The sequence below is a fragment of the Gavia stellata genome, chromosome 10 (assembly GCF_030936135.1).
Source record: "Gavia stellata isolate bGavSte3 chromosome 10, bGavSte3.hap2, whole genome shotgun sequence".
NCBI classification, from domain to species: Eukaryota; Metazoa; Chordata; class Aves; order Gaviiformes; family Gaviidae; genus Gavia; species Gavia stellata.
In genome coordinates, this window is record NC_082603.1 from 26,476,844 (window position 1) to 26,539,397 (window position 62,554).

The 62,554-nt window shown below is 43.9% G+C and overlaps 1 protein-coding gene across 4 annotated transcripts; it reads right to left on the minus strand.

Annotated features, from left to right (window-relative positions):
• Nucleotides 1–31,248: 31,248 nt before the first annotated feature.
• Nucleotides 31,249–55,046, minus strand: MKNK1 (MAPK interacting serine/threonine kinase 1). Of its 4 annotated transcripts, none has more exons than XM_059821707.1 (13): nucleotides 55,008–55,046; nucleotides 51,410–51,516; nucleotides 47,313–47,411; nucleotides 46,354–46,451; nucleotides 44,835–44,914; nucleotides 43,649–43,722; nucleotides 40,331–40,435; nucleotides 37,340–37,395; nucleotides 36,666–36,761; nucleotides 35,508–35,702; nucleotides 34,712–34,876; nucleotides 34,027–34,067; nucleotides 31,249–33,079 (listed from the first exon to the last, which is right to left on the minus strand). In XM_059821707.1, the coding sequence occupies exons 3-13, from the start codon at nucleotides 47,407–47,409 to the stop codon at nucleotides 32,851–32,853; spliced, it is 1,236 nt and encodes a 411-aa protein (XP_059677690.1). In that variant the 5' UTR covers nucleotides 47,410–47,411; nucleotides 51,410–51,516; nucleotides 55,008–55,046; the 3' UTR covers nucleotides 31,249–32,850. The 4 variants fall into 4 exon arrangements, with proteins under 4 accessions (XP_059677690.1, XP_059677688.1, XP_059677691.1 ...); XM_059821705.1 differs by having other exon boundaries at nucleotides 34,027–34,070; XM_059821708.1 differs by lacking the exon at nucleotides 36,666–36,761 and having other exon boundaries at nucleotides 34,027–34,070.
• Between the last annotated feature and the right edge of the window lie 7,508 nt (nucleotides 55,047–62,554).

The window sequence follows — 62,554 nt, forward strand, 5'->3', positions numbered from 1 at the left end:
CTGTCAGAGGGAAAGAGATCGCCAGGGTCATTGATTCGAGTCCCCTGCTATCACGTTGTATAATTGCATTCATAAAGCGCTCAAGCTCCAAAGGGGGCCAATTAATACTGAATGACCTGTGAGCTGTTCCCTAATTGCACAAGGCAGTGATGAAGAAGGCTGCGCCCGCTTCAGGTTGGCTGTTGCATGACTCTTCATCACACTTTCTGCTTAATGGTCCATAAACCCAACAGAAAGGCTTTGCTGAAACATTACATATTTAGGGCTCCACTGAAGCAATAATTCTGAGGTTTGCATATGTGGCCCTGACAACCTGGCAGACTGCATTCACGTGATTAAAACAACTGCTAATTCAAGAACTAAAATTAAAGGCTAGATTTCCCACTTGTATAAATTGGAGCAGATTCATTGCCTTGCAGAGCTTTGGTAGCTCACAAGCATTCATGATTTGCCAAGGGGGTTTTGCCAGACTGCTGGCTCCTAATTTCTAACTTGCCAGGAACTGGGAAGCCCTGCTTTCTTCAGAAGAAAGATCCCAAGTCTCAGCTGACTAGAGATATATTCCTCTGGGAGAAACTGTTTGCTCCCAGCTTCTGCTGAATTCAGAAATTAGCTTAAGTCAGAAATTTCTGAATGAGAGGCAAAATTGCCTGCCTGCCTTTTCCCATCATCAGTTCCTGTCTCTGGTTTACATTACTTTGCAATCTAGCTTAAGCACTCTTGCACCCATAAAGGCTGGGCTTCAGTATCACCACTTCCTGCTCTGAAGCAGGTCAGGGTGGTGACTACCACAGATGACACCCTTAGATATCACGCTGGTTTTGTGGGCTTTCTCTCTGCAAGAATAACTGAAAAAAGCTGGGAAGGGTAAGGATGATCCTTGCTTTCACAGAGGTTTCAAAGAATTTTTGCTGGGACTAACACTGGAGCGAAAGCATGAACAGCATCCACGCTTACGAGAACAGGAGCATGCCAACAGCCCAATTCCTCAGCACAACGGCACAAAAAAGCGGCAGCCTGTGATGCTGCCCGCTGAACCATACCCATCACACAAGGAGCGTGTGGGAGACAGAGGACACCTGGAAGTTTATGGTCCAGTAAGATCATTAGACAAAGGTCACCACAGAAACGTCCCCCTGCAGATTTCCACGAGGTCTCCAGAACTGGCACCTCTTTATGCATTTATGTTTTAATTGCCTCTTAAGGGAAGGAAACGCCAGGCTGAATCTGCTGTTGCTCCAAACCAATTCTAAATGCCAGCATGTCTGTCTGAAAGTTCGCACTACAGCAGGATCCAGCTCTGTCTCATGGCTCTGTGCCGTCTCTGGCAATTCAGAAGAGGGCAAGGCCAATTGCTGCAGCAATGTTTACCTATCTATAACACCGAGTACAGAAAGAAGGATGTAAAAGAGAAATTAGTATTTGTCATTCCAGGAGGCAGCTGTGAAATCACTGTGCAGGAGAATTAAACCCACAAAGGAGACACCTCCTTGTACCGTGTGTAATTAAAATCACAGGACTCTGCCATGGTGCACAACAGTATTACTGTGCTCAGACCCAGCACACAGACGCAACTGGACCTGTCAAACACAACAGACCAGCTGCAGCTTCTGGCTCACAATGTCCCTATGTTTCTGATCACTGGAAATAGCCTGGGGGGGAAAGCTTGCTCTGGGCTTGTCATGGTCCTCATAATCCAAGCCTTTGCTATTGACAGCTGTTGAGGCAGAATAATAGGTAAGGCAGATTTTTTTACCTGGTCCCATATGACTGTTGTCATGTCAGGGATGAAGCTTTTGTTGTTTCTGAATGTGGACCAAAACTGGCTTTTCTGATCAGAGACACTCGGCAGCCACACTTCATGCATAGTCTCCCTCGGGACAACTGCAATATCCAATGTACTCACTGCAGCTCAGCAGGAATAGTTCCTACTTTTACTCTGCTCTTTCCGGGAGCTTTCTCACCATGCTCAGCACTATCATCATGACCTAAAGCATCTGGACCAGCCATTTCCAGATTCGTTAGCAGATGCTCCCATCCCCATGCCTGCTGCTCATGCCGTACACCAAACCCTTTCAGAGCAGGGGTCAATTAACCCCCAATTAACCATTTTAGCTGAAGACTGTAGGCAGAATACCTGTATTTCCTCATCACATTGCATCTCCTCAGGGTGCTGGCAGCTTCCCACCATGTACCTGTAGAGCACTCAGCCCAGCTGAACCCACCGAGCCCCTCCGTTCAAAGAGCTGTGACCTGACACGGACCCAGCCTCTTCTGCAGGATCCACTCATGCCAAGACTCCCGCACACAGTCTTGAGGAAGCTGAAATCAGAACAGGACACTGCTGGGAGATAGACTGAGAAAGGTATAAAGAGTTGTCTTCATGCCACACTGCTTGGGATATGGGCCTTGGGCAGAATGGGATCTCAGCTAGGCAGTCAGCAGGTACCATCAGCCTGACTTCCAGCATCATCAAAGCTTTACCTTTACCCTCTGATCAGATGATCTACTTCCATAGCACCTTTGTGGGTTTTTATTCTTTTTAAATAATCTAGAGATCATTTTTCCCCCTTCACACCCTCTGAAAATACTGAGCTGAAGAAAGTTAGCAGGCAGGAAACATCCGTGCAAGTGGCTGTCCTGTTACACAAACAGTACAGTAATTTTTTATGAAGCTTTCTCAAACAGGAGGAAATCAGCGTGTCAGTTATCAGCAAGGGACAAATTTTTTTAATTACCTTGCAGGGAGGATTATGTCTCCTGTGTTTAATTCTCAAAGGTTCCCACTGGCAAACTAATTAGCAAGCAGCTTCACTGGAAGAGCAGGCCTGAAGTTGTCTGGCTTTATTCACCCAGAAGGCAAACACCCAGTTCGTTCTCCTGTGTCACATCGTGGTCCTCTCTGCTAGCCAGACCAGACCAAAGGATAGTTGATCTGGAAGAGACAAAAACACGTAGTGTGCCCACCAGCAACTCTACCTCATGATTTCAGATGCAGTTCATCAGAGACCTCAGTATTACATCTTCTTCTTTAAAAGAAGTGCTGGTAGAGATTTTAGTTAAAGGGCTGTTGGCTCCTCATGAACTGAAATCAGAGTGTGCATTATATATTATAGTTTGTACACTGCATGTTACATATTACATATTATAATATTTTTTCTTATCTTCCCCTCCTTCTCCAGGAAGAATACACAAATACATCTGATCTGCATTTGAGCTGTCAAGGTAATTAACAGCCTTGATGAGGTAGGAGTAATGACAGTGAGGTCCTGATCCAGCAGGACACTTAAATACGTGCTTTTTCTAGGTATTGGCTTATTGACTTCAGTGGGACTACTCACAAGCCTTAAGGTAAGTATGTACTTTCTATGGTCAGTATCTTCACCAGATAAAGCAGAGGTAAAACCACAAGAACCAATGATGTGCATGGGAACAGAGTCGGGCCTCATACATGAAACATCACGTGAACAAGGAACTGCCCTTCCAAGAGCATTTATGGCCTTCTGTTGGGAGTATGTCTCAGGTGAATTTAAGGACGTTTCTGAGGAGAGGATTTAGGTGGCGTCGCAAACCATGTGAACTGGGCTTTTGATCACGAAGAAAACCAGATATAGTGGAATCTGAAAGGAAACAATAACCAAACATCATGTCCTCTCTGAACCCAATTCTTGTGGCTGAACCCAAAGCACAAGAAAGAGGACAGCTATCTGTGTCACCTTCTGACACCAGGTAATCTACCACATCAGTTCAGCCTTGGGAACCAAATCCACCAAGCGGCCCATTGGCCTGTCCATCCCGCCACTCAAGTATTCCCTTGAGCAAGGTACTGCTGCCCAGTTGAGCCATGGGCTCAACTGCCAGAGGCTGACTGCAAGCATGGTCTCAGGTGCAAATATGTTCACGACACTCATCCTCATGGGGAAAAGCACCTACATGGTGATTTAGACCATCAAAATCTATTTCCCAGTGGCAGGAGGCTAAGCTAGTTGCTATAGGTAAAATGATGGATTATAGCTTTCCACATCTTGGTAATTTCACCATTTTCAGTGGTGTCCCCATTCAACCTGTCCCTGGACATGGAGACCAAAACCCCTTTGGAACAGATCTGATGTTGCTTTGTGATCCAGCAAGAAGAGACTTAATTTGTGCCTGCTGTATCCATCTGATGGTCAACTTGTAGCATGCCAGACCACAAGAGAAACTAATTACCATCAGCATAAATTACCATCAGCGTAAAACTCTAGCCAGTTTGGATTCCTGGAAATACTAGCTTTGAGGGATGTCAGACTCAACATTATCAACAGATGGTGTTTCTGTCTGAAGAGGAAACATGTCCTTGATCAGACTGTCACTGCTTAGGGCGCTGATGCTCTTGTTTCTCGTTCAACATTCTTCACCCAAGGGCTGAAGCTTTAAATGGCAACACACAGTCTACAGTGATGATTAAGTGCTGAAAAGCAAGGTCAGGGTGATGCGGTTCATGTCCCTTCAAAATATCTAACACCTAGGACACAGGTGTGATGTCCTGAAAGTTATTGTGGTTTGCAAAAACTCTTGGGCCCCTCATGGCTCAATCTGCAGTACAACAGTAGAAAACTTCACAAGGTGAGTCCTTAACTCTTCAGAGCAGCAAAATAAGCAAGACTTAAGTGAAAATTAAAGATCAGAATTAGGAGTCCTTATGTGAAGGTCTGGAAACCTTTTCAATGGGTATCCTATCTCCTCAACTGCAGGGTGCATAAAAAACCAGACTCTTTGGATCCTTCTGTGGTGCAGCCAGATCCCACATAACTTCATGAAAGTTGTTGCAGTGACTTCAGTGACCTGTGAACAAGGTCTGTAGGATGCTGCCTTGTGAATATTCTCCCTCTGGTAGAGAGCAGATGTCTGCGGCCTCCATATGGGATATCAAGTTATAACATGTCAAAGCACAGATCATTAATCACATCCCTAAATGAAGTGATTATAAGGTCATCACATCAAACATTGCCTAGCATCATTGTGCCTGTACAAGTTTTATCTTACACAGAGCCTGGGGAAGCATCTGTTTAAAACACTTGACTCCAACTCATTAGCTGTGCCACAAAGCCTCTCTCCTAATACACTTAATCTTTCTGCTTCTCAGTTCCTACACCACCCTCCCAACGTCATCACCAAACACAATGAACAGGTTCTCTCCCTCAAAGTACCTGCTGTCAGGATGAATTCAGCTCTCAGACACCATAGACCAGAAGTGCTGTGTTTGTCTATAGTAGACATAGACATGCACTCACCCCACACCAGACCCCATAACTACCCACTGCTCCGTAGGGAGCAACCACTTCTCACAGGTTTGAGATTAGCTGCATGTGGCAGACAACTTTTTGCCTTCAAGAGCAGGATCCAGAGGAGGAAAAAAATCCCATGCTAATTATGTACCGTGAAAACTATGGCAGCTTATACATGATTAATTTCGCAGGCTTTGGGATAAAGTCCTCAGCAGAAAGCAGTAGTGTGGTCATATAGCCCTCACAGAGTTTTATGTACAGTAGCTGAAGAGGGAGATGAAGAACCCCAAATCAAACACGTTTCGTCTCCTGTAAAGAGCAGTCACCAGTGTTTGCTCTCAAGACAACCAAATCTTTTCTTTTAAGCAACCGGCACACAACAGAGGCTCCTACTTCACCATGCCATTCACAGACTGATGGGGTCCATAAACCAGCGAATTTAGAAACATACCTCTCTTCTGCAGCACACACCATTTCAGAGACATGCCGGCAGGTGTTGGTGTAGGTGAGTTCAGAGCAGTAGGATCTAGATGAGCACCATCAGCCTGTAACTCAGCTGGCAGATACGAGAAAGTGTTACTCACCTACTACAGCTGAGTGGACAACTGATGGGGCAGGACAGGAGCTACAGAGAAGCGCCTTTCTGTAGACAGGTTTTAGTGCTATTTAGTTTTAGAAGTCACTGAAATTGTATGATTTCCCTTTCCCCATCCCACATGCAGACAGCGCAGGTACAGGGAATAGCTGCCTCGACCATCAGTGAGACCCTGCTAACTCCTCCACCCAGCAGACTGATTAAGACCAGGTAAGAACGAAGCACGGGACTCTCACCTATCATCACTACCAGGATAATGTGAAATTCTGATTAAATCTCACATCCTCTTCAGCAAGACTTATAGAGCTGAGAAATCATAAAGTGTCATTAGAAGCAGATGTTGGTTTACATGAGCACCTTTCCAGTACCACAGATGTGGTCAGAGCCGGACACCCCTTCCCTCACCACCTTTCAATATGCTATTTGTAAGACTCACATGTCACCCATTCCACAGAGATCAGGGACCAAAGGTGCCAGGTGCTACACAAACACATGGATGTAAGGGATTTCTGTCTCGGAGAGGACAGGGGAATGGTAATACCCATATTTGGCAGAGTGGGAAACTGAGGCACAGATACTATGTCAAGGTGAGGCCCATCCCAAGACCATGGTCCAGAGCTGCCTCCCTCAGTCTGGGAGGCAATGGGAAGAGGCTTTCCAGGGTTTGTGCATCACCCAGAGACACAGCACAACTGCAAAGATGCTGTGAGCATCCCACCCCGCTGCCCAGGGGACTGACAGCCTTCAGCTGAGCACTCAGTCTCTCTAAGGTCTGCAGGAGATAAGAGCTTTACTGTTTTTTTCACTAAATCATTTGTAAAAAGAGAGTAAGGACACTTAACCTACCTGTGTGAGGAGTCACTGTTTGCCTATTCCTTAGGCAGTAGAGCAGTGCCTGGAATTATTCACCACTATTTTAAGCAAATAATAAAAAAACCAATCTGTGTATCCAACGTCCTGAAGATGAAACTGTGCAATAAACAAAGCAGCAGCTCAGGCTGAGAATAAGAAACCGAGGCTGGGAGAAGAAGCACTGATTTGAGCAGGTGAGGTGGTCAGTGCTACAGCAAACTGCTGGGGAAAGGTCTGCAGGACCTAATGAAGCCAGGGCTGATTTGCAACCATTTTCTCATGCCCAGCAAGTAAGAGACTGCCCCCAAAATACTGCAATGTGTTTGGGTATAGGACGAACTCATCATGTTTTCTGAAAAGCCTGAGATGCTGCAAACATGATTAAGGAAGAGAAAGAAAAATAAATAAACCCAACAACTGGAAAGGCCTTGGATAAGTGTTTCTGCGACTATTTAAAAGGAGTAAAATTGTCTCCCTCTGAACATAAGGTTCCCCCTCATCTCTCACACATGCTCTTTAACTGATCATTAATTTCTCTAAAAAAGGAGATGCAGTTACCAGGGGGTATGGAGGCATTCCCCCTGCTTTCGGGTCAGATGAGGACTGAACTTTCCCCACTTCCTCAGAGAAAGTAATCCGGATCAGAGCTTCTGCTTAGCGTTCATTTGGAATTCCAGCCTGCTGCTAATTGCACTCCCTGGCCATGCAGTCCCTGCCCAACCAGCACAGACTTTAACTCCACCAAAGAAATCCACTTCTTAATGACTGTTGCTGGATTCCCTGTGGATTTGGCTTTCTCAGCTCTTCTCGGGATCTGGGAAAGATGTTCACAAGTGAAGAGCCCAGGGTGTAACCTCTCACCAGCCATCAGCTGAGCTGCAGCTGCTGACTATGCACACTCCCATCCTCTTCCAATTATGAACTGAACTGTGTTAGCAGCACCACACAGTAATTTTACCGTGCGACCGGAGCAGGCTGGGAGCATATACAGAGCCAGCTCTAGAGACTCAGCTAACGAGGGGCACTTCATTAAGTACCTTGGGGGAGAGCTTTCAGCTAATGTGTTTTCCTTTGCACTCAAGATGGGCCTGGAGCATTCACACCGACGGCTGAAAAGAGCCTGCTCACAACTGCTAACTTATTAAGTGCAGTAACCCAATGATTTGCCATATCTGACGGTCTCTAAATAATTAAGCATGTCCTTTATCACTCCTTGCTGCTCCCTTAGCACGTTTTCTAGCCGCTACCTTGCTGTCATCTTTCTCCCCATATTTCATCTTTCTCCCCATATTTCCTCCAATGAAATTATTGGGGGTACTTCTTGTAAGTGCCCCCAGCCTTCCCTCTCTGCTACCCCAGCTGCCAGGCTGCCTACAAGAGAAGCCAGCACCGCTTTGGCAGGGAAGCAGCTCATCGGCAGTCTCCAGCATCTTCTCCAGGGCCTCCATCCTTCTTACAAGCTCCACCTTACCGAGGGCACCACATCCTCTCCATCTCCAGGCTTTTACCACCAGCTCGCCCATGAGGAAGCTGATCCCTTATCTATGCCACGCATAGATGGTGTCCCCAGGCACAGAAAGATCACAGGCTCAGCTGGGTGTTTATCACATTTAATCCCATTTTAAAAAATTGGAGGCAAACACTCCCCCAATCCCTATCTCACCCAGGAGAAATCTTCTGTTGGCTCCTCTGTGTGTTCAAATGGGTGCAATTTGATGCTGGGAGGATTGAAAGTGTACTTGTACTTCCCTGTGAGATTTTCTGCGCTGCTGGGGCCTGTACAACACCTACTCATCTCAGTGGAAAATGGTATACGCTTCAGAAGAAAGAGCAGGAAGCCAAAGTACTGAGTATGTGTGTGTCTCATACAGTTCTGTGTGCAACTGCAGCTTATTCCCGATTCAATAACATGGTGATCCCAGCTTCTGGAGAGACAGATTAAATCAATGATTAATTTAAAGTAATTTATACCTTTTAACCATTCAAGCATATTTCCCAGGCCTGAGACCTGCAAGCTGTGCTGGATCAATGCCTGGAAATCTATGAGTATTTCAGGTATAACTATTTATCCCCCGTAGCACAGAAACATTCTCGCTGCTAAGGAAACAGTTCACCCCTCGGCTCAACCAGAGTGCCTTTTTCTGGCATTTTGGGTCCAGTTTACTCATTTGATCCCTCCAGGGATCACGCAGCAGGTCTAGGGATGTACAAGTGTAGTACACAGAGAGATGCTTTTCTCATCTGACTTACCCCTGCGGTTCCTCTGTAGCTACTCCTCTACAGCCTTAGCCCACTCTCAATGGGGAGCCAAGGACCAGTGTCCCCAGGGTCCACAGCTCCCCACAGGCAAACACTCGAGAGGCTCCTGGAGCAGCCCAGAGGGCAATTAGCAGTTTGCAAACTCGAGCCCCCCCTGTGTTTATCATGCAACAGGGTTTTGGTTGGTTTTTCCTGACCAGGGGATTTTACTCAGCTCCTGGTGATCACCACACCACCCATGACACAGGGACAGGGATTCCTGCACCAGACAGGCACTGAGAAAAGGTTGTTGTGGCTTAGGAAATGAGGAGATGTGCCCCTTCCTTCCTACCTCTGCCCTGACTCCCACGTGGCACCTTTGGTGTGACACAGTCTCTCTGCACCTTGCTCACCCCTTCTGCAAAAAATGGTTAATTACATTTTGAGCATCTCAGTCTTCCTGGCTCATCTGTTCAGCCATAAACTCTCTTGCTCTGCACCTTGCTGTGAGTCTCCAGCCGTCTGAATGACCAGAGAAATAGAAATAGCAGCAGAGGGACTGAGCTGACAATGAGCCAGTTTTATAGATGACAAAGCTGACTCTAATTCTCGAGTGGCAGAAGTGTCCACGTGGGGAGGGAGTAGCAGGAGACTTGGCTGCAGGAGAAATAAAAATAAAAAAAAATTAATGCAATAAAATTTCCCCAGATAGCACCTGACTGGCTAGTTATATCACAAGTGGCACGTTTGTTAGAAAGCATTAATAAAACCTTCAGTATAATCCAGGAGGATTCATAGGAAACATTACACAGGAATTTATGGGTTTGCCACAAAGTTTTATGCTCTCAGTACTGAGGCTCAGTTCCAGAAGATGGGCTCTGGGGTGGGCTGGAAACTCTCCCTGCTCTCTAAAACAGGCAGGAGGAGAAAACTGGGGGGAGAGAAGCATCTTTTGGGGTGGCAGTATGCCAGTAAGGTATCAGAGCATCCAAATAGGCTGTTGGTCCCTCCAAGGCAGAGGGAATTGCCCCACACATTGCTGCAGAGACTCCATGGCCATTGATTCAGGTTTTGATCCATTCTTTTCATTTGCCAGAGCAGAAGCCAAATGGACATTTGATTTTAGCCCTCCCAACTGTACCCCCGGTCCTTGTGAGAGCAGGAGGCAGGATGGAGGAAGGGTAAGAGCAAGACACATCCCAGCACAGAGTGGAGATGAACAGAGAAACAAGAGCAGAGTGGGGAGACACACAAAGACACACACATGAACAGCACCGTGTAAGCCTCACTTCTGAAGGAAACCTAGCCAAAAAATAATTAAGACCTGTTCAGCTCCTAGCCAGCGGGACCCAGCAATAGGCACGTGCATCTGCCCAGGAGCATTTCAGAGTGCTGCTTCTGCAGCACTGCAACTACGGGGCTGCAGCGATGAACAGCCAGGGTCAGACTTGCTGTGCTGGGGATGAGGAGTGGGAAAGGTGATGCCCCAAGCCTCCTCCTCACTGTGCAGTGGGCAGTGGTCACACAGGTGCCTGCTCACACCATGGCTGCATCCAGCCCTGCGAGGCATCCTGCTGAGATCACTCTGCAGCAAGGTGGAGGGAAAGGAAGGAAGTCCATGTAAAGGATGGAGAAAAATAGCCTTTTACGGAGTCAGCCAAGAATTAAATACCCTGATCTCTCAGAGAAAGTGCCAGCAACCACCTCTTCTGCTTGTTATTGTTCCTTTTCTGTTTGCTTTTAATTTGCTCAACCTATAATTTGTTAAACAGGCTGCCCAGTAGGTATGATCTCAGTGCTAACTATTATGCAGGTGTTGCTTTTAGCCTGGAGCAGAGAGAAACAAATCAACATCAAGACTGGGGATATAGCCAGCAAAGCTGCTGATTTCACTGAGAAAATACTAAACATAAATTGTGTCCTGCTTCTGTCCTGTAACACTTTGAGCTCCTTGCAACAGCAGTATTAAAAATCACAATGCAATCAGGACATTACACAGACCAAAGATGAAACACCACAGGAACAATTCAGGGATATAGATCATACAGGGGATCTACTTAGGAACCCAAAAGGACAAAACCACATCAGACAACCCCAGCTTTTCAAGGCAAGGAGCTGTCTCTCTGTTCTATGTTTGCAGTGCAGCACCAGATAGCATGGTTCCTTGAGTAGCAGAACTAGGCAGAGCTGGTCAGAAGTCTTCCAAACCCTTGTTTCACCAAGAAAACCATACAAGGTTTCACCCAAAACATCTCAGGTTCCATGAATCTAAGCTGATTTTCTTACAAAGTTTGGATGCCTGCTTTCCTCCTAGACTGACCAAGGACTAGCACCAGGTCCCACAGACTGTTGACATATGGATTAAGGAGGGCTCAGCTCCCAGCTTTGCAGCAGAGACCTTGGAGCCTTGAGATGGCTACAGAGATCCCACAGAACCTGGGGGCCATGGCAGTGTGCCAGACCAGAGCCACCGATCCCCCAAAGCCTGCTGCAGCTACTAAAGGAAACCGGAGTCAGTGCAAAACCCACCAACATCCCCGAGCAGCTACCAGGCCTAAGAGCATCTAGCTCACACAAAGACATGACTCTAAACTAAGGTCTTCTATTCTGCAGAAAAATCGGACTTTTCAGCCTGGTGACACTCAAGGACAGCTACAATCCCCAAACATAAACAACAAAAGCTATTTGGCTGCTCAGATGTCTTGTGGCAGGAGGAAAGTGGCATGACTTAGACCAGAACAGCCTTTAGTTTATTTGGAAAAGGAATCCACAACAAGGTATCAGCTTCTGACACCTGCTAAAGCCTTATTTGCCCTGCCGAACACCCGTGGACACCCAGCAAACATTACGGGTTAGAAACCCGGTGCCTGAGGGCAATTCCTTCAGGAGTGAAGGACACAGATTGACTTCAGGACAGTTTGCAAAATGACCCCAGTGTCCAATTTTCCCCTGTCATCTTTTGCCTTCTGTGAAATTCCCTTGGATAGGCAGCACCACTGCCAGGCAAGCTGTATTTTAGAACCTTCTCAAAACATTCTTTCTAGCTATTTTTGATGCTTTTTGGAGTGGAGCCCCGCGGCTCCAGCACTGCAGGCTGAGACCCCCCACTGGGCTAATGTCCCTGGTCCCACTGCATGAGGCACTTACACAGGTCTCTTACGTCCAGCTGAGGACAAATACTGATTCCTGTATGTCAGAAGCAATTTCTGTCACACAACACACCATTCAGGTCACCCACAGGTGAACCCACAGAAAACAAAGGAGTAAAGGCAATGTGTGGTCTGTCTGCAAGCCCTTTACCCAAACTGGGCTCCTGTAATGTTCCCGTAGCCCAGGTACTGCCAGGTGCAATCCCCAGAGCCTGGCACCTTGCCGATGTGTGAGAAACGCTGCTTGTCTACACCTTCTCCCTGATATTCAATGATGCAAGACAACTTTGTGGCCAGCAGTTTCCATCAGCTCCAGCCAGAGCAACCCCTTTGATTGGTGCAGGGATGGGGGAAGACAGTTCTGGCATTAAATGAGACCATTCACCCCATGACAGCGTCCCACCCCGTCCTGCCAGACCTGAGCGCTCTCAGAGGCTCATCACCCTTTTGTCCTAGCATGATTTCCTCCTTTCTTCCCCACCTACAGCCTCCTTTAACCCAGCACAGGTCTCCTTCCTCTGCTTCACACATAGTCACCACCATCCCGGGCCTCCGGGACTGCAAGAGCAGAGCAAGGCTGCCCAGGGAAATGTGCCGTTAGGGTGAGGAAGACTTTGTGACTGGTTTTGGTGAAGGTCTGGCACTAGAAAGCAGAAGAAGATGGAAACGGATATTTATCACCTGCTTGTGCTGGACCATTTGGTCACTGATTCAGAAGGCAGGAACCCTTCCCAAGATTGCAGCTGACACATCCCACCCAGAAAGGTCTGACTTTGCAAGCAATTATTTCAGGATAAAGATGAGCTGCTGTTTCTCTCTGTAAGTCTTGTGAGAGCAGCATGACCCAGTGTTTCTCACCCACTCTCCTCCTGTTTTCATCCGTCAGAGGAAGCTAACATCAGCTCTCTGAGGCCAGACAACTTCCACTCAGGTTTCACCACCAACTAATTACTACAAAGGGGTAGGAAATAGAAACCAGCCTGGGATCGTATCAGACGTGGGCTAGGAAAATCCTCAAGTTCATCTTCTGTGGTTAAGCTGCCTATTACATGCTGAACAAGAAAGATGATTAAAGATAGTTGTTATTGCGGTTTAGAGCCAACAGAGACAGCTTGTACCGGGAAACACAACACATTGTGCCTGAGAAAGCCTGCTGCAAGCATTAGATTACATTTGCTGAGAAAAGTATCAGGCTGAAAGATGGAAAGACTCAAATCTTTGGGCCACCAAACAGCAGCAAAACAAAGAGAAAGCTGAAGGTCATTCGAAATGGGGAAGATTAGGCAGAGAGATAGGGAGTGTGGCTGCACTAAGATAGTCTTTTAGACACTGCTAAAACAGTGCTGCTGTAGAAGGTGAAGCAAGGGGCTGCAGCAGTAAGGGGTAACGTGTAGGAAAACCAAAATATCTTGCTACCTGCTCCCTTGGTTCTGATGAGCAAGGCCAGTATCTGCATCCCACATTCAGGTCTTGCAAACCCACTGGGGTGGGCATGACCACTGCGGTCAGTGCAACTGCATCTGCTCTTCGGGACAGGATCGAGCCTATACAGAAGATGCTGACAGGCAACTCAGATGTGCCACAGAGTAAATCCTTCTGGCCCTTTTTTACATGTTGAGATGAAGTGGCTTGCATTGGATGACAGCACAAGACTTTAGTAGGGCTGAGGACTAAAACTGCTCTTTTTCCACCCATTCTCCCTCACCCATATCATGCTGATAAAGTCTTTGTCCTCATTTTCTCTCTCTGTAGTAAACCATACACCAGCTGAGCATGGATCTATCTGGATCTGCAGCTTGTAAGGACACATAACAGTTATTGCATCTAATAACATATAAAAATATATGTATTGATCCTATTAATGTACCAAGCTCACCTTGGGGCAGCAGGAAAGTCTTCTCAAAGTCTTCTCTAGTCCCAAAATCTATGATTTCCACGCTTCTTCCTTAAGGCACAAGCTGGGATGCAGCTGGACAGGTTTTCTTGATCTAGTGAGGCAAAGATGCAACACCAATACCAAGGTCAGGTGCTGAAGACAGCAGGCAAACACGAGCATTGCTGACCTGCACACAGCACACCATCTTCCTTCCTGCATCAGCTTTTGCTAATTTTACAAATGGCATTTTACTAAGAGGAGATTTTATTTCAGGTTTACTAGAACTGGCCCCTCCATTTGTTCCACCTTTTGCATTAAGTATCATGATGCTCAGAGCAGAAGAGGATGTGGTTCTCTAATAGCTTATAAGCCTCCCAAGCAGTTTGGGAGGGAAGTTGTGTTCACACAAGTTTTTAAGAAAGCAGGCTGCAAGGCAGAGGGGGAGAAATGCTCTTGCTGAAGGAAGGGCAACAGTTGGCTACTGTCAAGTGAATCTAGAGAGAAATGAGAAGGCCTAGTCCAGGGCAGACTGAAGCTGCTCTGCAAATGCTCAGCGGTAGGATAGCCAAGGCAATCACATCAATACAAGACACAAACTGGCACAGGTACCCCAGTATTTCCTACAGTCCCCATCCCGCAATAGCTTGCTTTGGTAATCAGCCATAAGCAGAAGAGGCAATGCTTTCTGCAGCCCCCATAAGGTGACATCCAGAACTCTGCATTATTGTGGGAGTCCTTAACAGCCCATAAATAGAGCACTTGTGTTAAGAGACAGCCCATTCCTCCCGCTTACGCCACTGGCAGCTGCCCTCTCCTAGCCATGGCAAGAGCGCTGGGAATAAAGGACCTTGCCCCTTCAGAGCTGGTGCCTTATTTTAGCTATTATTGGTGAGGCCCTGGCAACTGGAAGGGAAGAAAAGAGAACAAACAGGCATCTTTATAAAGGCACCGGAAAGCAAAGTGCCAGGAAACCTACGGCAATGCTCCCCAGGAATGGCACTTGGGGTTTGAGCCAAGCAGCAGGGGCTGGGAGAAGAAACAGCAAGCTCAATAAACAGGTCAGCTTATCCCTGAAGCCAGAGGGGTTCTCCACAGTCCAAGACTCCTCCTGGACCATATAGAGTAGCACATCTTTAGTACTGACATTGCTTTGTTACGATCAGGGTTACAAAGCACCAGCCCTGCAGTGTTAAGCTGTGTGAAGACACAGGCTAAGGTCCTGAAGACTGGATGTCCCACACAAAGCAAGGAGGCAGAGGAAAATTAATCATCCCATTTCCTTGCTTGAAACTGGAGGTAAACTGAGGCACAGAGCAGTTCCCAGGATAGGCGTCTGTGTGCATGGTTCAAGTCAGGGATGTTAGAGAAAGGGAACATGTGTTTCATGCACCAAAATCTCTAGGGAATCAGTCTGAAGAAGAGGAATGTTGCTTTCAGTGACTGCATTTTTAAAATACAATAGGTATTTTATTATATTGCAGGAATCACAGCACGTATGTTCTTGCTTTGTGCAGACTTGGCCCCTGTCAGGCCTCCAGCTTCTGTCCAGAAATAAAACAATGGGAAAAATCTGTATTGCTCTCTGGAAACATTCACATAAACAGCAGCACAACTTTAATTAATATAATTAGCACTCATAATAATTTCTCTTCTTACAGCTGTGACAACACAGATGCCTCAAACAATACTGCTGCCTCTCCAGTGTGAGCTGGGACATTTTGTCCTCTTTCAGCATGTTAAGCCACCACTACGAAGAAAGTTTTTCTTTATGGGTTTTCCATGGGAAACTCAGGATGATGGATGATTCGGTGTTTCACAAGAGCCTGTGGTTCCCAGTCTTTAGAAACAGTCTAGGTTAGACCCAATGAATCCAGCCCTGACCGTGCTGCTGAGAGGTCCCAAGCTGGTTCCAGCTCCCTGAAGCGGACAAGCAGGCGCCATAGTCTGCATCTCTGGAGAAGGCGGCGAGAAACCCTGAGCTGAGCTTCCAACTGGGAAGACTGAGGTGTGCTACCAGGCAGGTTCACGAATTGCTAGACAGCAGGGAGAGATGTCTATCATGGCTGGAGGAGAGGCTGGTTTTTACGAGCACGTTAGACACAGCGGGAAAGTGTGGTATTAATCCTATTTCCACTCAGCTTTTTAAAATGTTTTGCTATGGTCTGTGGTTTTTTCAGTCTGTGGCTGAGCTAGATACCTAATGCACATGAGGTAAACAGGTTTTTCTGGAGGTGGGGCCTTTGAATACATTTGTTTGGGAGAGGAGAAATGATTAAGATAAGAAATGATGTGGGGAGAATGGAGGGAGAGGCATCCCCCAGACCTTCCCTTCTCAGCCCTGCGTTACCAGCGGGCTCACAACTCTGCCCTTTGCACTGCGAGATGCAACTGTGGGACTGGTGGTAGCTCTGGAATAAATTCTGAGAAGGGACCAAGGATGCAGATTGAAAGACAACATGGATATGCGCCCGATGGGCAAGAACCAAAAAGACCTGTTACCCCTGTAAAGTACACAGACACACAGCAGCGGTCTTTAACTGCAGTCAAGTCTATTATCTCTTCATGCGCTCTCCTCCTGCGGACCCGATAATTTGTCTCATCCTACACCTTAAAAGATCCAATAGCTGGGAGATGTAACGAGTGAGATCTCACACCACATGACATCATTAGTCTGACTACATCTACTCAAGGCTATTTATTTTTCACCAGTACGAAGCAGAAATATTTAAAACCTTGATGTGCAGTCAGGAGAACAAACGAACCAAGAGAGCCTAGCAAAACTGACAGTTACCTTCTTTTGTGCGCTTCTTTGCTAATTCATGACTGCTGATGTTATGTGACAATTCTCCTCCTCATTAGCAATTACTTATTAGCCATATAACTCCAGTCCACGCACAGCCTCTGCACTGATGCCCTGAGAGGCACTGGCTGTTTCCTTTCCCAAGGGGGCAAATACACCTCTCACAGTCTCACTATCCCCCAGACCAGACTTTTTTCATCATCATCCTGCTCTTTTTTTTGTTTTAAGAAAGAAACTGAAATGAAGATGAGATTGTTTCTACCAAGAGACAGTAGCAGCAGCTCTGAAGCTCTTATGAATGACAAAAAGTTGAAGAGGATAAGCCTGCTGAGTGGAAACAGGGAGATATCGCTTGCTGTCATCAGAGGACCTCCTGGGAAGAGCTGAACCCTGAGTGTCCCAAAAATTAAGAGTGTAAATTGATATGTGCTCCTTCGCTTCACAGAATCTGTGCGTCATATGAGGCAGGGGTAGCTGTTACCAGAGCAACTAATCTAATCTTCATTTTAATTTTTGCTGTAGTCAGATCACAACAGATAGGAAATAGCCATGCTCAGAATTAGAGCAATTGTATGTGTGAACACAGGCACAGAAAACATACATAATTGCATATGTGGCTGTACCTAACTGTGTAAAAAAAAATGTTTTATATGGGGAATACACTTTTTATGGAAATAAAACAAAATTGGACTCAATCTCAGAGATACAGAGAACAGAGATAGCTCTATGCACAGCCATCACGTTGAGTATAACTGAGCCTATCATCATCCCAGGGGGAAGGACAGTGTACAACTTCTATACGTTGTGTTTGGAGAAGTACCTTATCCCATCCCAAACTGCCTGTCAGCTCATTCTCCCTCCCACGAAGGCTTCTTCCGGAGAAGAAACACAGGGACCTATCAGCCATGTCCTAATACAAAAGCCCTGATATCATCCCAAAAAACGACAGTCCAGGCAACAATATGCCCTCAACACAGTAACATCACCATCCCAAAGTCATACATCTCAGGAAGGGAAATGCTTGAGATCTTCCTTTCTTGACTTACCACATAGTAGGCAACCATTGCTGCCCATCCTCAGGGCAGGGGGCCAAGCAGAAACTGCAAATAGGCCAAAATCAGGAACCCCAAGTTTGAAAAGCCTCAAATTCCAGGTGTCAAAATGCTTGAAGCTCTGAACAGGGAAGTCTGCTGTGCCCGAGGCACAAAATCCCTCACAGACAGAGCCGGCATGCCAGACATTCCTTAATGCCAGATGGCAGACATGGATAGAAGGAAAACCTTAAGCACATTCCCAGGGATTCAGGTACCTGGGTGGTCACCAGTCACGACCACAGTCTTCCAAATACGACAAGCCAGATTTTCTCCTGCTCTGAACTGGCATAGTTCTCATGACATCATCAACAAAGTTAAACTGGATTACGTCAACTTTCTTTCTTCAAAGGGTCCTATCACCAAGGTCTCTTTTTGGGTTGACGTTTTTCTTGTTTTCTTTTACCTGGAGAGCAAGATTTTCTGTGAAGAGGTCACACCCAGAACACCAAACTCTGACACTGCTGCTATAAATGCAAATCCAGAAGAGAGCTTGCAAACTTACAGCTTAAGAAGACAGCACACAGCAAAACTCATCAGCTACAGGACCCACCCTGAAACATCCTGAATCAAGAAGAACAACTTCAGCGAAAATTCAGCCTGTCTTCTGAGCCATGAGGCTGCAGGAGTGTTGTGTCATGGGTGAATCAGGCAGGAAGGAAACATGGAATAGCAAGTCTTCTTTAAGCTTTATAAAGACGACAAGCATCTCTGCCTTTTGCTGACTGCACGGCATGCCTCCAGTTCATGAAGTCCTTAAGCTGCTGATTGCCAAAGGCTGGGGGTTATGGGCAGGGAAAGTATTCTAATTGTATGTCTTCCTTCAACATCTCCTCCTGATCACTGACAGAAACAGGATGCAGAGTCAGACAGGATTTAGCTTCACCCAAAACAGCCTTTCTAATTCTCAGCAAGAAGGCAAGAGGTTCCAACCTCCAGTTTAGAGGATGATCGGATTATCAACCCTTCTCTTCAGCTATTACTAAACTAGACCTCTACCTTGAGTGCCAGATCTCTCGTTAGTGCAGGAGGAGACAAGCCAGGATAACAGAACAACAGGTTCCTTAAAGGTGAAGTTCTGCTTTGAAGTAGTGACTTAATTTGGCCAGATGGGATAGGTGTTTAGAGAGAGATGGATGTTTGTGCCTAGAACAAGAACAAGCAGAGGAAGCAGCTCAGTAAATGATATGGTTTTAGGTAATTTTAGTAATGTAATGCAGCAGTAAGAGAAAAACAAAGAAGGAAGAGCAAGAAACGATGAAAATCAGTTCAGCTTTAACCAAATACAACAGGATCACACCAGTGCATCAAAGTGGGCTTCTGGCTGTCACCTTTATGGGCAGGCTAGAATAAATCCATTCCTATGATCCCGCTGTCCAACAGAAGGCCCAAGTCCAGAGTGGGGCTGAGCACACCCCATCCCAGTGGATTTTAATTACACGCCACCAAGACAGATCCCTCTTCGTCCATCTGCTCCTGGCTGCTGCTGGGAACACTCCCATCACCTCTGACTGCAAAAACAGCAGCTGCAATTAATAACATGCAGACACTCTCAATTGCTCATCTTGGCAGCCATCTGGCTTCATATCACATATATCCCTGCTATGCAAAACAAAAGGGTATTTTTTCCTCTTGCCACCAAAAGCTGAAGGATGGACTAAGAAACAAGCAAGACTGATAGGAAACAGAAGATAGATTTATAAGCAAGCAAGAGGCAGAGAGGAGGGTGCTCAGCGATACATCTGTGCGTACAAAAGGGGAGCCACCTTTCAGAAGCAACAATTGCGAGTTTGCATTCCCTGAGGACCCATTTTGAGCAATGCCCCGTGAGATCTCAGTCATTCATTTTGTCTGTTTTCCTTTGGTTTTCTTCCGTCATCATTTTTGTTCATCTCAATTTCCTTTCTCCAGGCTTTGAGCGGAAACAAACGTAACAAGATCTTTAACTGCTCTGATTCGGTGCAGTTCCCTGGATGTCCATATAGCAAGGTTGATTTAATTCAGCCTTGTGTCTTCAAAGGATCCTTTAATAGCAATTACAGGCCAGATGAGTGGGATTTTAATTTCCAATTAAACCAGCTTAGCTCAATTCAGAAGAGCCAAATTTTGCCCAGCTCTGCCATTCAGCTCAGTGTTCCGCATTTTGTGTAAATGCTGGCAACACAACAGGAAAGAAATTAGAAAACACACTTTTTGGGATCAGGGCAACCTCTTGGAGCCATGTTTGTACAGCACCTAGCATACTAGGGACCTTTGCCGTATGTGAGGTTTTTAGATGTACGTTTTTTAAGTCAGTATTTGAGATAAGCGTCTCTACCGCATTAAGCATCCCATCCCACATCCACTGCTGAGAATTTGGCCCCAAGACCTAAGATGAGTATCTTCCCTATATTGCAGAAAACATCACACAGTTAAGATAACGATGTTGAACTTTGATGCAGCACTTGGCGGAATTTTAGTTCAGCTGCAGAATTTTACTGGGCAGGGATTCAAGATGAGAGTTCTGCTCTTGGGCAAGCTGCTGGCTTGTGGGAGGACTTGTCTGAGCCACATCAGCTTCTCAAGACTCTGTCTCCTCATCCATGAAATGTGAATGACATTGATATCTCTGGATGAAAAGCTCTATTTATTACATTTTCTTATCTCTTGGCTACACCCTTCATGAACACAAATCTTTGCTTCAAAAACTAAAGTGTTGACATTGTTTGCCCCTTTCCCTACCACTAAATTGCTGCTTAACAGGAAAATAGCTATTCCTTAAGCACATGTATTAAGAACTAGACCATTATTAGACATCCAACCAGTTCTCAAACGGACTCGCTGTCAAATCCTTAAGGGAGAGAAGCCTGTTGGACATCCTGACCAGCATCTTGGTAGGTGCGTGTCTTTGGTGGGAGATAACGGTCTATTCCCAAGCCTTTGTTTCTGTTCATGCTTTGCCAGCTCCCATGTTCTATTGCAACAGGACACAATGCTAATGCTTCCACTTCTGCCTAGGGTGATAAAAGGTTTCAGCACCGATCTAACACAAAAGCAAAGAGCATTTGCTACTGACGTGATGTTCAGGTATTTAGCGCCTGCCACCAAAATGAGTTTCATACCAAGTTTAGGGACCTGCTCCCAGACCATCATTTAGGCTAACATGAAGTGGGCCCAGAACATTATCTGATCATCCTTACCTTATGCACGTGGGGACACATTACCTCATCCAGGTTCCCGCTTCTTATCCAGCTTGTGTTTCTGCCTGATTCCCAAGTTAGGGCAGTTATTGTCCTGCAAAGGAGATGAAGGACCTTGCAAATATCCTCACTTGCTTGGAGGTCAAATGGGACTCTTCAGGCACCCAGAGCTGCTGAGCCCTGCTCTGGTAAGCAGAGGTGGAGATCCGGGAAAGAACAAACGCAACGAGGGCCAAGGACTAAAGGTTTGTCTGAAACACGTCAGTGATCTGAACAAACTCAAGCCAATATGATCTTAATGCTATTTTAAAGGGGATTAAGCAACGTGCAAAAAGGCATCACATATTCATTTCTTTAAATCCCATCTGTGTCACACGGACCATGAAACATTCAGCTTTAAAAAAAAATAAAAATAAAGTTGGCAAAGAAAAAAAAATGCTCTCTGTACAAACCTTTATGCACGTAAACATGGAAAGAAGCAGAGCTGCCAACAGATACACCTACACCCGTCCTCTGAATTAGTGCAACTGTGTCTCTTTGGTGAGTTAACGTCCTTTCTCCCATACAGCTTTCCTGCTTGCGGGTATTGAGACAAAATGAGGTTGCAAAGAGATTTCTATTAATTATCATCATTTCCTTCCATGCACACTTCACTTTCGTACTTTGTTTTCCCATGCAGGGCTTGGGTTTCTTTCATCCTGTTTATTTTTTCTTCCTTGCCCACTTAAGTTAAGACAACAACATTTTGTTCTGTATTTCCACAGCTATTCCATGGTGATTTGTTAACGATGTTGGGTTTGCAGTCAAATGACTGGAAAGATAAAAAGTTGGCAAGCTGCTTCCCTCATTAGGGAACACAGCTCTCAAGCACTCAAATGCCAGCCTATTAGCTGAATTATTCAACAGAAGAAAAAATACATGACAAATAACAACAACAAAAATAAGCTACATGAGAGTGGGGAGGGAAGGGAAGCTTATTGACTTTTGGTGCTGTTGGAAAAGTTTGGCAGCATTCCTCGAAGCTCAGTTGTAGGATTACACCCATCTAAGGAACTCAGGCAAGGCTGAATGGCTGCACGGAAGCAGACGGAAGCTGGCATTCATAATTCAGATACTGGACTGCATTGTTGCTGTCTTGAACTGATAATGAAGAAGCCCAAGGGGGGAATATTTCCAAAACCATAATGTGAGGGATCTGTTTATGTGCAGCTTGTGAGTAACTGGTGGTGTTGGAGATCTTCCATATCCAGCCACAGGCTTTAAGCATTGAAACAACTCACCATGAGGATCCACAGTAACAGTTTGTGTGTGTTATTATTGTGTAATAAATACCGTGTAATTCAGAAGAGCTCAACCACCCCGAGAGAGGACTGCGTTGCCTCGCACGTGCCATCGGCAAGAGGAGTTGACATGTGGCAGCCTGTGCCCTTAACAAAGCTATGAACTGGACCAAAAACTCTGATGGGAAAGTCAGGATTGTCTCGCTTCCGTTCTCATGTAACCTGAAAAGGGAAAGTGCTTAATTCAGGCAAAAAATTAAGCAAGGTGGTCAAAACCTTGAGGAGCCTCATATTGCTGGGGAACTGCATGCGAGTGGGCAAAACCAGGATCTCAGTCTTAACTGCTGAGGGAGGTGACTAAGGACACAGCCTCTGGTGAGAGATTTCATCCACCTGAGATGTAAAACAGAGTTGGTATCTTGGAGACACCTCAAGATTATGGCACAAAGTCCTCCACTGGAGAAGTCAGTGTGCAGACTAGACTGCAGAGGAGAGCATGGACAACTGTCCATACTGCAGAAACAGCATGGACAGGGGAGAAGAGTGTTATTCGAAGGGTTCAGAAACAGGGACTGTGTGATTTAGATATCAACTGGTAATCAAAAGTAGAAGAAATTTGGACTTGTCAGACTTGGACTTAGAAATGGGGAAGAAAACAGAAAAAACTGCACAAGATCTCTATTTTTTCTTACAGCTGTATATTTCCTGTGCTAAAGCAAAAGGCAATGAGTTTTATGCAACTTCATAAGCTATAGGGATCTGCTTATTTTAATTATCATGTGATGTTAGGAAGATAAAACCTGAATCTGGAGATCTGGGAAGCATGTCCTTTAGCTGCTGCAGGGCCTGAAAGAACAGTGCTGCTTATGCAGCAGGCTACCACCCGCTCACTCATTCCCAGGCGGGTTCTTTCTTTCACCCAGAAACACTGTACAGATAGACTTTGTATATTTTTGTGAAGAGATTGGTTATACATACATCTCATGTGTAAAAGTGACTTCAGTGATGTTAGCCCCTGAGAGGGATCTGCACAGAAGCCAGAATTTTTATGCCACGGTTGTGCTGACAGGAGAGGATCTAACAAATGAGGAGAAAGCAGCAACAATGGAATTCATCAAGCAATTAAATGATTTTAGTTGATGACCCAAACAGAAAGAGAAGTCAAGCAGTGAGATCTGCTGATGACACTGAGCCATCACTTAGAAGAGGACCAGAATACCACAAGCATGATGCTGAGCACCTCAGTAACATAACAGGGCTGAAATGCAATAGCAGACAGCAGTGCCATTAGGGAGCAATTAGAATTTTCACTGTAAAAGCGAAGACTCAGCCTCTGGTCTCTTGTTCCCAGAGGAGAGGAAAGGACTGGGTATACAGAAGCAAGTTAGTGGCTGCGAATACCAAGACACCAGAGAAATCTTAACATAATCGGGTGAGAGATTTCTGGGGAGCAGGGCAGCATCAGTGCTCGTCTGTAGGACAGTGACATGCCTTAGTGCACACAGCTGGAGTCAGAATGGGGGGCTTTTCCCACCCAAAGGGATCAGTGTATTTACCTGGACATGCAAAGGCTGAGAAGGAATGTGAATACAAGGAATAATGTTTAGAAAAGTAGAGATATTTACATTGGAAGATTAGGTCATTACATGAACTAAGGGGTAGAGAGTGGCTACAGATGTGTTCAGATGTTCCCTTCAGGCTCTTCTCCAGCCTTCACAACAGCCCAGACCTCTCATGGCATCTGTACGTGGCTTTGAAGGTGGGAGAGGCGAGTAGCCCTGACTTCCAGCAGGCAAATGGAGCTAGAGGGCTCACATCACTTCCAGCCCCGCAAAGAGCTCCAGGGAAGCCATCAGGCACAGGCTGAATGGATGGAGCAACTCTTCTTGGAGCAGCTTAGTATCTTCCCCAGAGACCCCCTAGATTCATCATCCTTCGGGATAATGTGTGTAGAGGGAAAGCACCAAAAAAACCAAAATACTAACAGGATCATTTTCAGATGACAGTGTTTGGTGTACGTTTGCTGTGCTACACTGAGGATAGCTGATAGAGCCATATCGAGAGGACCAGTCCAAGTTCCCATTTCATTTCCTAAAACCCCCCCCATCACCCCAGTGCTTTAGAATCAAAAGCAAATTGGCCAACATGGCTTCAAATACTTGGTTGAGACTTTAGCAAATTTCACGACGAAATCAAGAAGGCCGGGAGAAACTATTAGTCTTGAGACATGTTTGGCTTTGCCATCGGTTAAAGCAAAGGCCTTGCTCTCCACAGACCTCAGGCGATGCTTTTGGCATTAGGAAGTGTGCTGATGTGGTCTGACAAAGGGTAATTAATCAGAAGCCAGCGTAATTGAACACTCCCACTGCTGCTCAGTTAATGTGATCACTTCCCTTATAAATTCATAATCGCAGCCCATGACTGCAGCAGACCTTATTTACATGCCAGAGAGGTTTCCCAGTTCTGAAAGACTCACAGGTGTCTGGGACAGAGCAGGACAGAAGCAAAGCTGGTTATAAAACTAAGCACTCGGCAATGCTGCCTCCTTCCCTCCCCCAAACGCTCCGTTCCACAAGAGGCAGAAGGAGAGAAAGAGAAACAGCACAGGAGAGGAGGGAAACACTAAGAAATTAAACCTGCCAAAGACAGCAAGAGGAAAATGGCAGTCATTAAAAATGGTGGGGGGAAGAAAAGAACAAGGTATTTCAGTGAGATCTCTCTCTCCATTCTGGATATGGGATGTTTGTAAATGACTTCATACCCTTTTCCTCTCTTCTTCCCCACTCCGGAATGTTCCTTGGCTATGCCATTCATTTTTCCCCAAAAGTTGCAGGCTGTTACATTAATGAATAATTAATTTTACAATGCCATAGCAATTGCTGGCCTTGAAATTCAGAGACAACCAGCCACAGGAATATGCCTGAGTTTGTAGGGCGAGGGAGAGGTAACGTGGACCGCTTTCTGCTCGCAGCAGGGGCTGGCAGGGAGAGCTGGGACTGCGTGGTGGGTTTAGGATCAGACAGACCATTCTGCATTTCCATCCCAGCACTAGGGCTGTGTTCAGGCTCCTAGTACAGATATCACTGCTGGTTTTCTGCGATGCAACTGCACGGGGAAATCGGATGCTCCAGTAGCACATTTGGCATGAATAGTGGGATGAAGGCTTGCAAAGCTGCTCACGTGTTTTCGACCTAAAATGAAAAGAAGTGGGATGGCCAAACCTCAGAGGGTCCTCATGGTATTTCCTGCAGGAGACAGACCCTGTCCCAGTTGCAAGTAAAACTTGAAGTAAATTGCTCAGAACAGGGGGAAGTTTTGCATACACCCCTTCCCGCATTGCAATGAGGCTGACAGCAGGTGAAGGGACGAGAGGGAAAGCGCTCTGCTCTGATGAAACGCCATGAAAATGGCTCTGCAGGGCGTGATAGCACTGTGAGACAGTTTAATGCAGGACATGAGGAAAGCTGCATCCAGCTGCTGCTGGGAGTACATGTGGGGAATAAAGGGGATTTTCCCTAGCCAGGGGTGACACGATCCCTTCACAAAACATGGCAAAGAGCCCCTTCTGGATGGCATCCCCCAGTTAGCTGGGAGAACATTGGCAGTCTGCTGTAAACACAGCCTGAAAGTACCCAAACTAGGTTAAGATTACTCTGTAGAGCAGCAAGTATATGACACAGCTCAATATAAGAGGAAAACAGCCAGTGTGGGACCAACTCTTGCTGAAGTCAGCTGGAAGCTTTGCACCAGAGCTCAGCGCTTAGGATGAGCATGGAAGGCATTTGCTCCACAAATGGTTTTCATGGCAGGTATACACCTTTTTCTCTGAAAACAGCATGTCCCCAGGGCTAATGTCACACAGAAACAAAACACAACCATAGAATCATAAAATAGTTTGGGTTGGAAGGGACCTTTAAGAGTCACCTAGTCCAACCCCCCCTGCAGTGAGCAGGGACATCTTCAGCTCGATCAGGTTGCTCAGAGCCCTGTCCAACCCGGCCTTGAATGTTTCCAGGGTTGGGGCACCTACCACCTCTCTGGGTGACCTGTCCCAGCGTTTCACCACCCTCGTTGTAAAAGATTTCTTCCTTATATCTAGTCTAAATCTACCCTCTTTTAGTTTAATATCATTACCCCTTGTCCTATCGCAACAGGCCCTACTAAGAAGTTTGCCCCCATCTTTCTTATAAGCCCTCTTTAAGGGCACAGTAAGGTCTCCCCGGAGCCTTGTGTTCTCCAGGCTGAACAACACAACTCTCTCAGCCTTTCCTCACAGGAGAGGTGTTCCATCCCTCTGATCATTTTCATGGCCCTCCTCTGGACCCGCTCCAACAGGTCCATGTCTTTCCTGTGCTGAGGACTCCAGAGCCGGATGCAGTACTGCAGGTGGGGTCTCACCAGAGCGGAGCAGAAGGGGAGAATCACCTCCCTCAACCTGCTGGCCACGCAGTACTCACTTGCGACTTATCAAAAGGAGTCCAACTCCTGGATCATTCCCCATGGGGCCTCCTCGCAGCCTGACAGCGCTGAGTGCGGCTGTTTCTGCCCGACTCTCTCCAGCATCACTTCTTGTCTCAGCTGAATGCAACCTCTCGCTTTCATTCAGCTTCCCTCTGCTAGAGGAGAAAAGTCAACCTGCTTCATCCACCATCACCAGAAGCAACTGGATTGTTGGTGTCACCAACAAAAGCCCCTAGCAAAGCTTGGTGACAAGCAAGACCATCCACACAGGTCTCAGCAAACAGCTATTTCTTCTCATAGAAGGATGTGGCAGCTCTTCTCATATAAGGATGTTGCAGCTCTTGCATCCCCAAAACTGGCAGGTAGTACCCCCAAAAGCAATTCTAATTTCTAGGAGAAAGTGACAGGCACAGCAACCACAGAACAACCTAGTGTACTGATAAAGCCAGCTGCAATTAAGCCATGCAAAACATTACTACAGGGCGACAGAGGTACACCTTTAACTGTCCCCAGTAACTCTTTTAAAGCTGGAACGGTTTATATTGGGATTGTTCCTATAGCCCAGCTCTCTGACCGAAGAGGACAGGACTTGGCCCTTCCCATGTTCCCAGTTCACCAACCTGCATCACAGTCTGTGTCTGCTCTCCTCCTACACGTAAGCTCCACGAGTTGTTTCTTCATTTCGTTCCACAACAGTCTGCAGAGGCTGTGGCAGTCTGCAGGAGCACCCCCCGGCTAAGCAAGCAGGTCTAAAGCTGCTGCAAGGGGAACACCTGGATGAAGAACAGGGTGAAACCAGGGAATAAAAAAGGAGCAGGAAATAAATGATGCAACTCTGCTTTCCCCACAAGCAGCCTGGAGCTAGGTGCAGGCATTATGATTCTCAGGACAGCTAACCAGAAAAAGTCTCTGAAGTCCAGAGAGGGATGTTTTAGGGTAAGGGAACAGTGGGGGAGACAAGATCCACCACCCCCTCCACACAGTGTTGTCTAATAACTGGCCGTAGGATGTTGATCTGATGTAGCACCAGGCTAGGTCATGAGCTTTGCTCTGGATCAAACAGAAAGCATAAAAGGAAAGCATCAGACTCCAAGCTCCTCTGCACCCTCTGCCACGCAGAGTCCTTGTCCTCGCCCTGCTTCTCGCTTAGCAAAACATTTCGAGAGGCCCCATTGCCCCCTCCCTCCCGCTCCAGACTGAATCAGAGCAAAGTTGCTATACTGGGGCTGCTTCTCACCCTGCCAAACTTTGCTAACCAATCTTGGTGTGAAAACAGCTGTGACAGGCAGCGACAGAAAACCTAGCGTCAAATTAATCAGCTGGAAGGGACCCAGCAAAACACTGACACTCTGTCTCGTAACCACTGGATGAGTCAATTCTCACCATCCTCAGTATTACAGATGTTGGACTGGGTGCAGGGTCTGATGCCCTGAACCAGCACATGCCAGCCAGTCCCCACAAAATAACCTAAGGATGAAGCATTTCTTTTAGGGTGTTTTTCCCATTGGAAGGGAATGCGTGGCTCAGTGACATCTCCCTCCAGACTTGCAAGAGCCTTTTTTGCAAACAATGCCAGTGAAATGTCACCACCCCTTTCACAACTTTTTTTTGTTTTCTTCCCAGAGAAGTGCCTTTCTGCGGTTGGAGCTTTTTAAATGCACTGATTGATTCTGGTAGGGGTAACAGAACAGACCCATCTCATGGGAAACAGGAAGGAGGGAAGGAAGGATATAAGCAAGTATTTCTTCAGGATTGTCTGGCCTTTCAGTTACCATGGCAGTATGTTTCCATAGAAGCCAAATTTGAAGCCTGTTGCTGCCACTGGAGTGGCCCAAAGAAAATTATTAGTTTTGAAAATTAACCAAGCTGCTCTCTACCTTGAAAGTCAGCCCACTCACAGCCCTTGAAAAAAAAAAAAAACCACCAGAACAACAGCATCTTTCCATCCCTGATAAAGGATTCAATAAGCACATGGGGAAGGAGGACAGAGCAGAAGAAAATACCACACAATGAAAACCAGGAGCTTCCTTTCATGCAACCAACAATGCAGAAACCACACTGGCAAGCACAAGGCTGAATGTGCTTTATGAAAAATTACACATTAAGGTCAGCAAAATCCTACAAAGCATCCTGTGCCACCAGCTCCCGAAGGGATAGAAGTGGGGTACTTTGAGACTAGTGCTGTTTGGTTGCCATTTGCTTGAAATTACACCCCCATCCCCCCTGCCCTTAATCAAGCTGATGCTTCTCCCTTGGTTTGCTCACCCACCTCCCAGGAAAAGCTTGGGGATGGGAAGAAGAATTTTCCTGGGGGCCGCCTTAGTCAACAGTAAAGATCAGCTTAGCTGCTTTGCTGCTCTCCTTGCTGGTCAGAACACATTTTTGAATTCTTGAAAGTCACCTTTTTCCTTACCCACCCCATCTCCCCACCAAAAAAAGACATTTTCTGCAGCCCCTTTCATTTTTCAGAAGCTGGGGAGCCCACGTAAGCTGCCTCCTCTATTTCATCACCAGTAACTGAAAAAGCATGGTGATGAGAGACTGTTGGACCAGCAGCTGAATCTGACTTCTCATTTTGAGGCAAAGATCTAAGACCTGTTTTACTGAAACATCACTCTTGTACCACTGCTGCAAAGTCTCCTGTGCTCTCTGCTACCTCTCTTGCCTGGGAGGAAGAGGGAAGGGGAAGCAGATAGTTTTAAAGCACAGTTCAAACAAATGCATTTGATGTGAATATGGCAGGTTTCCTTTGAAAAAAAGGTGAGTACAAATAAAGGGCCTGCCACCTGGCTTGGGATCCCTGCTCTGTTCAGACTTCACTGGAAATGGAACCAAAACCCGTGTTTGTCACAGATGGACTGATCCGATTACGCCAGGCACGAGTACCCAAGGCACTGGGGAGCGCTGCATCCCACCTCTCCGGCAAAACAACCTTCCCCACCCAAACTCCGTTATGAACTCTTAGCCATGGACCTCTAAAGAAACTAACAAAATTACTCTGCAAGAGGCAGTCAAAGCTAGGCTACACCCAAGAGCAGAACAATTGGCTTAAAGCAACACCTCTTCCCTGTTTGGGGAGGTTTTCTCAGTCCCCAGCACTACACAGCTCCGGCATCCACCGCTACCTGCTGCTTGCCTTCCTCTCTGCCAGAGGTTCCTGCCTTGCAGAAGAAGGAAAAGCATGTCCAGATTTTAGCTCTTCAGCAAAAAGCCCAACATTGTAGCTTCAAGTCCTGAACAGGTAAGTTTGCAAGTACGTACCAGTGGGGAGCAAGGATGATCTAACGCAGGTCACATGTGGAGGCAGCTGCTGGCAGCATCCACAAGGCAGGGGAGAGCACCACAAGAACCAGATGGGGCCCTGAGCCATCAGCTGAAGGGCTTGTCATAACCATCAGGCAAAGTTTAACCATTTAGTGCAAGTCCTGCTGGGCCTTTCCAATGTTTCACACACCAGTGCTTAAAACCCTTTGCACTGCACACACCCAACAGCTGAAGCATTCTCCTCATGCAGAAGGCTTCAAGCCCAGAGGAGTACTTGCTCACCTAGACAGCAATTCCACTAGCTGAAGGGGTAACAGTATGAATATCCCCGAACTAAGGTTTTCTTTGGACATGTCACTCTCTCCTCCCAAGCTCTCTTTTGTAAAGTGAAAGCAAACCTGGCTAGCAAGCCAGCTTCCTCCTCGCTGTGCAGAGGACACATGCATTGGATTCACTTTCCATGCTGGGTTTTGGGTAGGGGGTGGGGAGTGGAGAGAGAGAGGGGCAAGGACTGACTGTCCAGACTAATAGTTCACCCAAGAACACAGGAACAGCAGCTTTGGTTTTTGCTCCACTAACTCACTCTCTAGTGCTACCTCTACCACCAGTGAACAGCCGCAGGTGCAGAGCAAAGCCTGCAAAGGACCACTTACCAACACTTGGAACAATCTACCAGACCCTGTTGCCTCTGGGCAAGTCGCACCGTTAACGTCCCCTTTTCACACTTCCATGCTAATGCTGCTGCTTAGACTTCTGGAGTCTGAAAGGCTTCCGGGCTCCATCCAAGAGGAGTATTTTGCATCATACCACCACTCCTGGCCAAATGTCAGGATTTTTGCTTCATACACAAATAGAAGGGAAGAACATGAAAGGTAACAGTGCAGGTAAGTTCCTGAACTCACTTATCTGATCAGTTATCTGATCTCTTATGAAGGTCAGAAGGATCACAGGATCCCTTCCAGCCCTCTCTCTGCAGTCATATCTTCATTTTACCTCAAGAAAGCTGAGATTACAGGAGTCTCCAGGGATTGATAAAGCAATACAGCCATAGAAGAGGGAGGTATGCTTAGTCTTCAGAGACTTAAATTGTCTTAAATCCAATGTCACACAGAGAAGTAAGGAAGTAATTCTCTATTTTTCTATGTCACCAAAAATCAACAGGAAAAAACCACACACAACTACCAAATGTGTTAAATCCATAACTTAAAGCATTTTAATAAAAACAAAGCAAAATACATTTCATAATCCATCCACTGGCACAACGTATAAAATCTTTTAAATGACAACTTTAATATTAGTCACAAAATACAGCATGTTGTATAAAAATAGCTGTATGCACACTGCTAAAACATAATGTAAAACTGCTCTGAATAGGCCATGCAAAGACATTCAGCTTTGACCTTTCAATTTCCAAGCGCTTGTTGGATCTGCTACTTCATTCCTTCTCATGCTGCTTGGGAGGGTTTTGTGCTGACACTTGGGGGCCTCCTCCTCCCCCTCTCCACCCTGCACACAGAGCCCTGGCAAAGGGTTTCAGAAATGGCTGGCAAGTTTAAGGTGCATCATGTTGGGCATCTTAGTGGCCCAGTTTTCACAGCTTACGTTTCAGAAAGTGCTCAAAATCCGTGTCCTTCTCCATGGACACCTCACCTTGGTCATGCAAATTCTTCAGCTTTTCAGCCAGTACCCTTCCAAATTACTCCTGACCTCTGGTGCACCACAGTACTAAAACTGGAAGCAAAAATCTAGACACCCAGCCCGAGATCACTGCAGGAGGCAGAATGCAACAGCTGCAGCACCATTTTTGCACAGATGTACCTCTGCATTTCATAATCCTAAATTATTCACGCACCAAAATTCACTGAAGCCTGTCCATTCACATTAAGAACTCCAGGTAACACACACAAAAGGCCTTGGAGAAATACGAGTTTACAGAAAGGAAGTTGTAACTGAGGATAGCACTAATATTGAAAAAAAACAGATACTAAATATAAACTTATATAAACAGTCTGTTATACTGTGGTTATCAGACTTAAGAATGTAACTGCCAGACATACTGGACAAGAAAACACCAAAAAAACCCCAGAGATGATATGGAGTATATTTTAGTTAAGAACAAAAATATGTCAGAAAAATTAGTAACACACATTCAGCTTTCATCCCACATGTTGACACACAATCAACAGGATATAAAAAAAAGCAACCCTGTCCTCTTCATCTCTACAAGCCTGAGCGATCCTCGCACCTTTACAGTATCATCCTCATACAACTTAAGCCCAATGAAGGTAATGGAGACAGAGATCCACCCAGTCATCACCTTCGTTTCCTGAGTCTACAGAAAGAGAGAAGGGCACTGTTGGTTGAAAACAGTCCCTGCTGCTGACACAAGCAGCAGCACCTTGCAAGATGTGCCATCACGGAGAGCAGCCATAGCCAGGGAGAGATGTGATGCTCTGCCAGGCAAAGCAAGACAGTGTTTTTTTCTGATGTTTTCAAGTTTGCATTTTAAAGCATGCTCTTCTAAGAAGAAAATAAGGAAAGCTTAGTGATTTATCACCTCAGATAATATAGCAGCAAACCCATCTTCTCCAGTTTAAAAAGATCAGTTAAATTATCTTAATGCATCAAATCTGACAAGCAAAAAACATTCCCATAAAAAGCTGTCCCCTTAAAGTTACAAGTCACATCACAAGAGCAAGCTTCTAATCAAAGTGTCAGAAGCAGAGAAGCTTTTATCAGCGCTGAAAATCCAAATAAGAACACAGGCTGATCTTGCCAATCCATAGCAGAAAAGGAGTTTAAAAGGCTTTATGGGGAACTGGCTGAAAGTCACTGTTTTTGGTGGCGTGCGTCATTGCTCTGCGCTTGGCGAGGCGGGACTTGGACGGAGGAGAAAGCTTCATGGAGCACACAGCATGGGCAACATTCTCCTGCTCTGCGTTGAGTTCATTCTCATGCTGAGACAACTGGCGGTTAAGGGCTATAGCCTCAGCAGCAAAAAGCGTCAGGTCTTTTGTGCTACTGTTCCTTTCAGGGAAAAGGAGAAAGTAGTTACAACACACACAAGGAGTCACTTCACCTGGTTACCCTCACAGCAGAATATCTATTTCCAGGCAGTTTTATTTCTCCTATCAAAACATTGACACAGCAGGCAAAGTGATCAATTAATATTTGCATCTCTCCTCACTGCGAGGACCAGCAATATATAACAAAAAACACCCTGGGATTTTGGAAACAGCCACAGTTCTAGTCCTCATTCTGCCAAGGACTTCTGATGTAAACCCAGGAAACCACCTGAGATGCCATGCTTAATTTCTACATGTTAAAAAAGGATCGGCATGTGGGGCAATACTGTTGTCTTTCTTCAGAGAACTGCAATACCACTATAATGGCACATCTGGCTTAAGGAAATGCATGTCTGATGGGAAGAACCACCTGGAATCGCCAGTGGCAGACATGGAAATAGAAACGGACATGTGTGACTCATGCTCTCTGGCATACAGAATCTGCCATCAAATCACTTTAAATGAGGCTTGCCCTGCTCACAGTTAAATTGATACTGTGATTACCACCAACTACAATAGAAGTCAGATCCAAGTCTGTGTATATGATGATTATTCACCCATCAGAATGTGGTCTCTTTGGATAACGCATGCCTTTATGCCTTTTTTCTCCCTCCTGGGCAGCAAACTGCCAAAACCATCATTATTTCCTGTCTAAGATTAGCACTGCACTGCAGGAATCCTCTCCAATGCCTTTCCCACAAACAAGCAAGATTAGATCATAAAGAAAAATCAGAGCTTTAATATTTCTGATGTTGTTAACAAAATTAGCCCTGCACATTTATTAAGTTCCACTCTCAACCAGGGATCTTGCCCCCTGATTTGTCACCTCCTATCTCTCCCCATTCTTTCAGTAATGATTCTTGGCCAAGTTTACAGACATTTAAAAAAACCCAAACCAACAAATATTACCTTTGAAGAACTTGAGGGGTAGGTAATCCCCTTTCAGGAGCCTGCTAGAAGAAGCAGTTAAGAAAAGTTAGTCACATATTAGCAGCTGGGAACCAAGCTTTCCCAAGAGAGAGTGATAAAAAACAGGCAACTCCCTCAAATCTTTACAACTAATGGATGTTGCATATAAACTAAATCACTGTGGGTTTACAAATCACTGTTGGTTTAAGAATCACGTTTCATAATCTGTCTCCCCTCACAAGAAGATACCACAGTTTGCAGGTATAAGACTAAAGCTTTGGAAGTTTTCCAGAGAGTCTACCCCTTCTTTCCTGAACTGGGAACTAAAGCAAAAGAAGACACTGCTGTTCTTTTAAAACCCGTATCTACCAGCATTCTGCATTACTGTATTAAAGAGTAACATAATAATTCGTGTACTGCAGTGCTTGGTATTCACAAGAAAGCCATTTAAAACGCATAAAGCAATAATTAAAAAAACCACAACCACTTAAAGCTTGACAGATTCATCCAAATATTTACCACACAGAGCTCCAGAATGAATGAAGCCACTGTATATCATTTAATTAATCAAGATAGGAGCACTAAAACATGCAATGTCTCTATTAAAAGTTTAAAGATAGGGAACAGCTTGTTTATCACTTTGAAAGAAGAATAACCCTTAAAAAATATGAAAAGGGATACATACTCCTTGAACCCATGAATGTTGCAAAACTTGAGCAGCACTAAGTCGTTCTTTGGCGTCACGAACCAGCAACTTTGAGATGAGATCTTTGGCCTCAGAAGATATATGTGACCAGTCCTTGTCAGGAAATTCATACTTGCCTTCCTGAATGCTCTCAAAAAGCTTGTTCTAGTAAAGGAAAATTTCTTTAATTTAAATAGCAACTGGAGTGCAACCAGAAGACTTCTCAGGTGGGATTCTTCTCACTCAATTTTATCCACCTAATGTAGTGGGTGACAACTGAAACCATTCAGTCTCCTTACAGAGTCAATGGTGAGTGACAGGCAGCTCCACAGAGTGAATCAGTGCATCCTACAATGGGCACGTTACATTGTCTGCTGATAACACCTCTCTCTCCCCCCCTGGTAACAGTGCAGCCCATGTACTCAGTTCTTAGAATAAATTCAGGCCCTGCATGGACACTCAGCTGGGGCTCAACTTTTATCTGAGGAATTGTGGCAACTACCATAAACCAGATCAAGAATTACAGAATACAGCAGGACTGAGAGATGACAGAGAGGACAAGAAGAAGCTCTGACATCTCACATCAGGAGGAAAAAAAGGCAGTTGCCAAACCTTACTTTATCATCACTCAACTTTTACATTACCACCCTCACTTCTCAGTGACAGCTTATCCTCCCAGATAACTGGCTGGGTTACAGACACAGCTCTTCACTGCTGGCATTATGACAAGTCTTACACCCTAAGTTCATGGGGCAAACTACACTCTCCCACATATGCCCAGGATATGCGCATTCACCTGGCAAACTCTGCAGACTTCTCCTCTGTCCCAGCCACAGTCTGTGCCACAGTTGCCCACAAATGGCGGGTAACCACTGAGCATGATGTACAGAATCACTCCCAGGCTCCAAAGATCACACCTCTTATCATAGAACGTGGCCTCCTCCGTAAAGACTTCAATCACTTCGGGTGCCATGTATTCTGCAGACCCACACTAGGAAACCAAATTCAATAAGTTTTCAAAGGGAAGATCAAATTAAAACATAACTCAGTTTTTTACCATTCTTCTCTCTTTACAGTAGGCAGCTTGGTCTAAAAGCAGCATCAGGGACTACTGAAGTTTACTGCCTTCACTGCAGGTCTCATTTTGTTAAGCCAAATCACAACTGCTGTATCCCTCAAAGGTTAAATGGAATTGCCAAGAGCTTTGAAACATGTTGTGAGCATACTGCATGAGAAAAGCTTAACACGTTTCAGGTGTAAGGACTACAGAGATCTAACAGAAGGCAAAGGGTTCCTACTGTTCTTTAGCAGGATCATAAGCTGTTCCATATGAACCTATGATCCTTTATACAGGGTGAAAATATTAATTTACATGGTTTAGGTTTTTAAATCTTATCCATTAGTTAATCAGGCTTTTCAGAAAGTAAACAAGTATACCATGGGAGGTGATTGCTATAACAAACTCCTGCAAAACTGTCAGATTTTTCTTTCACAGTTAATGCCAAAAGCATATCACTGTAGTTTTTCAAACTAATGTGCATTATAAAGCTACACGCTGATTACAGAGCTTGCATTGCCCCTCACTCATGGATCTTAGCTACAGAACCCAAATATGGGGAAATGAACACGAAATTAAGGTTCAAACTCAGTTCATAAGCACACAAAAAAAACCCATGAAAAGCTTCCTCATTTGATGGGGTAAGAGACAAACAGGATCAATGTGTTACTTTCTGGCCAACAGGAGAATTAACACGATGAGCTCCTGCGCTTTTGTATATTTTTTTTTTATGACTGGGAAACCAAGACAGTATTTACCACACATACACCCGCTTTAAACGAACTATCCACCACTGGGTATAGTTGCAGTAAGCCCTTCGGAAGCTCTCCTCTAGAGATAAGAAAAATTGTTTTATGGTAGAAGAAAAAAAGCATGAAGCCACAGTAGGTCTCTTACTGGCGTTGTTAATTCGGGAGTAGTTATTGGAGTACACGCACTGTTCAGCTTCACCCCACTACCAAGATCAAAGTCACATATTTTTACTGGTGATACCTAAAAACAAGGACAAAACAGTAAGAGGTCCAGAAGACTGGGACTAATGCAATATATATGAATACAGCACCACACGCAAAACCCCAGGACAAAACTCAAGTTGTTCCGCAAGAGGACTAGTGAAACCCAGTCTCTCACAGGTATAGTCCACTCCTCGCATTTGCCGCCTCTGTTGCAGTTGATCCCACATCCCCTGCATCTGACCCTACTACATTTTTTATTTGCCTAGGCAAGTGCTAGTACACATTGGGGCAGTTTGGAAGCTATACTTAATGTGACCAGCTGGCCTGTAACTGTTGCTTGTCCATCTGGGTACTGGCTCAGAATAGATGAGATGCTAAGTTGTAATTGCCATGCCCTCTCTAAGAACAGTTGGCTTTTTATCTCCTAACCAGATGCTCACATTTTTACAGCTCCCAGAAGAATTTAGTTTCATTTGGGCTTCAGTTCTATTAAATTTAGTCGAAGATCACTAATGGGTTCGAAAGTCTTCAAGAAGAAAGAGACAGAACGTGAAGGCTGCCTTTGGAAACCAAGTTAAAAATTCACTTCAGAAGGTTAAGAGACCAGAGTAGCACCTTTTCTGGAGATTCGCACAGGATGTTTTCAGGCTTCAGGTCCCTGTGAGCAATACCTAAACAAGAGTACAAATGTTCATTAGAGAAGATACTCTCCTGTTTTATTTCTCATTACCTCTCTTTATTAGAAGGTGGCATGGGAAATATTCTAGGCCTAAGTTTGCTACACAATCCCCCCTTAATATTACTGCAAATAACTGAATTTCAAAGTGTGTTTGTTAAAAGTCACTGTTGCATCCTGCTATGCCTTTATCATCCTTAAATGTACAGGAGAGTCAGTCAAGCAAATAAGAACCTGCTAACACTGGAACTTTTTGGTTTAGCCCAAATTAATTATGTTAATTAAAACCAGCTTATTAAGATGACTGACCTGGAGGAAAGTTTACTTGTGTACACAGTTTAGTCAAAAAGTTTTGTGCCTTCTGCAGTAAGGTCCTTCTTCCCAGAGGGATCAAATGGTGGTTTGCTGAACTCACACCAGCACAGACAATACCTGAGACACTCCCCCCCAAAAAACCCCCTGAGTTCCCAGGTGAAAATATCATCCCTTTAACGGTGAGGTATGTACTCATTCCTGAAGTAAAATAAAAATTAAAGGTTTTGGTTGGAGATGCAGAAGAAAAGGCTAAAGAACAACCAAAGGACTTCTACATTCATTCAACTGCTATCAGAATAGGCAAACCCAACAGGGAAATGCAGTTATCCACCTGCTGAATTCACATGCAAAGGTGGTTCTATGTTGTCAAAGCTGTTCTTCAAATGCCTAAATACACAATTTCTGGAAGTTCTCCATTTAATATGATGAAGCTTAATGGGAAGGCACAAAAAGAGAACCAAAAATCAAATCAAATGAGCAGCTTGGCTGTAATTTAACTGCACTTTAGCTTTGCTTAAAAAAATTACACTCCGAGCACACTTGATACTACTTCAGAGTATAAGAAAAACAATAGCCCACCAAATTCTACATAAGGGAGTTTCTAATGTCTCTTCTTCAGCACACTCCACAAGACAGGACTTAAAATCTAACATTAATAGCATAGCATAGCATTGATCGAAAGGAATCTGAACTTTCATAATGATGCAGTCCACAATGCTTATGCATGGAAAATGGGAAACAATGAAGATGGCCTGTGCTGACATTTACAGCAAGGCTGACAAAACTCCCAACAGTTGGCTTGGCTTGCAATGTGAAACCTAACAGCACTTTTTTGTATTATAGTTTGAATTCAAATGTCTGGTTACATAACATTTTATTTTGCAGTTGCATACAGCACAGAGAAAACAACTGCCTTTAAACACTCCTCCAGTGGATTATTAGCAATAAAGAACACATATCCCAAGTGGGTGTAAGGCAGTATTATCATCCAGCTGAGTTTTAAACTACTTCTGGTGAAAGAATTAGTTGTCCTCATTCAATTTTTTTTAAAGCATCTAGCTATAGCACTTCACCATTAAGCTGTGCAATAAAAATGCTTTAATTTCCTGTTTACTTCAGTGTTCTGTATGCTACTTACTAATTATTTTAATGTCACATAGAAGAACCATAAAGAGAACAATAAAATGAAAGGGGAGTTGTTGTAGCCAATGCTGCAAGCCATGTCCCCACTCTACCAATTCATAGCAAACAAGAAGAAAGTGGATTGCTTCTCTAAAGCAGTGTTAATGAATCACTCCTCTCTTGTTTGGGGAAAGGGGAATTAAAACTAAAAGCTGAGAGAGAACTACAGAAAGGTATTAGCTGAGTCGATGTTAAACTTCCTTGAACAGTGTTCCTAGACTTTCAGCTGTTAAGCAACCTACTATAGTACTAACACATCAAATAAGTATTTCTCCACATGTTCAGCCTAAGTTTCCTGTTCCTTATTTGCCCCATATCTCAAAGTCAAAAACTTCTAAACACAGGTGTTCAAAGAGTGCATTCTTTGCAGGTTTAAAGTTGAGTTATTGCATAGATAGGCTATGAAGATTACCAAAAATCTTAATCCAAACTAAGTTTGTTTCCACGTTCAAATTAACCTCTCATAACATAGTCACAACACATAACAAGATCCATATTCCTCAGCTTTACCACTTTTGTTATTCCCTACGCATTGCTACACTTTTCTTTTTAATGGGTTCAACCTATCGAGGTACTAACGCTGCGATTCCAACTCAAGCATATAAGCAGTCCTATGACTTACAAGTAAAGCCTACAATTAAACATTTATTGAACTGGGGCCAGTATTAAACAACTTCAAGAGCAAATGTAGATCTGCTGAGATCTACCTGGCTAATCAGAATGGCAAAATAAATGGAGATAAAAATTTATCAAAATAAATAACCAATAAACATAGCCTCTATCACATTCAACATGAACATATACTCTGGGATGACCATAATGCACACAGATATTTTGAAATGAAACAAAAGTACTCCCAAGTAGAAAAAAAAGCAGGAAAACATTTTAACGTAAAAGAACTCTCTACAAACAGAACTGCTTTTAAATCTGAGCAAATCCCTAATGAAATGAGGACATCTTCAAACAAGGACTATGGTTCATTTGTAGGTCTCTCAACCCAACAGTGGGGGTCTAAATGCAGAGACCAAAAGCTACTACAAAGAGGTCTTGAAACCAGCAGAAATTCTGGGTAAATACAGAAAAGCATCTCTGTAGACCTGAAAGAGGAGGAAATTAAAACAAGTATTAGCTCCCTTTTGGGTAACCTTCACATGGTGGCTTAGGTAACAAGAACAAGCAGATTTAACCCTAATGTTAATTCTCCCTGGATGCAGATATAACTTTTCTTCTTCAAAAGGCTATACCATCTTAACACAGCTGATTACTTAAACTACCACATTATGAAAATAATATTCTAGAGGAAAATAGTGTAAGTCACCTGGCATTGCTGTAAATCGAAATGCTAGCAAAGGCTGACTACTTACAACTAAAATGTGCTCCATAACCTGAGTGTACAACATCAACTAGTAAAGATGGAGACAGCCTTCTCTTACCTTTTGTATGAAGAAAATCCAGAGCAGAGGCAATATCTCTCACCACTTTGCTTGCTTCTCGTTCATTAAAGTGCTTCCGCTTTTGTATATGGGCTAGGATTGAACCTGTAAGAGTTAACAGGTAAAAGGGAAAACCTTACTATGAATGCTGCCTGGGCTGAGAAAAAGGCTTTGTCAGTACAAGGATAAAAATGCAACAGCCACTACCAGTCTGCCATAAAGTGAGAACTGATCTCTGTGTGAACAGGGCCAGAAGTAATTTAGAAAAGTTATTTGCAACTAACACTCTGCCCTAGTATGTTTACATGGCAGAAACTGACATGTCACAATCCCATGTCTTTATATGAAAATAGCCTCAGAAAATAATGATGAACTGGTACTAAGCATCATGAATCCATAACCTCATTTATCGTATTTTGTAACAGCCTTCCACAGCAGGCAACTTCCGTGGACCAAACAGGGGAATGACTAAGAAGAAAAAGGTACAAACGAGCATTTTCAATACTTAAAAATGCTAGAACATAATTTTCAAACACCGCAGCCCTCTAGTTTAAGCACAGCGTGAGAGGCAGTCACTTTCTACTGCCCCAGCATGACTGGTCTGTTTTCCACACACTATGAACAGTAGTACTCGTAAATAGTACTAATAAAACTCAGACATCAGCTAAGGATGTACACAGCACTTCAGCAAAACCCACCCTCGCCCAGGTCACAGGTGGCCATGTTGGAACTAACTCTCCTCATTTTGTGTAACATGACAATTGAAACTCTGTACTGAAAGTCAAGTATACATGTTTTTGGTCTCAACACCATCAAAATAGTAAGACATTCTACCTTTAAATACACAGTAAAATTCCCACTGACATCAAGATAAGGCTCATACACTGACAAGGCAAAATTTGCCCAGGGACATGAAATCTGACAAAAGGCCTCTCAAATATGAACATACTGAAGGACCGGTAGTTTGCAGGCAGAGCTCCACTGGTATCGCTTTAACAAAGGATAAAGGGAAGTTTGATTCCTTAGCTTCTTTAAGTGAATTCCATCAATCTTCTCAAAAGATTAAAAATGTCTTTAAAAAAACAAGTAAGTGTAGTCCACAGAGATCCATGCCCACTAAATAGCCTTACTACTGCCTTCCATTTTCTCACTCAGAGAGGTATATTTATAAAAGCAATCAGGCAGAAAAATTCAAGAAGTAACTGCCATTTGTTATTAGCCCCCAATACAATAAACATTTCATATCTTGGGTGATTTCATTTTTATTCTTCAGTTCTAGATGTGGGAGAAAACCTCCAATTCTCTATTAACGGTAATTCCTATTCTTATACCATCAATGCTCCTGCCAATTCCATGGTGAGGATTCACAACACCACTTTCTAGCTTGCTACACATTTCTTAACGGCACAGAGTTCAAAAGGTTTTCCTGGTATAGTTGTTCTTTACACCTTTAGAAAGTAGTAACAGTTCTTGAATGTTTCCATCCCTGTGGAAAAGACCCCAGACTTTGCAGGAAATAATACTGAGCCACCTCAAGTGCTCATTTCACTCAGCAGGTTTATTTCAGATTACCCTTCTGAATAGAGCTGGTGTTCCAAACTCTCTCAGACAAGAATTATATCAATACCGAAAACATACTGTACAGACTTTATATTCAGCCCACATAGAGGAATCCCACAAACAGAAAGAATAGCAGGGCACTCCCGCCACAGTTGTTACCACCTCTTCAGTATTAAAAGAGAAAGTATCATATAGCACCTTGCAAAATGCATTTCAGAGGGGAAAAAAAAAAAGGAGGAAAGGACTCTTAAATCATCCAAGTTCAGTATAAGCAGATGGATTTTAACACTTTCAATTATAAAATACTGTCAGGCAAGGGTATTAAACGGCTTCTGCATATCACAGTGAACTGAACACAGCTAAAATGGGAGCAGAGCTCCTTCAGTTACCACAGCTACAGGACAGCAAAGCTGAAAATGGAAAGCCCAAGTTATGCCCCAACATGGTAGGTAACATCAGTCTCTGAGACTGGAGTCACTAAGGTAAGGCTTGCATTGAAGATTAGTGTTCTCATTCTTGCCAGCCACACTACTTATATCAGAATCTGTAGTGCATCAGCTGGTCTGACCCCTAATTCCCATTATTTCTTTCTTCAAACCCACATACCTAACACTTCAAATGCTGACATTTTTCAAAGATAAAACTAGCCTTAGCCCTAATTAGCTAATGTTTTCACAGTGGTCAAGAGAGGGAAGAAGGTGTAGCATTATTACCTTCTCAGCAGCCGTGTGGGTACACTGACAACCATAGTCTCACAGTCAAAGATGGTAAAATAATGGAAGAATGTGGACATGGGAGAAAGACAAATGCAGATTCATCCCAACTGAGCCCTATTATAGCTAATTTGTCAGAGAAGTCTGTGCATTAAGAGGAACAGTGTTAAAGGAAACCACAATGAAATGATGCAATAATTTTAAAGAAAGGTAAACAAAAGCTTTTACCCAAGGAAAAAAACCAATGTCCTTCTCTTTTTTTAAAAAGTTCTGCATCTATACTGAAAGAATTCACATTCCTTGCACATATGGTTTGCTACTGAAAACCTTCTTGACCAGTGACAATAGATGATGTTCTATGGGTGGAAGTACACTCCTTTAGAAACTCAGCTTTTCTTTGACAGGTGGGCCACACTTAACTCACAGTTTTGCACAGACATGCAATTAATGTAAATTGTAATTATGCTCAATGCAGACAGATGTGAGAAAGTCCACAAAGTGCTTGATGTAGCCTTCTCATTCCCCCAGTGAGTATTAAGTGGTGGAGACAAGTGACCATACATGCTCACTTTATTGGCCCTCAAACAGCCACAAGCAGACTGCTTCACAACTGCAGCAACCCAAGGCAGAAGCAAGATGTTTTTTATAACTCCATGAGTTTCAGGAAACTAAGTCAACCCTACATCAAGGGAAAATGCTACCAGATTATAGAGATGCTGTACTAAGACTGTGCATAATACCTGACATACTGTGTGTCTGCCCTTGCCAGAAGGTACAGTGACCTACTAACTATTCCAAAGCTTCCACTTTAATAGAGCTGACATTTCCATCGCTTAACTACAGAAAGGGATTGCAAATGTATGACCAGATCCATCGATATTCAAGAATAACCATACTTCAAGCTTTGTATATTATTTCCTCTACCACTACTTTGTCTTAAAATTCTCAAGCATTTAAAACAAGCTCTTCGTTTTCTGCTTTAAAACACTGAGACAAACAGGACCAAGATGATACAATGAACAAAGGCACAGTTACTGCACAGTACCTCCTCGCAGCTTCTCAAAGACAAGGTAGTATCTTGTGTCATCTTCAAAAAATTCTATTAACTCCAAAATGTTCCTTTAAAAAAAAGGAAAAAAAAAAGAGGGGAAATAGAAGAAACAGGCACAAAGTATAAACAGAACAACAGAACAATGAAGAGTTTCAGCATGGATAATTAGGAAGTGCCAGAAGTTTTAATTAAATTAATCCAAATAAATAAGTTGCTTTGGTTGCCTATGGCATTAAAACCACAATTCCAACTCACACTGAAATTTAAGCAAGGGAAACAGGCCGAACACCAAAATCAGACAGGATTATGAAAGAGTTCTGCTACTGCTCAATTGACAGGAAGATAGCTGGTAATAGGCAGTATTTAATAATTTAGACCATTGCACTTGTGCTGAAGGCAAGAACAAAAAAAAAAAAATAATTAAATTGGCATTCTTTCTCTCTGGAAATCATAAGGCAGAACACACAGGGCTCAGAGGAGACAGTCATCTGTCAACATGACATCAAATCCAGTGCATTAGTTACCATTTTCAGACCAACTAACTCCTGTTTAGCTAGCATACAGTCTTTGCAGTGCAACACACACACCCCATGATGCCTTGACAATGTCAAACATGTATATCATGTTTTCCCTCCTTTTCAGACAGGAGTAGCAGCTTTAAAGTTGCTTCATCCTGTGGCTATGTGAAGTCAGCACACATCCAAATGAAAACTAAATTAGCTTTTGGCTGATCTCAGAGTTCCAGTGCAAAAGCAGGAAGGCTGATACAAAGAGGAGGACAAACCACACATTAAGGAAAGGAACAGCAAGACTGTTCCTCTCAACAGCAGCTGGTATCAGGTCAGCTTTTGCTGATGGTGAAATCACAGGGGAGAGTGTCAAAATGGTAATTCCTCATTTGGACAAAAGCCACACATCACTGAAGCACATTCAGGCTACATTGACCTGGTTGCTAATTGAGTTATGTGACTTTTAATTTGTAAATATTTCCCTAAATTTCACAGGTAAGAGAAGGGGAAATCCTTATTTTGAGTAGGTGAAGTCTAAATTTCAACTGGTTTTAAGGAGACTACTGCAAAGCTCCTAATCTAGCCACACAAATATTTAAGAGGCTTAAATATTTGAAAAAAAAAAACAAAATACCTTATTTAAATAAACACACACAAAACTCTATACTTACTTGTTACCCTGACACTGGTACAGCGTTTCTATTTCACGAAAAACCCGACTCCGACTATGCCCAGCATTTTTTTCAATGATCTGTGAAAAGAGTTAGAGCTCATATTTGAGAAATTACTGCAGGAACTGTGCATGTGGCCATGGAATTAGATAACTGATCTAAAGCTTGAATCTCAGGCATGCCCACCAGAGAGAAACACTCCACCTTTGTTTGTTTGTTTAATTTCTCATCTGTCATTTATTTACAGTGTCAGCAGAGCTCTGGAAGGCATTCAAAGGACAAGAGAAATAAGGACAGGAAGAGAAGAAAGGAACTAAATCCACATGTTACACAGTCACTGACCAGTTACCACAAGCTTTTTCTTGCATCATTTTAACTCTGCAATGTGCAGAAACGGATATCCTTTTGAGATCTAACAAAAATAGATTTGAGTCACATCAGACATTGAACAGTCAAAAAGATGAGATTCGTCATTTTAGGCATTTAAGTACTAAATTCACCACAAAAATCAGAGTTCAGTTCATAGTGCAAACTTCATGGAAACCCAATAATAGGACCTAACATATTAAAGAAAATATACATTCAATCTCAGAGCCCTTCTGTACCGCCATCAGAAGTCACCTTCCTTCACACACTCCTCAGACTGAAAAAGGACAAGGACAAGGCTGAGACTGAACGATGGCTACGTGAACTGAAAGCTCATGACATTACTGCAAATACTACCACCATCTGTATCCGGTATTGCTTTCTCATGTTTACAGCCAGAGTTCTCCGGTACAGAACAGGCAACCATTGACCAGTACTACATGGGGCTTGGTATCTGATCACGTCTAATTCATAATGTAGCAGTTTGTTTATTCCAGACTTTCCACAACTCTACAAAGTATACACAAAATTACAGCATCTATAGGACTAGCTTAAAATTTTTTGCCTGTAGTTTTTGCAAAAGAATCAAGCATAAAGCTTTCCTATTACTATTATTTGTTTGTAATTAAATGGGGGACTCAGGATAACCAGAAATCTGTAAATGGGCCCTAACACTTAATATAATGGTATTACAGAAGATTCACCTCTATCAAAAGAATGAGAGACAGCTTTACATGAACTAATGGCAGTAACTGATGCTCTCTGAACTTGGAGCAGCATTCTTAAAAGCTTGCATTATTTGGTAGGCCATGCTAGATAATGACTCTGCATCTTCTTTCATAAGATGACATAAAAACTGGTAGGACTGCAATCAAATCAGGACATGAGAGGAAAGTCTGCCCTGAGATCTAACCATCACACAGTCATTTACTGTTTGTGAATTCTATCTGCAGCTGATATACCAGTTCACTCTGGAGGCACAATACTTGAGACAACAGATATCTCAATCGTTATAAAGCAGGCTCTTTTCAAACATCAAAAATTTTCTAAAAGCTTTTGCTATTGCCCACTCTATTACAGGATTTCACTGAGATACTAGGAGGGAGAAGACATGTTACAGACAGAAGTGATGCTGCTGTTATTCTCTACTTACTTTTACTGCATATTCTTTCCCAGTTTGGAGGCTGACAGCACCCTGAACTTTGGCATATGCTCCCTCACCAAGAAGCTCAGCAGTCAGCTTGTACAAGTCTGCCAAAGAAATCCATCAAAAGGGACACCTTAGTGAAAGCATTTCAGTGAATAACATCAAGACAAGCTATTTATCTGATGAGCACCCCTCATATGACAGCAACTGAAAAATTCCCTTGGTAATAATGACAGAAAATAGATTTATGTAGTATTATAATAGATGTGCCAGCCTTAATTATGTCTCATTTTTCACTTCCCCACCCTTTCAAGTTCCAGGAAAATTTAAAGTAGACTTCATTCCAGCATCAACATTATAAGTTTGTTCATACAAGAAACATTTTATACCTCAACAATTGCTAGGACCTTATCCTCCTTCTCTGTCTTCATGTAAAACTCAGAACCATTTTTTTCAGGTGGAAAACATTTCACTCCTTGATCACAAAATGCCCACCATACAAAATCTACTTGCAGAGATAGTGTTTTAAGTGTAATTGAAATTTGAACGTTTAAACCTAGAAGACTTTAAGGTTTAAACCTAGAAGACTGCTACCATCTTGATTTGCAATATACCTTACAATGCTACTTGCCCATCAAGAAGTTTTATACTGGTCAGCTTTGTTGCACTGAACTGTATTTTACGTACAATGCTTCACAGTATTTGTGCTCACATCTATTAAATCAAAACATTTTGACATCAGCACTGTTAGTGCTTAAAAAAAAAAACACCACAGCTTATGAAGAGCACTCAGATTCCACCACTAAGAGAAGAAAGAGAGACTGAAGAACAAAACACTGGGGATAAAGAAAAACAGAAATATTAACTTATAATGTTCGCCAAAAAGCAATGTTTAGCTAAGAAAACTGAGAACAGCAGAGGGAAAACAGACTATTACAATTCAAAGCCTTGAAGTTGCCACCAACCTTCAAACTTCCCAGGGACATGATCTGTGGCTCTGGTTCTTTTTTTCTTTTTCCTTTTCCCACTGTCTGCTATGGGTAGAGGCTGACTGCTGACCATCTCTGTGTGGCAGAACATAAAGGTGCCTTTAACACACAATCAATTAGTTTACTTTAGGAGAAAATGAACATGCTTTTGTGTGTTTATGTTCTTAAGCTATCCAAAAGTTTTTCAGCTTGTCTTCATCGCAGACTGCCATCTCTCCCCCAAATATCAGAGGAAACCTAAAAACACAATTTAGGTGCTAATTAACAGCTCTAGGGAGATTTGATAAACAAATGTGAAAAAAGAAGAAAATAACTGTGCATCTATACTGAATCCTCCTCTCACAACACAGTAAGGCAAAGCATGGGAATAACCTTGTCAACAACCACCATGAACCACAACACGATGCATGCCGTGATGCAAGACAGAATTTACAGCCCTCACAAGGGTGCTAGTCTTTGAGCTATTCTACTGTTTTACAAGTAGATTTTTTTCAAGTCAGCTTAAGAGAATTAGCTTCCAAAACAGGAGGAAGGTGTGGGGAAATTTCAAACAACCCAGTGACACAAACAAAGCAACCACAGGAGTTAACAGGTCAAAGGAGCAATCTAGGTCAGTTTATAGTGTCAAAAGGCCAGAAAAAAAAAAACATTTTTCACAGAACCATGATGTGCCTTTCTAACCACAGATCAGTGGATAAATTATGCTCCAAAACAAGCAGTGCTTATGGCATTTAGATATTTTCTTCCTGCATTACTAGCTGTAGATATTACAAGAGCTTAGAGATAACAATTCACTGATGCAAGATAATATGGCAGAAAACCAAAACACGCATGCATATTCTTATGGAAGGCCTAAATAAAAACAGTGCCATACACTTTCTCTGCCAGAGGCTGCTTCATACAGCTAACCTATCTCCAAAAAGGTTACATGATTCCACACTATACTCAACATGAACACTTCTCCATAACACCAGTCACATCCTGCCAAGTTGGCCCTAACAGCTAAAAATCATGGCTCAAAGTCTTTAAGGCAGTAGCAAAGCACTGCTCAGACATTTGACAGCCAGGAGGATTTCTAAGTAAATTCACAATTAAAGATCTTGTACTACAGGAAAAACTAAATCCCTAGAAATAGTGTAATTATGAGAACACTGGTAATGAAAGAAGACCAAGCCCTAAAAACAACAATGACAAAAAGCCTTCTGTCAATTCTCCTTCAACAGAGAGCCTTTGTGAATAGCAGGTTTTCTGCCTTTCACTGTTTCTAAAATGCTCTTAAAACACAGGAGAAGCTCCAAGGCAGAAAATATTACACAATCTACAAATACATGAAATACTTTTTCTTTGCTTCGTTGTATTTTTCTTGTCAATATCTGTCAGTAATAGGTATTATGAGTGTCACTTAGGACTCACACCTTGTCTGAAAATTTAAGACAAGTGCTATTTTGAAAGGCCTTTCTCTTTAACAACTTACTGAAACACTTAAAAATGTATCACTCAAAGCCTCAAGACAATAGTAAATCCTCACTTTCAAGTCTTAAGCAGAATGTGTTAAGAAATCATTGTGATGGATGACATGCGAATTCTTAAATACAGTAAGAAATATAAAAGCATATATTTTACCAACTTCTGAAGCAACAGCTTCTTTTTAACTCAAACTGCACCTTGAATACTGTGTTCAGTTTTGGGCCCCTCACTAAAAGAAGGACACTGAGGTGCTGGAGCGCGTCCAGGGCGACGAAGCTGGTGAGGGGTCTGGAGCACAAGTCTTGTGAGGAGCAGCTGAGGGAACTGGGGCTGTTCAGTCTAGAGAAGAGGAGGCTGAGGGGAGACCTTATCGCTCTCTACAACTACCTGAAAGGGGGTTGCAGAGAGGTGGTTGTTGGCCTCTTCTCCCAAGTGATGAGTGACAGGACTAGAGGAAATGGCCTCAAGTTGCGCCAGGGGAGATTCAGACTCCATATTAGGAAAAATTTCTTTACTGAGAGAGTGGTAACACACTGGAATAGACTGCCCAGGGAGGTGGTGGAGTCACCCTCCCTGGAGGTATTCAAGGAGCGTGTGGACGTGGCATTGTGGGACGTGGCTTGATAGGCATGGTGGTGTGTGGTGTGGTTTTTTTGTTTGCATGGTGTTTTGGTTTTTTTTTTTGTTTTGTAATGGTTGGACTTGATGATCTTACAGGTCTTTTCCAACCTTAGTGATTCTGTGACACCCATACAGTTTTGAATTTTAACATAAGGAGAAGGCTAGCCTTTGACAGCAAGTTCCAGCTCTCCCTGATTTCAATTCAGCCTGCATTAGAAGTTATTCAGAATTGAGATCGAAATAACACCTATGAAGCTGCTCAGAGATAGAGCTGGTATGCTTGAAGGAGGTGTTTGATTTCCAGAAGGTGTCAAACAAGTCATTTTAATGACTTGACCTTCTGCAAGTCAACAAGTCATACCTAGACAGGTTCTATTCCATTTCAAATACTACAAGGTTTCAGAGCTTGTAACAGACTAAAAATTATGCAAAAAGACAGGAGACAAACCCTGCATCTTAGCACAGCTGACATATTTCTTCACAACCCTCTCCTGCACTCTACCAGTTGGCTATGATAGTTGCAGTCTGGTGTTTAATAACTCACCACATTATTTCAATTCCCTTTAGTCTGACTCAATTCCTAAATCACAGAGAACTGCTTCCTTGAAATCAGGAAGTTCACTAGTCATGTACACAGCAACCAAATTACTGAAAAGCTGATGTTTTCAACCTATAGTCTCGACCAAATTTGCTATCAGACAGGCATGAAATGTTTACTATATTAGATTCTTATTAGCCTTCCAGTCTGCTGTTTCACATCCTTGTGTAGTACACCTCTGTGAACACAGCTTGTTCTTTAAAGCTATCACAGCTTCATTCTCATTATTCACTTTGTTACAATGAACCGGTAGTTAAGTATGTATGGCATGACAAGAAAATGCCTTTAGCCCAGCCAAATGCTTTAGAGGTTTTTCAAGCTTTCAAATAAACACTTGTGTTTCCATGACCATATACCAAAGAGCTTCTGATGACACTGAAAGACAGCGTGCCTCAACCATCCGAGCAATGCTGAGGTGTTTTGCATACTGCAGGACTGCCTCTGGTGACAAGGACACTGTGGGCTCTGAGGAAGCTCACCCTGCCAGACAGAAAGCTCAGAGACCGGATGAACTGCTCTGGAGGGAAATGACCCATGGACATGTCAGGTCCAAGATGAACAGTTAACTGTTGTCATTTTAAGGTCATTTTACAATGTGGCCTGAAGAGCTGAATTCCTGCTTCCACCAAAACAACTCGTCCACCCACTTCATAATCTGTTCTGGCTGAGTGCAGGGAGGTGGGAGTAGAACACTACTTAGTGTTCAGAGCAGACTAGCCAAACCTTTGATAAAGAGCACTTCTTGCATCCCTCTCGACCATAACAGAGTCAGATTGTTCTCTGAGAGACTACTGTCTGACTAGCAGTCTGACAAAAGCTGAAGAAATAGGGAACAGTTCAAATTCTGATCTGTCCTTCTCTTCCAGTCAAGTTAGGATTATTGCTCACAGGATAATGTAACACAGCAAAATCCATACTGCACACAAAAAGAGAGCAAGTTTCTGTCTTAGCTGCAGTCTTGTTCAAGTCCTTTATTTTATTATCGTAATTCAGTGTTGAGGCAATATTTAACATACGCATTATTCAGAGCCTGTGTGGGAAGGTACAGTAACAGCCTTTCCCTTTTGCTATTGTGGCCTCTACACCTATCTTCAAAAAGATGAAAAAAAGCACTTATCGTAAAGACGACTTGCAAACAATGCCAAGTGAAGAAGAAAAGGAACAATTACTACAAGTTTCACTTCATCCAAATCTTAAATCACCCTTCATCTTGCTTCCTAACACTCCATATAAAAACATACCAAAATCCACTATCCAGACATAACTCCCCTCTCATTCTAATCTGCTTCCCAAAGGAAGGAAGGGTATTTTTAGAAAACAAGCATACACATGTACATTAAGCACTCTGAAAACACAGTACAGATGCCTTTTTCTATTAAGAAGTTACCTTGTTTGTGTGTTTGAATTCAGTGGGAGAAAGCAGTTTAATCAGAAATTCTGGGTACTACCACCTGCTTCAAAACTCGGTCTTGCTTGAGCCAGGGTGTTCTGCAGCTGAGAAGGAACACAATCACATTTACATTCAGAAATCACATAAACGTTGTTACATACATTTGGGTAGTGCCCAGAGTCTCAAGAGGTTGCAAGAACCTGTTGTGCTGGGCTCCATGTGAGGACACAGCAAGAGCACACCCCTGCATTAAAGACTTTATAACCCTTAAGTACAGAATGAAAAACACAGCATTATTTCCAGCACTCCTGTCATTTCAACTGAAGAGGAGACCCCCTTGTTACAGTCTTGCAAAAACAATGGAGGGGTTTATGGTGTTCATTAGTTCTTGTTATTATACCATTGCAGAACCATAACAAGTTTAGCTATAAAATACAGAATTACTATTAATGGACAAAAATTATAATACTCCTAACCTAGATCACACACTCTGCCAAGACAGAGCACCACAACTACAGCCACAACAGCACCAAGTTAAAGCATAGCTTGAAATTGGTCTTGAAGGCAGCCAAACAGGCTCCAACAGACCAGGAGCATGAGAAATCATCTTCCACAGCTGAAAAATCTTCTCATGAGAACAGGTACCACTAGTACTGAGTGCACTCCTAGCAAGCAGCAAACAAGGCAGTGATGTTCAGGTAACACCATCTGACGAAAAGAAGAATGAGAAGCCTCAAATAAAGCTTCTGTGGATTCACAGAGGATAGCCACAACCCGGAATTCAATACATGAAACAAACTCAAAGTTGATGTGCTGGCACAGGATGTTTTCAGGCTGCAATTACAAAAATATTACTGTCCCACAGATACTGCAAAAGCAAAGGCTTTTTATTCAGACCGAATAAAAGCCCACCGAGATCTCTGATGAGGCTTTTCTAACTGACATTTAAAAATACACTAACTGAACAACAACAAGCAGACCAGTCTGCACCTTCTGAACAGCATCCAATGCTTATTTTCAAAGCCGTTGTTTACTTGTGCAAATAGTTACCGACAGATTCAATAAAATAGTTAGGCATGAGTAAGTCCCTTGACTCCATAAGCATGACATACCTGTGACTCTCAGACTTCAGATGTAAAAGAGTGTGCTCAAAACTCAAAAACTTAAGCCACTTTTGAAGTTTCAGAAATCTGGATTTTTGGACCAAGAAGCAAAATGGAAACAGACTTCAGTCTCATCTTCCTCCCAACTCAGCTGCTTCATTGTTCTTGGACCCTCCCTTCTCCAGCAACACTTTGATTCCTGCAGACATGGCTCATAATGAAAAAGGACTCACTCAGCAGATGCAGATTCTGCCAAAACCTGCTAGTTGCAGGAAGCTCTGAATAATCAAAGCTACCTTTATAGAGTGTCTACATAGTGATTAATTTTGCTTGTAATGTTACAGATCAAGAGAAACACAATTTGAAGAGGAAGGATGCCCAATTCTTTAGGACAGCCCTGTGTCAAATCCAGAGGCAGATTATTTTAACACTTATTCCATATTGCATTAAGAATATTAATTTCAAATTGTAAGAAATTAGTATTCTTACAGGTCATTCATCTTTACAGTAGTTTGCCTTAATTCATTCTTACCTGTCAAGAGTTACCTTCTCATCCCACCTACAAGAAAACTTTTAGCATAATTTAATTCATTAATCTGAATTATCCATGAAGAAAGAGAAATTTCAAAACATTCCAACATCCTCCCAGTAAGATGCAGGAGTATTAACATTTTAAAATGAACACCCGAAATTCTGCAGGAAGCCCTAGCAATCTGATTTCATGAAAGAGCAAGTGTGAGAAAAATTATCAATTCTGCCTTATCATAGGCATTACTGTAACACCTACACAGTATAACGATCCTTCTAAAATTCTTCACTCTGTAGAAAAGGTTACAGCAACCCTTTACCTCTCTACTTCTCTCTGTGATTCCCTTCTGTCACACTTTCAGAAGACCAAAGTCACCTTATCTTCTGTGTACGCAAGTTGCAGAGTCTAACTTTTCATACTCTCAGCTACCCACTTCCCTCGCAAACTAAGCATGGGGTTTCTGAGGTTCTGAGTCAAGCCCTCCAGCAATGGGTGGATCTCACTTTGCAGAATAGCACATAAAGCTATTTCAAATAGATTCCTCCCACCCCAATTTATTACTTCACCATGATTACTACTGAGGAAACAGGGTGAACCTTAATGGAGAGGAGAGCACAGAGCATTCCTTTCCCTCTCCTCTTGGGAGAAAATAGCGTGTTTTAGCACACATGCTGTAGACATGAGATCTTCTGCTGACGTCTGCCTATGTTTACATAGACACACATGCATTTCTTTAAAAGTATTAGTTATCATTCAGAATGACAGCAGAAGAGCTGTTATCATCCCCACTGGAAAGACAAAGGCAAACAAGACAAGGTGCTGACCCTGCTATGAGTTAACAAGTAAGGATAACAAATGAGACTGAAAGTGGCTTAAAAACACACAGTAATCTTTTTAATTTCTTGTTCTAGGACAACAGGCCTCTGATGCAGCAACACGGATGAGAGGACATAGTAGGGTGTATTTCACGGGGCTAACAAATACATGTGAATGGTAAGCCTTGTCGGGAGCAACATGGCATACACAGGGGTTATTGCACTAAGGACCATCTTCCCTCCTTCCATGTACAGCAGTACAGCCAAACAAGATATTTAATGCTACTGACCATGGACAGAGAATTCATATTTAAGAGCTTCCATCACAGTGCAGTAGGAACTTAGCTGCAAAATTATTTTAAACTCCAGATCACACATATTCTAAATGAGAAAAGTCCTTGCAATAGTACTTTCACTCAACTACTCAAAGCTTCTCTAACCCCTAGAGAACTTTTAAATTAAGGAGATAAAAAAGGCAAGTAAGTTCTGAGGGCCACTTACTAAACAGTAAGCTGCTTACTCTCTTCTACATCTGATGGCATCAACAACTCTCAGAAGACTGTCTCTGCATCGCCAATTAGCTCCTCTAACCCCACTCAGCTCCTTGCTAGTTTTCAATTCTAAGCCAAAGAGAAAAACTTCTTAGAAGACAACTTTTAATTTCATACCGACACAAGATAAGCATTTCCTGCACTTACTCCACACCCCACAAATGATCAGATAACGACATTTGTCACTGGAAAAAAAGCCACACAACATACTCTCATATTAGCAAGCAGCCTTGTTTGGAGAGGCTAATCTAACTAAATGTGTTTTTAAAGTTTGAAGCAAGACTGATTTTTCTTCCTTCTCCCCTCCTCTTTACTTTCAACTCTAAAATTAATAGTCATTAAACTCCACTGCATTTTTACATTTGATGCCACATAAAATTTGTACCAGTGTTTTAACGTTTGTTACCACGAAGGTACTGGAAGGTGTAAGGAAATTCCTCATAGCAGTGAATACCTTTTTTGAAAGCATTAGGGTGTACTGATACAGCATTCATACCATGAAATACCGTCATGATGGACAATACTCAACGTTAAGGAACTTTCCAAGGCACCCAAATCCACTTTACCTGGAAGGGTGCCAATATCAAAAGCAATTACCTTTAGAACTGCAGTGGAAGAGGTTCAGCTCCACAAGTGTATTTTGCCTTGCTTCCATCCAGCGCCTGGAATGCATAAAGAGGAGCAGTTTTGAAAAAAATGCCAAACTGTAGTTCTTCAGCGTTATCAGAATATACACCAATCTTTCCAAACTAATTGTGGGACATAAATTTGTATGATAAAAAGGCTTTTATAAACAGTAAGGTCATAAAAGGAAAAAAAAATAACCTAATGAGTGGTTTACTTCTAAACAAATCTGACACTTCACAAACAAGTGCCAATGGCGTCAGGGGAATGGGCTACTTTTTGGCTATCACATGTACTGCTGAAGCCAGCAGCAGAGCTGTCACCAGGGCTGTACCACTGCCTTGTGTTTGCTTCTCTTCCCTCTCAACTGCCTCAGAAGGTCACCCTGGTCAGGGTGACAGCCAGTGCAGAGGTAAAGTATAGATTAAATCTAGATAGATTTTCAGTGTTCCCAGGGGTTCATAGGTCTCATCGGTTTATGGCAGATGAAAAATACAAGAAGAACTATAAGTTTACTTGTGATCAATTCTAAGAATAGGTTCATTTGCCTTTGCCCACTCTTCTTCCACTCCAGCTATATTCTTAAGAGAAAGCAGCTGCCATAAGAGTTTATAGACTTACCACTCTTTATTAAAAAAAGCACTATGTATGAAATACAGCAGTTTAAGCCTTCGGGGAGGAACCAGCTCCAAGCACCTGGAAACTCTCACCACCTTCGGAGAGGGCCCCAGACCCGAAGCTGCCGGCCGGCGGGCTGGAGGCATTGCACCGCCGTCCAGCTGTCCCTAGCCACCGGCACACACCCACGAACCAGGGCTGCCACCGCTCCCGGCGTTCGAGTCTTTATTCCTCCACAAGCCCCGTGCCTCGGAAAGCCCGGAGAAGCCCCGGTGAGAAGAGCCGCGCTCGCAGCCGGGGGAACCCAGCGGCTCTGGCAGGCAGGGACCGCCCGCCCTCAGGGCTCCCCTGACCCTCCTGCTGACCGAGGCGGGGAGGGCGGGGAACCGAGTCTCCCTCCTCACCGCCGCTGCACAGCCCTGAGGGGCCGCCGCAGCCCCGCGCCCCCCCGCCCTCACCTCCATGGCGGCCGCTGGCGTCCCTCGGTGGGGGCGGCGCTGCGCCGCCAGACCGCCCGCCCCCTGCCTCTGTGTGTGTGGAGAGGGGGGGAGCGCGCGTACGCGCGGCACCGCCCCGTGCGAGCACGCCCAGCAGCGCGGGCCCACCCACTATGCGCATGCGCGCAAGGCGAAGCCCCACGGGAGTTGCAGCCCACCGGGCGCGCAGGCGCAGTACGGGCGGGCGGCAGCCAAGGAGCGAGGGGCGGGGAGCTGCGCGCAGGCGCAGTGCGGGCGTGAGGGGCGTTGTCAGGGCGCTCTTCTAAGGCGGCGGGGACTGGGTTGTTATGGCGGGCGTTCGGGCCGGGGCATTGCTCCCCAGGCGAGGCTGGCAGCTTGCAATCTTCTCATTCCAAGAAGAGGGATACGCACCTGACCATGTCCCCAGGCGTGGCAGGAGGGTGCGGGGCCCCTCAGGGCAGGTGGGCCGTGTGGGGACCCTTTGTCGTAGCCTGAGGCCGAGCGCCAGTTGGCTGCCCACAGTGCTGCTGCTCCCACCCATCTCCAGGGTTGCCAAGAAGCACTTGTGGAAAAAACACAGTAATGAACAAACAAAATTCAGCACATGCGTTTGGGCTTGTACCTTCTCAGAAAAGACCCTAGTGAGTTAAAAACGCTGACATCTGCTTGCACCAAGTACTGTCTATCGCAGAACTGTTAGGGCACAGGAGGGGTGATGAGGATAACTTTCTAGAAGCCTCTGTATTGAGGAAAATTTCTTTCTGTCTCAGCTTTACAAGTTGATACTGTACTGTCTGTGTAATGCCAGCAGCACAATAGATACTTTTGAAGTTCATTTCCTTGCCTGCTTTCTCTGCTTCGTGTGCCCCCCACAAGCATTTTGCATGAGCCAGTGATTGTTCACAGGTTTCCCCTTTGGCCTCAGGATCAACTGTGTGCTGAGGTACCTCGGCAGTCGCCCAGATGACAAGGGGAAAGCGTCCCTTGCCTTTGCCTTCAGAGCAGTGTGGCTACAGCAGAGGGGTTTGGGGACATTCAGTAAGCCAGGTGCACTTTCAAGTAGGCCAGACTAAGAATGGAAAGGAAAAGCAAAGTAAGAACAACCAAGAGCTAGGGATAAACCTAGGGAGGCGCAGCATGAAAACCCTACTGTGGGACGAAATGTCGAAAGGACTCTGAGGAGGCAGCGCTGTACACCTGACTTGCTGCTTCTCCTCGGTGGTGGCTCTGTATCCCACTGTCACTGGCTTCTACTGCCTTTGGGATATATCACAGTCCTTCTACATTAGGATGCATTTTCTCATTTTTTCCATGCTATCTTGACTAATTTAGACAGCAGCCTTATTTGCTGCAGCTACTTCCTTATCTCCCCAGAACTGCTGCCCCTTTTTATCTGGCAGTGAAAAATAAGTCTCCTTTGTGGCCAATACAGCTACAGAGGCTGGGTAGCAGTGTAAGAGCAGTGGGGCAAAGACAAACATGCTACTCAAATATTTTCTTAAACCTTTTAAATTAATTACTAGTGAATGAGGCTTTTAATTTTGCCAGCTTTATCCCTTTTTATATTGGTTATATTGCCTGCAAATACATTTGACTGGAAAAACAATCATGTTTTCTTCTCAGCAGAGACACAAGGCACCAGCTCTGCACAACAGCTCGAAGAGAAAAAAGGCTCACTAACAGCAGAAGTCTTGCTTTGGAGTTCACAGATGAGTCCCTTTTAGTTTTACAAAGAGAAGCTCTGATCAGGTGTTAAAAAGGCTCAGGAAGAGAGAGTTATCAGTGCTATTTCCCACCCTAAGGCTGAGCAGGGAGATGGATTCATTTGCAGAGAAGTATCCATGGCAAGAAGTAGCTCTTTTCCGTATCAACTCAGATTGATGTTTTATAAGGTTATTCTCAGTTTGGGTGACATTTCAGTTCTCTGCTTATTGCAGTAGACTAAATGAAAAGGTGTAAACTTGGTAAATTTAGGCTTCATATTAAAAACAAAAAAAACCCCATATATTGAAATCAGCTCCAACAAGAATTCCTGTGAGGTACTACTCCCTACCTCATTTGTGATACAATATCTTCTCCATAAGGATTTCAAACGTCAGTGGAGATACTAGCTTTGCTGGGAAGTGGGAGATGTTCGTGCCTAGCGACTGCAAGCTTTGCTGCACTGTCTGTGTGTGCAGCTTTGCTGCACTGTGTGGCTACAGATATCAGATAGATAATGGGAAACTTTGAAGTGGAACATGAATATGCCTGGAAAAACCAAAGCAAATTGCAAGTTATCAAGTTAGCAGGACTTTAACAGTCACCATATAGATGTTCTAACTCATTTTATTTTGTATTTGAGAAGATTTGGGAATTTGCACACAGCATTACCACATTTCAACTGTGAGATGGTAACTGCCACGTGGCAAAAATCCTACAGGACTGCGGATGGCAAAGAGATACAGCCTTTCCCACCCCCAGAGCACCAGAAACCATCTCCCAAGTTGCCATGGGGGGAGAACAACTTCTTTTGGTTATACTGGCCCAAAACTTTCAACTCTGCTGCCACATACAGGGTCAATAATTTGTTGATAATGGTATTTTTCACCCAAAGCTGTTCAATGCCTCTAGTATTGGCTATTGTTAAAATGGCTCAAGAGAAACACCGAATTCAGCTTAGGTAGTGAATTACAGCTTTAACCCATGAGCATCCCAGCACTGCATGGTTTCAGTCTGGACATGCAGCTTGGTACCTACAACTCTCAAAGCCATAAGCTCAGCAAATCTAAGGCAAGTTAAGGCATATGCTACCTGCTCTTGCTGCCTTCTCTGCCAAGGGGCCACAGTTTGAGAGAGCTGCCAATTCCTCACCTGGGTTCCAAGGAAACAGCCCAGAAGCAGAGCAGTGCCTGAGACAGCTGAAGGCTGCAGGTTCCAGCACAGGATGAGGTTACTGAACATAATGGTATCTTTGTGGTATCCTCTCCCAGGATGAAAGCATGCTTTGTTCTTGCCACCAAGCTGGCATGGAAGAGCATGTCCTATAAACAGCAGAAGCTTTGGAGCCTGGTTTCCTGGGGATGCACTCATGTGTGCATGTTGGTGCAGTACTCTGATGTCTAACAAGGTGCAAGCCCAGGTGAAGATTTCTCCACAGCGAAGCCACTCCCAGCAGCTTTTCCCCACGTGAACCTCTGGTGGCCCATCCAGGTTGATGATGCTTCTGTTTCAGGGAGGACATTAGTAGTCTTCGCTCTCCACTAGCTGCACACCTATTTCCACAACACATCAAAACCTTTTATCCTTGAAGGGTTCAGGACATATGTCTGAACATCTTCCCATGTATACCTCCATTTGAACAGACGTAAGGGCAGTCTGCGAGAATAGCTCAAATCCATGCAAGCACATTCAGACTCTCAACATCTAGGACTGTTTCAGTTCAGAGGAGATCATCTCAAACTTTTGTAGCGTGTTTTCAAATTGAATTCATCATGGTTTTTAATTCCTATCCATTGCTTCTTGTTACACCTTTCTCTGCTGGGTTAAAGGGTTCTTACACAACACAGCGTCTTCTGCCTGTGAAAGCAGGCATCTGTTCTCAAAGCAAGATGTATGTACTTGAATCCTTGTTTTTCTGTCCCTTTTGTTGCTTGCAAGATAACCCAGCTGCACAACACACTTAACCAGAGGGCAAATCTTAAGTTTCAATCTAGCCTGTTATAAAGAAGGAGGAAAAAAAAAAAAAGAAAAAAAAAGTATTTTGATTTTCATTTTGTTGTTTTCAATAGAGTAGGCATAGTATTTCTAGGAAAGGGTTATGCTAGTATTTCAGGGCTAAGTCCCATGAAAAGTGAAGAAGAAAGCACCTCCTCAAACACTGTAATTGGTTTATTAACCACAGTAGAATAAGTAGTTCTTCCACATGACTTTTCCTTTTATTTTTAATAGCTTTTCAAGTACATGTCTGCTTTTTACCCATGCAGCACACAGCAGAGAAGATAAGGAGCCATCTATGCTGGCAGTTAGGCAAATAAGAAGTAATTACCAAAGCTAGTTTTGATTTAGCAGTGTTGCATTTGGATCACAGTACTTTGGCCTATGTTTTACTACTAAAATGATTTCAGGCCTTGACTAGAATTATTCCTCTCTTATCTGCTTGCAGCCAAGCACCTAAATCTATATTTAAGCACCTGCAATCTAGTCTAGTCTGATTTTCAGGACACAGAGCATGTACCGTTCCCTCTGCTGTTCAAGGAATTTGTACAGGCTCAGTTTCTCTGAAAATTATACTTCTCATTTAGGCAATTAAACCCAGAGACAGGCTTATGCAATCACATTTGCCAGGATCAAGCTTCTGTGTCATTCTTTTGTTGTGATTGTCCCTTCTCCACCCCACCCCCACCCCCCCACCCCCCCAAAAAAAAAAAAAGAGATAAAGTGCTGTTCCTTTCAGGAAACCTTATGAGTCATGTGTAGCATTATGGGTAGCATGAGATATCTGTACCCCTAAAGACCATGTGTCAATGTCCCATCTGGCAAAGCTGTTCATAGCAGGGGACAAGGAGAGGTTCTAAAAGTGGACATTAAAAGTACCCATGTGGATGAGAATGCCAGGCTGAAATCTGCTTTTCCTATAACCAGACCCATGAGGAGTACTCACACCTTCATACAGTGCCACCCCACTGCCCACTGGGACAGAGATCCTGAACTGGCTCTTATTTAATCGAAAGCCCAAGTAATATGGGACCTGGAAAACGTGTGGTCTGCTGGAGACCAACAAGCTGAACCTGCTGGAAACAAGCAGAAAAATGCTTGTGTCCGTTGTACAAGTTGATCATTAGAGGCTGTTACCGCATACGCCTGAGCTCCCCCATCTACCCCAAACAGCTGTATAGCAGCAGCAAAGTGACTTCTACCAGTCCAGATTGCTTTTCATCCTCAACGGCTCCTCACTTTTCTGCTGGATTCAGCAGGACTGATTACAAATCCTTCCAGTCTGTTTCCTATAGTGTCCTGCTTAGGGTAGCAAGTGGAAATGCAGACTGCCTGTTATCCCAAATGCTAGTCCCCTGGACAGCCACTGGAGACACATGGGGCTGTGTCCAAGTAGTCTGACTTAAGTGTTACAACTTGGTGTTGATTATTTTGGTGGCGCCTATTCCATCATTGCCAATGCAACATGGACAAGAGGGGTGAGATCTGGTGATGTTACACGTGGTGCTTTGATGATATATTCTTATTAAAATGAACAGGGCTAAGCTGTCTCATGCCTTTGGGTTCCTTGGGATATTACCCAGATGAGTAACAGCCTCTTTGGCCAAAGTTCTGGATGCTGCAGTTTCATCCTATGACATTGTGCAGTTACATGCTTGTGCAGGAGAAGGGACTTTTTTAATCCTCCTATTGCTATGGGCTGGTTACAAGATAGTATAATATAAGAATGTCTGCTAGGAACAGAAGTGGGAAGATGATTTTCTTTCGGAGTGGTGACATTTTCAAATGCAGCATCCCAGTTTCATTTCACTGCATTCCTGTTCTACTTAGGTATTTATTTTTGCATCAGAGAGCAGTAATATCGAGCAGATTGCAAAGTCAAGCAAGAAGGACTTAGACAAGATGCTGAGGCTGCTGCTTCCAGCACAGAGAAGACTTTAGCTGAGTTCCTAACAAGGCCAGTTACGGGTTACAGAAGCAGTCCAAGGAGTGAAAGAAAACAAGTCCTCAGAAATGAGCACAGTCACCGAAACAGCAGAACATTTTGCCACAGTGTTAGAAGTCAAGGCCTTCCATAACATTATCTCCACCTATAGGTAGCTGCCAAAACCAGCACATCCACCCTGCTAGTTTAGGTTGGGACTGAGACCTTGTGTACATCTCAGCTCTTATTCACCCCAGTGCACATAAGTGTGGAGAATCCTGGCACTGCTGAAAAACTGCAAGATGAGTAAGACCCAAGGGAGGGAGACCATGAGTGCAGTGCTGGTCCTGGCCTCCAGCCCAGGATGCCTACAGCAAGTTGCGCTGAGACTGCCAGCTCTTACATATGCTCACCTGACAGCCACATGAACGGATGGCAAACTGTTTACCTCACTCCATCATTAGGGCATAGCCCAGAGCAATTGGTAACTGGCCCAGTGGATATAAAATATTAAATGACAAAGGAGAGGTCTGTTCCAGTATGGCAACTCCCAGGTGATACAGCTTCATTAAAGTTAATAATAAAATAGCTGCTGGAGGATTACCCAAATGGCGGTGAAGCTTCTCCTTCTAACACAGGCTGAAGAGTCATACAAGTTGAAGAACCCTGAAAATATGGATCCTCCTCCTCCCCCCTCATGATTATTGTTCCTGGCAGGAGGGTTTTAAATGCATACCACCACTTGCTGAGTATGGAGCAACCCAGTACCCCAGCAGCCACCACCTGGACCCAACTGTTCTGCAAGAGAAGCCCTACAATCCAGG

Excerpts from the sequence above, each read along its gene's own strand:
- MKNK1 (XM_009814324.2), bottom strand. The coding sequence starts at position 47,427 with ATGTTCTGCCACACAGAGATGGTCAGCAGTCAGCCTCTACCCATAGCA. Across the intron at positions 34,877-35,507 it reads AAGTCTGCAGAGTTTGCCAG|AACAAGCTTTTTGAGAGCAT; the intron begins GTGAATGCGCAT and ends TTCCTTTACTAG. Across the intron at positions 34,071-34,711 it reads AACATTCATGGGTTCAAGGA|CAGGCTCCTGAAAGGGGATT; the intron begins GTATGTATCCCT and ends TGCTTCTTCTAG.